Source organism: Panthera leo, chromosome A3 (assembly GCF_018350215.1).
Source record: "Panthera leo isolate Ple1 chromosome A3, P.leo_Ple1_pat1.1, whole genome shotgun sequence".
Classification (NCBI taxonomy): domain Eukaryota; kingdom Metazoa; phylum Chordata; class Mammalia; order Carnivora; family Felidae; genus Panthera; species Panthera leo.
In genome coordinates, this window is record NC_056681.1 from 119,932,377 (window position 1) to 120,003,113 (window position 70,737).

A 70,737-nucleotide genomic window follows, 5' to 3' on the forward strand; every position below is an offset into this window, starting at 1 on the left:
CTGATAAAGTACAGTGTTTACTGTTTAGGAGCTTAGATTTTTTTCCTGGGTCCCAAAAGGAAAGGTTTGTGGAATCATATAAAGCCAAGGTCACTAATCAGAATTTCTCAAGGGAGTCTTGAGAATCCGAAAGAATATCTGACTGGGAAGAAAGAAAGCTCCTGCGATTGGCAGATTAAAGCAAGCTTCTTGAAAAATAAAAGAATTAAAAAAAAAAAAAAAAGCGCCTTGACTGGAAGTTCTGTTTAGTTCCAACACTCCCTTCCACTCCCATGACTCCTCACAGTTTTTTCTGCTTCTTTACTCCAGGTTAAGGTAGAGGCCACAGGGAAAGTATTTCGCCTGCTCTTCACAGAGCAACTTCTTCCCGCTCCTCATTAATACTCAAAGGCAACAGCACCTTTTCCCCCCAGGGATTTGGGGTGCGGGAGGGAGCCTGCTCTGGACTGGGACCCAGGAGGCGCAGTGCAACTTGACTTTGCACCCCCAAGGAGGTGGCCTTCCCTGGGCCTCAGGTGAGTGACTTCTGACCTTCTCTGGACACCCCCCCTTTCCCCTACCCCCCAAACTCCCAACCGCACCCCTAACCTGGAACAGAGGGATTGTGATTCCCCATGACATCTTCACCGCAGTTTCCAAACGATGGGGAAATCTGAGGCATTACAGACGTAACTCCCCTTTGCGGTGATATTTACCTCCAAATGCGAAGGAGGCAGATGCCCGTCCACGCACGCACACAAGTAACTTCACCCTCTCCTCAACGACCTCAGCAGGCGCCCTAGGCCTGCCCCACACCGGGGTGCTAAGCCGCCTGCTCGTCCTACCTGGAGACCCAACACCATCCTTAATTAAGTTCTTTCCTGATGGCTGCCAGGTGCACCCTTCAGCGGAACAGTGTTAATTCCAGCCTCCGGAGGCAGAGATCCAGCCCCCTTTCCGGGCACATCTGCTCTCGCGCTAGCCCCTACCTGGAACTCCCCGTGGCCCCCCCTTCTCATGGTCGCGGGAGTTGCTGGTTACGCTGCCGGGAAGTTCACGTCGGTTGCCCACCCGGGCGAGCCCCGCAGGTATATAAGGACCGAGGAGAGCGACCCGGACCAGGCGGCGGCGAACGGGGAGTAAGGAAGGAAGAAAAGTGACCTAGCGAGGCCGAGGAGCATCCCCGCCGGGCGCAGCGGGACTCGCCCAGAGCGCAGCCTCTCCACCACAGGTAAGGGCGCAGCGGCGCAGAACCTCGCTCTTACCCCGGAACCCCCGGCCCCGGGGCCTCGGGATGCTCTCTCCCGGTTCCGATCGCTGACTCGAGGAGCCTTAGGTTCGTGGCGGTCCCGAGTTTCTTGAAAACTTTCTGTTTCCTGAATGCGGCGTGGGAAGCCGCCCAAAGAGGAGCAGAGAGGGCCAGGCTTCGGCTGCTGGGCGAACGCTGCGACGCTGAAAGCAGTGAGTGCCTTCCAGGAGCCTGCTGCCTCGCCTTCTCCGGGGAGTTGGGCTGCTAGGACCGCTGAGTCTCCAACAAACTTCTGGGGAGATCTAGGGAAAGCCCGGTCTTTTGGCTCCTCTTCCTCCCGATTTTCTTGGGTACATGTCACTTCTTAAAAGATACCATATACTCTAGCGCAGATGAACGTTGGGTATGGGAGCAGGAGAGTAAAGGCTAAAAGTTACAATAAACTCCCTGCATTCAGGTCTTTGGATTCAGAGCCCTGAGTTTCCGTTTCCCTGCCCACCTTAGCGCACCCGATGTGGCTAAGCTCCCATCAAGACACGGGTCTCCTCTACCCAGCTGGGGTTAAAAAGAGGTGGCCTGTGTGGGAACTGTCCAAGGTTCTGAACCACCTCGTGTGTGCCCTCCACGGGACCGCACAGTGGATATTCCAGCCCCAAGACCCTAGATTGCAGGGCGGAAGCAGCCCTTTGAGCTGATGGAGTCTCAGGCAAAGGAGGTTTCCCGGGAAAGAGGGAGAGTCTGCAGGGCATTTGGATCCCCCAAATTCTTCGTGTATAAATGGGGAGGTGGTGGTTCTCACAGAATTGCTGGAAGAAGCCAAGGAAAGTACAAGTGTGCACTTATTTTGTCCATTGTGAAGATATGCCCAGATTACACCTTATTTGATGGTTTAATATGCCGTTGGCACTTTGTTTTAGGACTGGATGCCTGTGTATCATGGTGAAAGGAGAAAACTCTGCATCTCTGCTTCTCTGATCTTTACAGAAGGGCATGGCCAGTGTACAGCTTTAGACTGACAAACACAATGCTTTGTTTAGCTCAAAGAGCGTTCATCTACGCATATGAAATTCTAATAAGTATAGTTCCATTATAAAGTTAATATCAAGATTGGTAAATTACAAATTTCTATTTATTTTTCCAAGGTTTTCAATTATTGTATTACATATAACACTCTCCCTACCTACAAAAAGCACAATATTTGACATCTCCCCATTGCTTTATTGTTTGTAAAAAAAAAAATAACACAAGGTAATATTTGCTCATTGTAGAAAATGGAAAATACACATAAGTAAAAAGAAAACAAATTGCTTTCAGAAAACTAACTTTTTAGCAATAGAATGGAACTCTGACAGGGTGGGCAGTGAGAATGTTACCATGTTGTATAATGCAGACAGTCAGTGGGGTAGAGAGAGAGGAAATGCTCTCTGGGGGCTTTTCAGGTAGGCCTGAAATCATGAGGTGTGTTTTTAGAAAATGGAAATCATCATCCCAGAATGACCAACCTTGAGGAGAACTGAAGTATAGTTGAGGGGACTGCCAGATCTGTATGATTTTACTTCTTTCTTTATGAATATGTTATTTTACACTTGCCCATAGTGATATGTAATTATGATTTTTCTTTAAAATTTTTTAATGTTTATTTATTTTTGAGAGAGAGAGAGAGAGAGAGAGAGAGAGAGAGAGAGCGAGCGCAAGCAGGGAGAGGGGCAGAGAGAGAGGGAGACAGAATCTGAAGCAGGATCCAGGCTCGGAGCTGTCAGCACAGAGCCCAACGTGGGGCTCGAACCCACGAACTGTGAGATCATAACCTGAGTTGAAGTCAGATGCTCAACTGACTGAGCCACCCAGGTGCCCCTGTAATTACCATTTTTCTGCTTCTCTTGTAAATCTTGGCATCGTCATGGCCCAAATGTGTTGTGTGGTCTCAGAGCTTTAATCTAAATTGCTTTGCCCACCAACTTAGGGCTCCATTCTTGAACTAGAGCATCAAAATTCTACAACAGGAGCAGCCTGCCCCTGGTCAAGACTGGACACCAAGGTGATCAATGCTCTCCCAGTTGCCCCTTCAGCCTGAGGTGCTGATGGGCCAGCTCACTGGCTGCCAGCGCCATCTAATGGCTGCTCTGAAAACACTCCCATTGTGCCTGGCAATCATTCAAGAAGGGAGCCATGAGCTAGCTCAGCTTTGGGGTGGGGGCGGGGGGGAGTGGGGCTGGGGCAAAGAAAAGGAAATGGCTTTCTAAAGTAGACAACGAAAGCCAGAGAGAACTTTCATTTCCAAAACCTTCTCTATAAAAAAGCCTTGGCCACCCTTCCACAAATGAGAGGTTTCTTTTAGGCAACCATTTTAAAATGCAAATGTCCATTAAGAGAGATAAGAAAATTAGTCATCCACCCCTTAATGTGAATTACTTTTCTCATTCCATGAGGTTTCTTTCTACAGCTGGTTGAAGAGATCTTCTGAAATCCAAAATGATTGTGGGTTGGTGGTGAGCTAATGAATAAACTTGGGGTCAATTCTGGAAGCTGACTTGGGTGAGGGGGAACAATGCAGTGGGAGAGCTAGAGGAAAGTGTTGGGCACAGGGGGCAAAAGGCAGCATCACTGCCCTCCTCTTTACTGCATCCTGACCTCTTGCCTTCAGCATCTGCCCAGGTACTTTCTGGCTTCTCGGAAAGTGTCTTTGGTGGGTGCTCACAATGGGGGGTGGGTAGTGCCCTTCTGCTTTGTAGGTCCATCTTCTTCCCTTCTACATTTATAGCGTCTTTAAGTCCAGCTATTTCAGACTGCATCTGAGAGGCTCTGAGAACAAGAGGAGGTCTGATATACATTCAAGAAGATGAGCCAGTTTTAAAACAATGGGGTTCTGCTTTAAAATAAATCTCAAAGCTGCAGGAATCTGAGAAATAGTGATCATCTGAGTGATTTGTGCACAAGACATCAAATTAGGTTAGCTGAGGTTTTGGCCACACTGACCAGAGGTTTTATTTGCCTTTATACAAACCTACTATTTGTAGGAAACATTTTTTAAAAATTTTTTTAAATGTTTATTTATTTTTGAGACAGAGAGAGACAGAGCATGAACGGGGGAGGGGCAGAGAGAGAGGGAGACACAGAATCGGAAGCAGGTTCCAGGCTCTGAGCCGTCAGCCCAGAGCCCGACACGGGGCTCGAACTCACGGACCGCGAGATCGTGACCTGAGCTGAAGTCAGACGCTTAACCGACTGAGCCACCCAGGTGCCCTGGAAACAATTTCTGAAGAATGATAGGATCCTGGTGGAGCAGGAGGGAAATAGACCATCTTGAGCAGGAATTTCAGAATCCTTTGTCTTTCCCAAGTTATTCCTTCAATCTGGCATGTTAGGACTGGAGCTTCATGAAAATGGTGAAATAGGAAAGTTCAGGGAAACAGGACAACTTAGCCTTGCCTTGTCATGAACACCCAAATTATTATCTCTCTCTGAGAGGAGATAATAATTTCCTCATCTCTCAAATAAGGGGCCGGACCAAATGATCTCTAAAATAGCTTCCAGCCCTAACCTCCTTTGGGATCTGATTTTAATAGGAGACAAAGGGGAAATTGCACATAGATTTCCCAGGTCCCGCTCCCCTCCTCTCCACCACAACTCACACCAAACTTCTCCTTGAACTGCTCCTGTCCTCAAAAAGCCTTGAGCTCCACAAGTGAATGTGTTGTTAATATTGGCTCACAGTTCTTCCTGGTCAGTGGCCAACATTGTTCTGCTCCTTGTAGGGGTCCCACCAATCTTATTTGCCTCTGCAGAGCCTCAGCCTGCCTGGAAGATGCCGAGATCGTGCTGCAGCCGCCCAGGGGCCCTGCTGCTGGCCTTGCTGCTTCAGGCCTCCATGGAAGTGAGTGGCTGGTGCCTGGAGAGCAGCCAGTGTCAGGACCTCACCACGGAAAGTAACCTGCTGGTATGTGGGCTATGGCCGCCATCTTGGTTGGGCCTCAGATGGGACTGGGGCTGGAACTGGGAAGGCACAAAAGAAAGGGGAGTGGGGAAGGGGAAATTCATTCCCAGAGATATGGGTAACTCAGCTCAGGGCAGAAACAGATCTCTAGGGTGAAGCCAGAATTGAGCCAAGGAGGGGAGGAAGCAGCTTTAGGGAGATGGGTCTGGCCCACAATTTCCACTTGATTATCTTCCTGCCCTGTCTTCTTGTATGAAGACCCCACTCCGTTTAAGCTATTTCGAGATATCACCATTAAAATAATAAGAGTGATAGTAACAGTAATAATAATTATTGCTCTATTGATTCTGTATTTTCAACCTTTCAGCCTTTTTATTCCTTTTTAAATAACCTCGTGTCCCATGCCATTTTCATTCCATTTTTACTCCCCTTCTATCTACTATCAATTACAAAGGCAGCTAGGTAGTACTACAAATCATCTCTAGAGGGAGAAGGAAGAACCCGGGTGCCATTTTCCTCTAACTGGTGCCAAATGTCTCATGATTCTTCTGGAGGACTGACCTTCCACGGCCTTTCCAGAAGCATGTAAAGGCCCTTTGTGCCAGGCTGGAATTGTGTGTGTGTGTGTGTGTGTGTGTGTACTGGGAGGCACAAATGAGAAGCTATACCAAGTCAAGGACTAAAAGACACACTGCCAGTGTCAGTGACTGAGCTCCATCCTGCTGCCAGCACCTGCCTGGTGAGGGTGGACTGTACGTCACTACATTCAGTGTGTTTTGTCAGTGGAGAAGCTAGTTAAGGTGGAGAGAGAGAGAGAACTCAAAAACACAGGGCAACCTGCATGTGTTGCATGCAAAATAGAAAGATAATAGAAAGTAAAAATTAAAATAGAAAAATAGTAAACAATAAAATAGAAAGAACGGGCCCAGGGAATTCTGTGAGTTCTAGTTCAGGGAGAGACCCAAGAGACTCTCGGTGGGAGATACCCACCGCACAGCCTCTCCTGCTGAGAGCCTACCAGGGAAGGAGCTCCGAGCGTGGTCAGAACCCATGGGTTCTAAGCTCTGCCACCGAAGAGTCGTGGGAACTGGCCAAGCTCCTTTCATGTCCCCGAGCCTCCTGCTTTGTTATGTGTCCAGGGGGGAGGAGCATGAGATAGTTTTTACTTTCCACGGTTAATATTCTGCAGTTTCATAATTCTAAATCTCTGGAGTATGAAATTCCCAACTCAACAGAGGGGGTGGGATCATTCTGTTTCCTCCTTTGCAGTCCCACATCACTGAGAACTCCAGGCTGCAGCCTATAGGTCATTTTCCCAAGCAAATGTGCACTGTACTTAGTTGTCTGCTTACAGAGAGCAGAGACATAGGCTCCATGACCCAAGCAATGGAAACAATCCTGGCTGTTTACGCCTCCCTCCAGTCAGAATGAGGTGACAGGGAAGTGAACCACTCCCTCTGAAAGCTCACTGATCCGGGAAAGTGCAGGATCAGCTCAAAAGACTTGAAAAAAAAAAAAAAAAAAAAAAAACCACGCAAAAAAGTCCAAGATGGCATGGGAAAACATTTGAGGCATGTACAGGGAGATGGCTGGGGTAGGGCATGAGTTAGGTTTGCAGATCACTGCGGTCAGGTTGAGGCATTATTGAAAATATAGGCTCTGGAGGCCAGATTCCTCCCACCTGAATAGATTCTGCCCCCACTTCCAGCCCAATGCCCTTCCCAGACGTGAACTGAACCATATTTATTTATTCAATTTATTCAATATTCATTAAATGCCAACAACTATCTCCGATTTACCATTTATTGATCAATTCCTATATATCATGCATATAACGGTAAGGAACTGACCCTATTCACAAAAGCCCTGGGATAAGTAAACCACCGAATGGGATGGGGTATCTCTAGTGGCTGCGAGGCAGAAGAACCAAGGGGCCCAGGGGACAAAAGAGGCGACTGCCTCAGCCGAGTCGGATGTTCGCGGGCGCCATGAGGGCAGGTCCTCGGCAAGGAGGCCACGGCCGCCAAAGCCCTATCCTATTACCCGCCCACACGTGCCCAGGGTCTGGGGCGCGCAGGGGCGGAGCGCGCAGGCGCCGCGCGGGGGCGGGGCTGCAGGACGGGGCGGCCCTAACCCCGCGCTCGCCGCCCTTCCCGCAGGCGTGCATCCGGGCGTGCAAGCCGGACCTCTCGGCCGAGACGCCCGTGCTCCCCGGCAACGGCGACGAGCAGCCGCTGACCGAGAACCCCCGGAAGTACGTCATGGGCCACTTCCGCTGGGACCGGTTCGGCCGCCGGAATGGCAGCGCGGGCCAGAAGCGCGAAGAGGAAGAGGTCGCGGCGGGCGACGGCGGCCCCGGGCCCCGCGGCGATGGCGGGGAGCTGGGCCTGCGCGAGGGCAAGCGCTCCTACTCCATGGAGCACTTCCGCTGGGGCAAGCCCGTGGGCAAGAAGCGACGCCCCGTGAAGGTGTACCCCAACGGCGCCGAGGACGAGTCGGTCGAGACCTTCCCCCTCGAGTTCAAGAGGGAGCTGGCGCTCGGCCCGAGGGCCCGGCCGACGGCGCCGCGGCCCTGCCCGACCTGGAGTATGGCCTGGTGGCAGAGGCCGAGGTGGCCGAGAAGAAGGACGAAGGGCCCTATAAGATGGAGCATTTCCGCTGGGGCAGCCCGCCCAAGGACAAGCGCTACGGCGGCTTCATGACCTCGGAGAAGAGCCAGACGCCTCTGGTGACGCTGTTCAAAAACGCCATCATCAAGAACGCCCACAAGAAGGGCCAGTGATGTGCAGCGGGGCCAGAGGCTTCTCTTCCCAGGAAGTCGACCCTAAGGCCCGTTCTCCTCCCCTGCCCTCCTGCCACCTCCCAGCCTGGGTGTGCTATTCGCTCAGGCCGTGATAGCCCCAGATAGTCAGCCTCTTAAAGCTGCCTGTAGTTAGGAAATAAAACCTTTCAAATTTCGCACCTGACTCCGACTTTGTCCGTTGGGTGAATGAAATAAAAATACATAATCCATATACCAAAAAAAAAAAAAAAAAAGAGCAGCATATATATTGGAAAGACAGTGGTTGCCGTGTGGCCACGTGGTAGTATGTTTTATAGGTCATGGTAGTACGTTTTATAGGTCATCGTGGGAATGAAAATGCCCACCCCTCCGTGGGTGGGTCTTAAAGGGAAGGGTGCAGGGTCTCCCCACCACCCCTCTGTTAAAGAACAAAAACTCAACCGAGTAAATCTGAAGATCTAATTGGTCTTATTAAGTGACTTCATGAGTCCAGTAGCATCCCATCTAGTAAGTAGAGGGAGACTTAGGGGAGTTATATAAGACGGAAGGTTTTTAAAATTTTTGGTTTTTTAGTTTTATTAATTTTGAGAGAGTGTGAGCCAAGGAAGGGCAGAGAGAGAGAGGGAGAGAGAGAATCCCAACCAGGTTCCCACTATCTGCACAGAGCCCGACTAGACTCACAACAGGGAGATCTCACAAACAGGGAGATTATGATCTGAGCAGAAATCAAGAGTTGGACGCTTGACTGAGCCACCCAAGTGCCCCAAGATGGAAGATTTTTATAGGAAGGAGGGTTGGGCAAGAAAGTTACCGGCAAAAGAAAAGAAAGGCTTGTTCCAGGCAAGGTCTTGCCCTTGGAAAAGCAGGAAGTCTTATGCTGATCACCTGACCTTTGGGGGTGGGAGGGTGTCCACACATGCGCCTGCACAGGCCTGCGTTTGACCTGTGTGCAAATGGAAAGGGCCTGTGTGATAGATGACCTGATTGGTGCTTATCAGGAAATGCCTGATTAAGGAATTAGACTTATAGTTCTCAGGGAGGTTGAAACCGCAGGTAGGTAGGGTATTAAGCCCTGGTGACGTGGCCTAAATGGTGCCATTTTGAGCCTGTGGTTTTCTTTTTAACACCTCCGAGAGCAAGCCCAACATTGGTTGAAACGAGCCCATTGGTTGAAGCTCGCTGCTACTGGGGGGGGGCCCTGTGGGCTGTGGGTGGGAAACTATGGTAACACTTCCCCGGATCGAGCTATCTGTGTGACCTTAGGCGAGTCACTAAACTTCTCCCAAGATTTAGTTCTCTCATCCAGCCACCCCTCCCTTCCTAGTGTGGGGGCTATTGTAGGACTGAGAATATGGATGTGGTCTTTTTATCACCGAGAAGCCACGTGTGACAGCTGAGGGTTGGTAATTCAGATTTCACTGCACGTCCAGGCTACTCACAGATATTCTCAAACACTTGTTCTCACCTACACACACAGCCACAGAGACACGTCTGCATAAATACAACACAATATACACAGATGCTTCTTCCAGTCCCTCAGGCTCAAGCCTTCATGTCTTTTTCTTTTTCCTCTAGCTACTCCCAAACTGCACCCCCCCCCCCCATATTGCCTAGCTGCAGCCTTTCTCGTTATTCTCAGTGCTCAGCCTTGATCATCCAGCAGTTTCCTAACCAACTGGTGTCCTTGTCTTCAGTCCCTCTCCTTCCCAACCCATTACACACAAGTTCTTCATATTAATGTATATAAAATCTCTCTTTCCTCACATTCCCTGGTACAAGAGTCAATTCCATCGATGTCCAATTCTGGGACATGGCATGCAGGACCCTTGTCCATTAGCTTCACTCTCCTTACCAAACCCCATTTCCCATGTTTCCGCCTACTGATCTTCTCTTTTCCTTTCCTCCTTCACTCTTTGCCCGAACTCTCCACCTTCCCCCACCATTTTGAAACTCTTTTTACAACACGAGCCTGGACTTGAGTCCAATTCTGCTGGGAAAGTTGTGATCTCTTCCAGCCGAGCCTCCTCATTCTCAGCATAGGAGGGCACGCAGACCAGCTCGAGTGGCAAGTTTCTAGCTGCGTGTATGTCTTGTGTTCTCCTTAGGGAAACTCTAAGCTCCAAAGGGCAGAGGCCAGGGGTTATGCTTCTTTTATATGTCCCCATGGTGTTTGTACAACGCTGAGGCCATGGATTTACAGCCACACACATTTACAATTCACAAGAAACCCCCAAATGCTTATATACACACAGAGATACACATACGTGTCAATTGCTCTAGACCTACCAGTGGGCAGCATAGATCAAGTCCAGCTGGGAAACATTTGTGTAGGGCACTTGCACATAAAACCCCATATTTTGATGCTCTAAGAGTTCATGATTAAAGAAAACTGAATGCTTCCCAGGAAACCCTGTGTAAAGGGAATCAGAAAGCCAGATTCTTTTTTTTTTTTAATTTTTTTTAACGTTTTATTTATTTTTGAGACAGAGAGAGACAGAGCATGAATGGGGGAGGGTCAGAGAGAGGGAGACACAGAATCTGAAGCAGGCTCCAGGCTCTGAGCTGTCAGCACAGAGTCCGACGCGGGGCTCGAACTCACGGACCGCGAGATCATGACCTGAGCCGAAGTCGGCCGCTTAACCGACTGAGCCACCCAGGTGCCCCAGAAAGCCAGATTCTTAAGATAAAGTCTCCCCCACTGTGGGTTATATTATGGGGCTAGGGTCTAGTCACGGTGATGAAGAAATGGCCCAGGCTTTCCCATCTGAAGATGCTGCTCCCATGCTGGGAATCCTGAGCTTTATGTTTACATCTTGCTAGCATCCTTTCCTCTTCTCCTTCCTTGTTAGGTGAGTAAAGAATGGTAGGCGGAGGTGGCTAAATGTCAGTTGTTAATGTTGGTATTTTCAGATTCTGTTTGCATCCCCCCAAAACCATTTACTTTAAAGAAATCAAATAGACAACTGTGTGGTGACAACATTAACATTTATTTGCAAAGGGCATCATGAAGACTCATTGGGAAACCATGACTAATAATCCTAAAGAATGATCTTGCTAAGAGTTCTTCTTCCTACAATCCCCCCCAACCCCTAGCCTCTTTCCCCTTCCTTAAAATAAAACTAATTTGATTCAATGAGTTTAAAATACAGAACACTGCCACAGGCACTAATTCTGCACTCCCATGTAAATAATTCAGCTGTTATGTACATATATTGCCAACTATGAACTACACTACACACACATGTGTGCAGGTGGGCACATAACACTCTCAGCCAGGTCACGAAGGTCCAAGTGGACACAGACACGTTACAATCTGTGCAATGCTGCGGCATTCGTGGATTTGCCGCTCTGCACTCCACGGGCCAGAATTGACATTCACGGAGGAAGAGCTCAGAAGGGGAAGGTGACCGCCTGAGGCCCCAAGGTCCTCTGAAGGAGAAAAAACCCGGCCAACCCGGCCAATGCTAAAGGAGAGCACAGAAAACTGCCTTCTGACTCCAACAGGCCACAGAGCCCTGCTCACAGTCCCCGTCTCCTCCCCACTTCCCCAGCTGGCCAGGCCCAATCTTCAGACCTAGGGTCACTCTAACCAGAAGATTTCTAGGGGATGAAGAGGCAGCACAGGGCCCTAAACCTCCTCAGACACCAGGAAGACACCTTGTTTCAGGAGGATGTGCCTTCCAGGGTCTGTGGGTTAAGGGAAGCAGGCATGACCTCTCTGATGAGTTGTCCTTCCTGTCTACCTTTAAGCTTAACGCTCAACCTTACACACAGGTCTAGTCCTTTCCCACAGACCCCCATAGGCCAGCTGCCATTTTATGGTCACAGAGAAGGATTGGGAGAAATGGTCTCGCTTCTCGGTGACACTCTCTGTGCCCAGGACAGAAGGCCTGGGGACCACGTAATAGCAACTGGAAGCTATCATGACCCAGGGGCCCCCCAGGGAAGCCCACAAGTCTGGTCTTTGAACTGTTCAACGGTACCCCAAGACTGCTGTGACTCTTAGGCAGACTGAAACACATCCTATGGGACCCAGAACACCCAGGGCAAAGGGCAGCATGTATATGTCCCTCATACTTCTCAAGTACTGTAGATGGTTCCAGTCCCACCTTTTCACTTCTCATCTGTTTATACTTGTATAGGAGGCTGGACAGAAGACAGCCTCTGAGTGAGGGCTTTTCTAATTCTTCTCACCTGTTTGGGCTCTTTCTTTGGTGAGGAGGCATCTAGGAGTCAAGAAACCACTTATCTCTGCTTTTCAGAGAGAGGAAAATGGGAACAGGCACAGGGCACTGGGGACCCCCCTGCAAGGGAAACAAGGAGCCTCCAGCATCATATTGGTACTTTCTGCTGACCGGCTTCTTATCCACTTACATGACTCAACCAAATTAATAGAACTTCAAATCTCAAATACATTCATGCCTTGAGTGCTAACCAAACCTACCCCTTGGGCATGAAGCAAGAGTCCTCAGCAGCTCTGGGGAGCAGCTGGTTTGGATGGGCTTGCTGGCTTACAATCAGAACAGAGACAGGTGGCCAAAAGGGTCGGTCATGTGACAAAGGACTGCCAGACGCCAGAGGGCTTGGAAGGCAGTAAGCAGTGGTTCTAAGCCAAGGGTCTGAGCGCCCCCCACACTCTGCTTTGCCTCTCTCCTTGAGCCTGCGGGAAGGGTGTGTGTGTGTGTGTGTGTGTGTGTGTGTAGGACGCTGCTGTGTTGACCAAGTAATTGTCTGAGTTAACAGTCACCTTACACTTTCTGACTCTGAGGCATATTTGGCTAGAATCTAGGTTCTGCTTCATGTCAGCAGGCAATCCAATATTCCAGTGAGTGTAAGTTTTTAAACTGAAACTGAGAAGAGAGCACTCGAGAAATGGCTAGTTCTCCAAAAGAAGCACATCTCTGCTAAGCAGCCGTGATGTAAAGAAAGACCTGCTTCAGACAGATACAGGGTTGAGTGTAGGAAGAATGAGAGCCCTGTACCTTTTTCTTCACTCTATTCCCAGGGTGGGGGAGAGGGGGAGGCATCTGAGTGGGACTACTGATCTCTGGTTCTGGGGCTGGCTCTAGAAAGAGGCTCTGGGGTCGTGACGCCCAAGCCCCAGGACCAGGACCCCAAAGGGCAGTGCTCAGGGTGCAGCTGTCATGGGGTAGACCCTAAAGTCAAGTAGACACGAGAAAGAAACCAGGTTTCTCATCAAAGTCAAGTAGGGGATAAAGATGGAAAGATCCAGTAAGGGAAGACATGTTTGTGGCTCAAGATTGAGATTTTTCTCTCAAGTTTTTTCCAAAGGTTATTTGCCTTCACATTTTATTTTAAACTTTGTTTCCTAATAAAGAGATAGTAAGGTAAAGAGAAATCTAAGTTCATGCTTATAAATTTGGGTTGAGCATTAGCCAAGAGCCATAGAACCCAGCCGAAAGCTGTGGGGGTGGGGTGCGGGTGGGGCACAGGAGCCAGGCTCCTTGGGCCTTGTAATCATGCAGACTGTCTGGAAGCCACAGGCCCACAGCACAGGGGCACCGACCACGGGTAGAAACTACGGGAACGAGAGTCAGATAGCCCCCTCCACCCAAACCGTTTATTGCACATGTAATGGGAAAGTGCATATGTTAAGGTTTTCCCAGTTTGGGAAAATACAGATTTGTCCTACTAATCAGGCTTTCATCGTGTGTCTGCACAGGGCTGTGTGCACGGGTGTGACCGGAGAGTGGCCTGAGAAGCTTGCCCTCCCCTTAGCAGAAACATCCTGCTTCTGACCCTTCCCCAAACATCTAAAATTGTACCCTCAAAAGGGTTTCCTTTGGGTCAAGAAATCTACTCACCCTCCCTCTTTTAAAAAACAAATTCTCCAGGGAGGGATCATCTGACCATTCACACCTTACTGTGAGTTACATCGGCTCAGAAAAGTTAGGGGATGTTTGCCTGGAAGAGAAGAAAAGGGCTATTTTGGACCATGGGGTTCTGCTGCTGGAGGGGGCCCAGGAGACTCTGGAGGCACAAAGGCCCCTGGAGGGAGGATGGGTGGGGGAGGTGGGGGGGGGCGGGGAGCACAGCGGCCTACCAGCTCTGCAGCAGCCCCTCCTCTGCACACGGATGGCACTCAGGGAAAATGGAAACCCAGAACCCAAAGGGGTCTCCACTGCCTCTCCCCAAGCCTCAAGCTTTGCCAACTGGCAGTGATGATGTCCTGACTTCATCCAAAGAGTGAAGAGATCATTCCAGTATTAGGTGCTGGATCCTTCTTTCCTTGAACGAAATATCCACTAGGTTGACTCCTGACATCCTTGAGATGCAAAGTGCTACTCCCCATAACCCCCTCCCCCGCCCCTTCCCCAGACCAGGCTGGGAGCTTCTCCCAAAGAAAGTGATGTGGGCAGGCCTGCGGGCCCTTGCGGCTCCTCTCATGCCATGCAGAACCAGATCTTCTTGAACCAGATTCTCTCGTTCTGCCCTCCCGCAACCCAGAGGCTGTAGAAACATGCTAGGATCCTTAGGAAGAAAGGCATCAGAGAGAGAAAGCTCCACTCAGAGAAACATCTGGAAGGGAGAGGGCCACAGGTGGACCCAACAAGCTCCCTCTGAACGAAGGAAGTAAGAAGATGCCACAGAGGACGTGACTGCGCCCACTTCAGCCCGCCCGCTCCTCTACAGGAGGCAGGCCGAGCCTGGGGAGGGGCAGCCCTCTCTGTGGCCAGGCTGCCGCCCTTCATTTTCATCCTTTCCTGCCCCGCGTGGAAGGGCTCCTGTTGGAAGGACTCCTGTTGGAAGGGCTCGATATGAATACTAGAAAGATTCACAAGGACACAACTGGCGGCATGAGCAGGAGAGTGGAAGGGACACCCAGAGGCCGGAGGCCTCCGGACTGAGGGGAGGGAATACTCTGGAAGAGCGCAGCCATCTTCCAGCCTCATATGCCACCACTTTCCAGGAGGAGCTGGGAGCCTTGCCCCCGCTTCCTCTGGACTGCAGTCTGTGCCTTCCTCTGCCTGACCCTGGCTCTGTCTAGTTCCCTCCCGGGGGACTGGCGGCTCTGCTCCCCGACCTGTCCCCATGAGAGCCCTCGCCATGCTTCTGGAGGAGCTTCTGGAGACTCCAGCCTCCCTCTGAAAAGACCACCATGGCGCCCGGCTCCAGGCTGACACAAAGGAGGAAACAAAGGGCAGGTGGGATGCTTATTGGCCCCAGAGGAGCAGGAGGCTGATCTCCCTCAGGGAAGACAAGGAGGAAGTGGGAGGGCCGGGAGGGCCCCCCGCCCCCCTCCGCCTCTCCATTTTGCTTAGCTGGGGAGGTGCTTGCCAACCAAGGTGCATTTTCTCTGAGATCCCAGTTCGATTCCCATGTCCCAGGGGTGGGTTGTGAGGGCGAACCCCTCCCTCAGACCCCACCCCTCCGAGGAGCTCTGTCTTTTGGCATTCAGTATACGCACAGATCCGGAAACTTCATCTCGTAGACAGGGATGGAGTGGTTCTGAGGCTGGCCATAGGCTGCGGTGATGGTGCCTGACGGGCTCGGCGGGGGGCTGAGGCAGGGACACACGGAGGACAAAGGCATGAGAAGCGGGTTCTGGGTCCCAACCCATGCAGTCAAAAAGAGTAGCTGATTTGGGTTTTTCTTCGCACAGGAACCAGAGACTGTCACTCCATGGGTTCCTAGGTTTCAAGTTCTAGGATCTAGCTTGAAGTCTAGTTTTACTGAAGGCTTTTTTACAGCGACATCATTGTTTTAGGAAGTACCAGCCCTGGACCCTGGGGCCCCTGGCTCTTTGTGGGGTTCACTGAGCTGTCTCGATTTCCTTGTCCGGGAGAGCTGGCGGCTGACTGCAGCCCTGGAGACAGAGGCTGCAGACAGGGAGGCCTGGAGACAGGGGTGAGAGGGAGGACTTGGGAGCAGGGGGCCCTGCCCAAGGCTGCCACTTACCGGATGGTGATTTCAAAGATCTGATTGAGTTTGCTCTGCAGCAGTGATGCCTAGACACAAACAGAAGGAAGTGAGCTGGGGGCTCCCTCGCACCTGTGCTGGCTCTTGGGAGCCCACCCGTCCAGAGTCCCGTCTTAGGAAGGGAACTGGTGTGAGCTCATCGACAGCACTTATCTGCAGATCCTGGCCGCGGGTTCAGATCAGGGAGGGCCACCCAACAAAAGCACAGAGGCCAGGACCACCAGAAGGACCTCAGCAGGCAGTCCCTTAAGGGGCCGAGTTTCTCCAAGCGGGGCAGTAAGGCTTGGCGGGCATATTGTCAGGAGGCTCAGAGCTGGTTTCAGACTTTCCCTTAACTCCAAGGAGCAGCTGTGCACAGTTGGATTAGGGAGGATGCTGTCTCCGGTCCCTTCTGGTTCCAACTAAGGCCACGTGCACAGACAGTGAGGCTGTGTACGTGTTCAGGGATGGACCTCAACTCTGAGCTCATGAAACCAGCAGCACCTGCCTCTGGAGACGGGCCTGAGGTTAGAATAACATAGGCCCAGAAAAATCTATATGTATCTACATAAACGATTATGTTATTATTATGTATTATGATATACTAGAAATATATGACACATCATATGTAACGGAAAAGAAAATAACATGTATTTTTACCGAGAGGAAAAATTACAATAAAATAGAAGTTATTTGTGGATTCTGGATGCTTACAGTTATGTTTCACTGTCACTAAGATGGCCACTGTGAGTAACAAATCCTGGCCTATAGTCAATTTCAAGAAAAGTCTGTGCTCTTCCCTTAAGTACAGACGTAGACATGAGTCCTTCTTTTTACTTATCTGGCATCTTCTCTTTCCAATCTCTTTTCCAGGGCCAGGCTGTTCCACTTCCCCTGCTGGGGTCCCCTGGTTGAAAGCGGAACCCTGTGTTGCAAATGTTGGCCATCTCTCTTAAGCCATGGCTCCTTTCCCCACCACTCCATGACGAGGTGAGCATAAAGGCACCAGCCTCACAGAGTTGTCATGAGAATGACATAAGCTAATAAATGGAAGATGCTCGGGTGTGTGCCTAAGTGCCAGTTGCCTACTTGCTATTATAAGTTTTACAGTCTGCTTGACACAGGAGCTCCCGAGGTCAGGACTTCTTCCCTACATGGAGATTGTGAGGTTTAAAGGAGTGTAGGGCTAATAGCCAAGCCTTTTGGTTTGGGGGGAAACAGTGTAGTGCCAGGGCATTGTTGGGGGGACCGAATCTCTAATTTCTGGGTAACAAAAGTGCCAAGTCTCCTAGAAACTCAGTTCCATCCTGGGCCTAAGTCCAGTATCTGTTCTTTCCCCAAAGACTTACCCCTGTTGTGCCTCACTCACCCGGGCCCCGCAATGTGCTGCAATCTCCTCAAAGGGTGCCTTCTGGAACTTCTCCACCACTTGTCGCCGCCGTTCACGTTCCTGCTCTTCGACCGCCACACTGTCCACTGTGGTACAGAGAGCCGAGTCAGCCCCTAGGTCCTGCTCTGCTGATGTGGGGGCAAGGGCTGGAGATGGGAAGATGGGAGGACCCCTCCAGGGGAGCACTGTCTGTGATTGTGGTTCAGGCTCTGCCTTCTGCTGGTGGGCAGGGTGATAGCGGGGCATGGAGGGTGGGTGCCATTATTTGGCCCACGAGGTCTAGATCTTTTCCTGATTCAGCCTGAGAGCTCAGCCACTTTCCTCATGAAAGAGTTTGAGAACTAGGTAAGTGGATCCTTAAGCTGGGCTTTTAAAGCCCCGAGTGGCATTACCACTTGGACTCTCAAAGGGAGTTCCTGGAACAAGAAGTACTCTGGTGCTAATTTGAAAGGGACATCAACGATGGAAAAGCCAGACAGGTCACAAGAGGCAATACAAAGTTAGGTCCCTATGGCCCAGCAGTCCGAGGCTGTCTAGTTCGAGGCTTCTACATATTCCTTTTAGTATCCAAAATGAGTCGGCAAAAATGAAGATGGTCAAGTACGTTCACACTTTATGCACGTTCAGAAAGAATACCGTCAAAGACAACAAAAATTAAAACCGTTTGGCATTTGAGAGTAATTTGTTATCAGTTCTGGGAAAAATTCTCTTATTTGGAATACTGCATTGCCCAATAATCCAGATAAATGAGGTACTACATTTTAAGATCTATTGCCAATAAATATCAATTGATTTGCTTTTTTTTTTTAATTAAAAAAAAATTTTTTTTAACGTTTATTTATTTTTGAGACAAGAGAGACAGCATGAACGGGGGAGGGTCAGGGAGAGAGGGAGACACAGAATCTGAAACAGGCTCCAGGCTCTGAGCCATCAGTACAGAGCTTGACGCGGGGCTCGAACTCACGAACCGTGAGATCATGACCTGAGCCGAAGTCAGATACTTAACCGACTGAGCCACCCAGGGGCCCCTTGATTTGCTTTTAATATCTTTCATTGGTCCGCTCGTTCTTCTGTAACACAACCCACCAAAAAATAGCCAAAGTGTTTATACAAAATTGTTTTTTCCCTAACTGTCTGCAACCCTCAGTTGATTCCTTTTTTTTTTTTTTAAGTTTATTTATTTTGAGAGAGAGCGAGCGAGCAAGCAAGGGAGGGGCAGAGAGAGAGGGAGAGAGAATCCCAAGCGGGCTCTGAGCTGTTAGCGCAAAGCCCTGTGGCAGGACTCAGTCTTACAAACCACAAGATCGTGGCCTGAGCCGAAACCAAGAGTGGGATGCTTAACTGACTGGGCCACCCAGGCGCCCCTCCACTGATTACTTTTACAGGCAGCGAGCTGTCAGTAGAGAAAGGGTGGCTTGACATGGATATGCTGGGCAGCACTACCGATCCCCATCCGGAAAGCAGAATTGATCATTGCAGCTTTGTAGTTGTTGGGAGTTTAGGGGAAGCCGCCGGCCTCCCTTTACCTCTGGGCTGAATCCTGCATCAGGCTGCCCACACCCACGCCTCCCCCCAGGACCCAGCCCCGGCATCCCCTCCAACTTACCGATGGCCTTCTTTAGCGTCTCATAGGTGATCTCCTCGGCAGGCACTCGCTGAGGGAGAAGGAACAGAAGTGTTCAGAAAAGGGGGATGGAGGTATGGGAGGCAGCCTTGGCTTCCTCAGTTATCTGGCAGCCCCTTTGCTTCTCAAAAGACCGTCCCGATGGGGGGAAACGCCCCCAGGACACCACCTTCTCACCAGGGTCCCCGAAGCTCCCCACGCAGGCAGGCGCAGAGCTCCCCACTGAAGAACAGAGCTGCAGTGAGATGGAGGGGGAAGGTCCCTTCCTCCTCAGAGTGCTGAGAATCACCTAAAAGAACTCGCCGCCCTCACCCCTAGCTGGTCGCATTAAGCCCCGTGGGAAGAAAACACTGCCAAACTCAAAAAAATCTGAGAACATAACAGAAAATATTGGCAGCGAGAGGAAGCAGTTGGCAAATATCTCAAATGTAAATTTCAAGAACTGGATAACACTTTTGAAGGCTTAGGATATAAAATTATCTTCCGAGGTGATATGAGTATTTACTAAAGGTAAGACATGCTGGGGCTGGTCCAAGGACCTGGGTCCCAGGATCTCAGTCCTCAAAGAGCCTATTAAAGGAGGTGGCAAATAATGAACCCAAAGAAGGATTACCCCATGGATCGTCGCCTCAGGCCAGAGGCTGAAAGTCATGAAACGTTTGTACTAAGTCCCAGGTAGTCCCCAGTAGACTCTGAGCTGCTCGAGGCGGGCCCCACGATTCACTCATCTCCCATCACTTAAACATAACATTAAGTGGAAGAAATAGACACAGAAGAGAATGACTTCACTGACACAGAGGTCAGGAAGTGACCTGAGACAGGCTAGTGGCTCCCTTTGCGAAGGGGGTCTCTTGGGCAATGACAATGTTCTATTCCCTGATCTGGGTGTGATTGCACAGGTACATTCCTTGTGTGAAAATTCACTGAGCTACTGTATTTTTCTGATTTGTTTAGTGTTTAATGGAGGCTGGAAAAGCCAGAGATGTACGTATTGGGATACAGTCATTTAGGAAATATTCAGTGAACACTGAGTCTGTGCAGGACTCTTGGCTGGTCCCTCAGTAGAAATGGCACAATCTGTTAGCTCAGGAATTATGAGCCTGAGACAGCTGTGCCACCGGTCACTCTCAGGAGTCATCCTCTCTGCACATCCATCCACGCAGCCACTCAGCACTGACCAACGTGCGAGGTGCTAGGGAACTGGGTGGTGGCAACAGAGAAAAGGAAGGTCGCTGGTTAAGGGCAGGTAGAGAGGCTTATGGAGAAAACAGGACACAAGCTGGGCACGGAGGAGTGGGTGGCTCATGAGAACAAAGGTGCGGAGGAAGGGACTCACACAGGGGATTACAGCAAAGACCGGCAGCTGAAGGGGACCACGTGGGGGAGACCGAGCAGACCAGCCCCAGGGGCACAGTGGCTTCTGCCAGAGAGGAGAGGGAAGTAACATGATCCAGTAGGACCAGTCCAGACTATAAACGGCTCTGAATGCCAGGTACTGGGTTTGGGGCTTGACTAAACCTGCATTTATTGATCAACTGCTATGAACTTGGCATAGAAGGCTACAGGGAGCCAGCACAGGATTCAGGTGGGGCATGGTGCGCTGAAGGTGGAAAGAAGGGTAGCCTGGCAGAAGGTCATGGGGTGGAAGCCCCCACACCCCTGCTTCAGCTACCAAGTCACCCCCCGAGCTAGGTGGACTCTCCAGGAGGGAAAGGGACCCATTCTGGTGGCCCAGGCGACATTAGAGAGTAGGAAGCTCTGTACACATGCCAGCATTTCTCCTTCCACCTCGCTTTACTCCTCGATTCCCGAGGCTTTCTTAACTTCCGGAAGGGAGAACCACAACTCTGGAGGAAACAGCAGCCAGCTCATGCTGTGGTCCTGACACATTTGAGGTTCCCTGTCCTGCAGAGCCAGAAGGCCTTGGAGGACACTTGGTTCAGCCTCATTCCCCTCTTCCAATTAGTGTGAGTCAGAGCCTCCTTCCTTCCATAGGAAAGTTCCAGACGAGTGCCCCAATGAGAGAAGAGTTGAGAAAGCAGCTGAGGGCATAGAGAGAGGCTCGGTCCGGGCCCCAGTGACTTCTCCTTGCTCCAGTGCATCTGAGGAAAGGCTCAGGGTTGACATTGTCCTCCATGGCTACACCAGCCCCAAGGGGCAGAAGGCATACCACCCCCCCAACCCAAACTGTCCTGGCCTACCCCACTTCCAATGAAAATCCTCCTCACTTCTCACTGAAGCTTCCCCATGTCTCCGTCAATTCCCTTAATGGCAGGAGACACCATTAAACACAAGTGTATTTTGTCTTACAGCTTCACCTCCCTCATGACCCCTTTCTCTCCCCCTCTGCCCCTCTCCTATTTTCGTCTCTTCTGCAGAAGTTGGTTATTTTCATTGTGATTCCTTCCTCTCTCTGACTCATGGGCACATCTGCTTTATTTTCTCACGTAGAGGAAGTAAGGGCAGGGGAGATGCCACAAGTTATTTCGAACAGAAGTTAGATATTCACAGCCCCCAAGAGATGGTGGAGTGACAATGACATCTTGAAGCTGCAACTTGGTTTTTAAAAAAGCACCTCTATTGATCGATCTGGAAGAAACACCATGAAAACTATTCTCACCCCCATCTCTCCTATTAGGCCTTCCAATATCCAACATGGTGCATGTCTGCCTCCGTTGGAAATGGGGAATAACTACCAGCAAGCCTTTCAAGAGTGATTTGTGTGACATTGTCATGGGAGTGTGCGGCGGGAGGGGGGGGGGTGGGGGCTTGGGGGGGAGGGGGGGGCGCACATGTAATTTTTCCAGATGGAAAGGTCTATGACATATATGATGAGTCAGTAAGAAAATGGGATATTTGAGAAATTTGCTTTCCCTGCGACTTTAAATGGGTTATGCAGTTAAGGAAGCCTGGAACATGGAGCATCTGATTGCATAGGAAGCAAGAGCAGGTCCCCTCCCCTTGGGATGCAGGACAATATATTAAGGACACTCACCTCCTCCTTCTCTGGGCTGTTCCTAGATTCCACCTCCACCTGCAGGGAAATGGTTTCTCCAATGCTCTTCCTCTTGGATAAGCGATCCTCATCTGGGAAAGGGAAGCCCAGACGCTAGAGTTCCCAGGGCTCAGAGTGAGCCAGGATCACACCTCTAGCACCATCTCCCCCACCCCCACCTTTGCCTGGCCCACAGTCCTCTGAGGGCTCAGTATACACCAAGGCGACAGCTGGTTTATCGAAGGCTGCCGGCCTCCTCTGCTCATCTTAGGGTGGTGGGTTTAGTTCTTTGTGGCTAAGATTTTGAAATCATCAATGAGCACAAAGAAGCTGCTCATGACCAGAGAGCACATGTCACCTGGAGTAAGTGTCATCCACTCACAGCGCAAGTAGCTAGCTGTCACTGGTGAAGCACTTGCTAAAGTGCATTTGCCTTTATTGTTTCATGCACGTCTCACACCAACCCTCTAAGGCAGGTGTGGTTAATCCCAATTTTATAGTCAAGGAACCCGAAACCCAGAGATGCCAGGAGACTTGTCTAAGATTTTTCAGGAAGTGAGCTGCGGAGAACTGGGTCTCTGATTCTACACCACAGCCCATGTGGCTACTTTCCGGCTCAATGGGGCCTCTCCCAGCCACAGGCCAGCCTATCTCGTGGGCCACGTTCCCCAGGGATCCTGCCCTGAGGAGAAGAGGCTGGGGAATCAAGAGCATCTCACTGTGTCTTTCAGCTCTTGGGTGACACGCAAGGTGCCGGGGAGGCGACCTACGGACACACAAGTCCCTCACTCTCAGGACCCTTCCTGGTGGGGAAGAGGCAGAGGCAGGCTTGGAAGTCCTCGCACGGGGCTCCTACCTGTCAGCTGAGGAATGTAGGGCAGGCAAAGCCTGTCTGAATTGTAGCCGCTGCCCCCCAGGACTTCACTGATCTTGCTCTGGCGGAAGAGGAGCTCAATCACTACTCCATCAAGATTTTGAGACAACCTGGGAGCCAAAGAAGGAAAGAGGCAACCAGAGTGATTTCCTAATGACTCTCCTTGTTACACAAGGAACATCCATCATACAAAATGACAGGGAAGCAGAAGGAAAAGAAAACCACCCATAGTCCCACCCTTCAGAGACAACATCATTACATGTTGTGCAGAATCCCTCAGCCACGTACTTGTATGCACACACACACACACACACACACACACACAGAGACACCACCCCACCCCCTAAGTTCCTGTTCTGTGATCGATTTTATCCACCGATTACACAGCACCTGTTTCCCATTAACTTTTCTTCCAAAACATTGCGGTGGAAAGGCCACGGTCCATAAAGCTATATTAATAATATCATAAACCCCTATTGTTGGACATTTTGTTTTTTCCCAGTATTTTCCTTGAGTTCCTCTGAGGCTCAAGTGACACTGGCCCACAGGCTTCAGTCCCAGAATGCCACCTGGATCAATCCAGTGTCTTGTAGGAATGGCTCCTCCAAGATGCACGTCCCATGGGCTTGGGCGAGGCTCCCAGAGGGCATGTCACATACTCTATAGCACAACGCACCGACATGGCTCGAGGCGTGGATTACAGCCATGTGCGGAAGGCCACACTTGACCCAGGACTTCTGGGCCACAGGCAGGGTCCACTTTCAGCCCTTGAGCCCATAGAGGCCTCAGCTCCTGGCTTCAGACCCCTTACCCTCTACTCAGCTACCTTGGGTGTCCTTGATCATGTCCCAAGTATGCTCCTCACCTAGGCCTCTCCACAAACACGTCCTCAGGGAGCATGTACGGAGCCTCTTTCTTCCTGGTCTCTATCACCTGGAGTTGGGAGGAAATCACATGAGAGCTGGGTTTGCCAGGGAGGGGGAGCTCTGCATAGGCGAATGACAGCGCTCTCCCTCCAACCAGTTGCTTCCTCCAGCAAACTCCCTGGCGGAGCCCTTTACCGATAGGCTCCTGAGGGATAAACTCAGATCCACAGGGGTCCTCAGGGCAGGCAGACTGCTCAGGCTATCCCCAATGACACATGACATATATGCATTAAGTGTCCTGCAAATGCAGGTGCTTAGCCCCCCAAGGGACTGCGGTTTCTGGCTCCTGTGCCCTACTTCCGTTTTCTATGTGAACAGGAAAAGGGAGGATAAGTCATACCTTCCCCCCCAACCCAGGTGCACTGCAAAAACATCCTGAGGGACAGTCACAGAAGGAGTTTCCCTCAGTACCCTCTGCAAATTTTTGACGGGAAAGGTGGAAGTTACCAAGACGCAAGCAGGGGAGGATAGCAGGGGCACAAGTCTGTGCAGGAGGTGAGGAAGCCACGATGCTGCTATTTTAATAAAGAGGATGTCAGGGCATTGCTTTTCCTGCACCCCTTCACTGGTCCATGCTGGGGGGCACAGTGACACAGCACCCTCCCCCATCCCCCCAGCACCCCCAAGCCAGCTGAGACTGGAGGTTTCCCATTTTCTTTCATTTTGCTAGTGTATTTTAAAGTTAATCGTAGACACTACCCCATTCCACCTGTAAATACTACAGTGGTTTTTATTATTGTGGTTTGTTTTCCTTATTTGTTTTTTTTTTTTTTTAAGTTTATTTTGAGAGAGAAAGCAAGGTAGGGGCAGAGAGAGAGGGGAGAGAGAGAATCCCAAGCAGGCTCCACACCGTCAGCACAGAGCCCGATGTGGGGCTCGATCTCACAAACTGTGAGATCATGACCTGAGCTGAAATCAAGAGTTCAACGCTTACACAGCTGAGCCACCCAGGCATCCCTGTTGGTTTGTTTTTAAATTTTTATTTTATTTTATTTTTTTAGAGAGAGAGCCCATGAGTAGGGGAGGGAGAGAAAGGGGTGGGGGGGGGGGAGAAAATCCCAAGCAGGTGCCACACTCAGTGTGGAGTCCGATGTGGGGCTCAAACTCACAACCCTGGGATCATGACCTTAGCTGAAATCAAGTCGGGCGCTGAACTGAGCCACACAGGCACCTCTTGTTGTTGTTGTTGTTGTTGTTGTTGTTGTTGTTAAGTAGGCTCCAATGCAGGGTTTAAACTCACGATCCTGAGATCAAGACCTGGGCTGTGATCAAGAGTCAGATGCTCAACTGACTGAGCCACCCAGGTGCCCCAACACTTCAGTGTGTTTTAAAATGTCTTTTGGGGACAAATGAGGACATGTGATTATAGATTGGGTATTAGATAGCACCAAGGCATTTCCGATAACTTAATCACATATGTTAATAGCATGGCAATGATGTTGGAAGGTGTCCATATTTTCTTGAGGCACGATGCTGATATATGTAGGGGTGAAAGGACATGATAGCTGAGATTTGCTTTAAAATAAGAAAAAGAAAACAAGATAGATGAAGCAAACATGGGAAAACCTTCATAACTCTTTAATCTGCATGGTTCTACTCACACTGCTTTTGGGATATTTGAAAACTTTCAGAATAAAACTTTTCTAAAAAGTAGTTTCAGGGGCACCTGGGTAGCTCAGTCGGTTAAGTGACCAACTTCAGCTCAGGTCGTGATCTCACAGTCTGTGAGTTCGAGCCCCGTGTCGGGCTCTGTGCTGACAGCTCAGAGCCTGGAGCCTGCTTCAGATTTTGTGTCTCCCTGGCTCTCTGCCCCTTCCCCGCTCATGCCTTGTCTCTCTCCATCTCTCAAAAATAAAGAAATGTTAAAAAAAATTTTTTTAAAGTAGTTTTAGTCCCAAATCACATGAGAGGCATGTGTACCTATGTCTCTGGGAGTGAGGGCAGCACAGAGGGACAGGAAGTCAAGGCGGGCAGGTAGCAGCAGGTGAGGAAGGGATATAGGTTCTTGCCTGTGGCCAACCCCACCATGCTATGTCATGTTACCCAGGAGGAAATGCTACTTCTAGTAACTCCTCACTGTCCCTAGTTCTTCCGTCAACCCTTCCTCAAGGCCTGGACTGAGCACAGGGCTTACACAATTAAGGAAAAGTTATTCTGGGGAAACCCAGGGTTGAGGGGCTCCTGAGCCGTCAGGGTCACAAGGACACCAACCTCATGGATGTGCTGGCAGAAGGCAGGTACTGTTGTGAGCTGGCTGATGAGGTTCAGGTAGGCTGCACCCAGCGCGTAGAGGGCACAGCGGTTGTATACAGGCAGGTTCTCTTCATTGACCTGGGCCACATCCTGTGGCAACACAGAGGGGCCCTGGAGTTTCTTAACTGACAAATTATACCGGTGACCCCCTTCCCCCAACCTCCCCCAACCTTCTTTAGAGATGGCCCATTTCTCTAGACTAAGCCTCTTCCAGCATTTGCCCCATAACTTGCTGGGAGACAGAAGTCATCCTCATTACAGCTGAAGTGAATCATCCCTAGAACGATCCATGAGCTGGAGGCTCATAAGTACTTGAGTAGAGGGGTATTGACTTCACTCTCCACTTTGCAGTTCCAGCTTTGGTGACCTTGACGGTCCAAACCTTCATCATTAATCCTACCTCTAGGATGCTGTGTCCTTCAATATAGACCTTGAATGATTCTTGGGGGACCGGACTGGATTGCTAAACTGGGTCCATATGTTAAGTTGAAAAAGAAGCAACAGTTACTAGGGATTGGGACACAAAGGAATCTCAAATTCTAGGCTGAACACCATCATAGCAGCTGGGTTGGCCTTGCAGGATTCAAGGCAGCACTGGTGGCCACCACTCAACTCCCAGATTTGCCATAATTCGTGCTCCTAGGGTGGGATACGATGCCCACCTAGCTGCAGAACCTCGGAGACCCTGGTCTTTTGAGGTCTGGGACCCAGCCCAGATCCCAGCATCGTTGACAGTATACTTCCACCCAGAAAGACTCTGCAAGTCTGGAGCCCTCTGTGGTGAAGCATGGCTCTCTTAAGAGTCGTGACGGAGGCTTGTTGAGTCTCCAGGTCCCAGGGCTTGGGGGTAGAACTAGGAACATGTATTTTTAATAAACGCTATGGTAATTCTGAGGCACAGCCAGGCTTGGGGATCAGACGATCTTTAGACAAAGTTTGTTTTGGGCTCACGCGGAGCTTATATGAGCGCCCTCTTGATAGTCCTTGGGGTCTCATTCAGACCTTGCGAGACTCGAAACACTAGGGGCTAAAGGGTGTTTTTGAAAGACCCCGTTCCCTGGGTCTCCTTTAGCCTGAGCCATGACTGAAGCACTGTTTGGTGGTTTCCCAAACAGAACCATGGCTTGTGGTCTCTGGAGGAAGGGCCAACCAAGGGTGCCGTATTCCCGGGCTCGGGGATCGCTGTTGAGCCACTTCTACTTGGTGCTCTCATGAGTGCTTGGCCCAAACCGGTCCCCTGCCCTGATCCCAACCCCTATGCGCTGCCCACACCAGGTCTCACCTGAACAGCCAGCACCAGGCGGATGAGGTCCACCACCACCTCCTCATTGGCCAGCTCAATGCTGATGAGGGCCAGCAAGCCGTAGAGCGCCTCGTAGTGCTTCTGTATGTTTGTCTCCTCCTTACAGCTCAGGTAGATGTGTCTGTAGAGCTGCTGGGAGTGCTGGGTGGGGGGAAGGGTGGGGGCAAGGGCACAGTGGGTGGGGGGAGAAAGGAGGGGCAAGGAGATCGGGGAGGAGGACTAATCTGCAGGCGGTGCCACAGCTGGGTGCCCCTCCCACCTCCACCCTCCGGGAAAGGATGCCTTCTCTCTCTCTCTCTCCCTCTTTTAAGTTTTATTTATCTAAGTAATCTTTACGCCCAACGTGGAGCTCGAACTCATGACCCCAAGATCAAGAGTCATTCTTCCAACTGAGCCAGCCAGGCACCCCAGGGAGAGCACGGCTTTAGAGCAGACCTCAGTGGAAGCCACTGTGCAGGAGGACACGTCTAAGGAAGGGTGAGTGCAGTGAAACCAGCAACAGAAGCTGCTGCCCAAATCCAGCTGTGTGCAGAGGTCCACAGCCCAGCCCGGGACTGGCTCACCAGCAGTGCTCCTCACTCCGGCCTCAGTGTTGAGCATGACCCTGGGGGCTTGACCCCCCGAGAGGTCAACTGGTCATCCCCACTAAGCAAACTCAAAGAGGGAGAGAGCCGGCCTAGGGACAGGGGTCAGCACTGACTTGGGGTTTGGGAGGTGGGAGTCCACAGAGCCTGGCCCACCTGGGGTTCCTCGGGCCTTACGGTCACACTTGCTAACCTTCTTCATGAAGACGGTGTCCTGTCGGGAGCACTTGTCCACTTTCAGCTTCAGGACAGAGATGTCGCTAAGGGTACTGGGAGGGGACACAAGCGGCTACTATGGGAATTGTCCTCTCACCTGGGTGTGACACCTATCGGGAGCCTTCTGCCCCATCACACACCAACTGGAGGGGAGACCCCCAAGTTCACCTGATGGTAGAGAACTTGTGGCGGTTGCCATGACGATCGATGAAACTGATGAGAATCTCCAGAACGAAGAGACGGATCTCCGCGTCCTCCATGAGGGCGGTGGACAGAAGGCGGTCGAGGAAGTTGCTGGGCAAGGCTGACATCATGTTGTTGCACTGGAAACCTGTGGACACCTGCAAGGGAGCCCAGCACGGCTGCGCTAAGGAACGCTGGCCCTTTCCATGCTGTGAGGAGATGGGGAGCAGCCAGCAGAAGTGGGGTTTAAAGCACCCAACCTCTCTAGCCATCACGCAGCCCAGCTCCCCTTGGCCTCCACCCTAGGCCCTGAATGCCTGTGGCAACTTTTCTGAACATGCCAACAACCACCTAGACAAGTTTTAAGTTGTTAAAAGCAAGCAAGGGCTAAGCACTTGGGGGGGGTGGCGCGGGGAACAGGGAGCCTCAGAACCTGATGTTCCAGCCGTCAGGGCTCAGCTGATGAACACCCGCCAGGAACACAGCGTTGCATTAAGAGCAAGGACAGTTGCAGAGACATGGCGAGACAGTGGAAGAACTCACAGCTGGGCTGAGGAACCAGAACCCACACAAGGGCAACAACCATTCCATTCCATCTTTTCTATGTGGCCATACTGGGGGTCTTCTGATGAAAGCAGGGGGCATCAGTAGACACACCACACATGATGTTGTCAAAGCATTCAAAAGCCGCAAAACATATTTACTGTTAAGTCCATATTGGAAAATGATGCCTTTGATGACTCAGCAGGCCCTTGAGGATTTAGCAGAGCCTGGTGGCATCAACAGTAAACATTCACTGAAGCGGGGTGTGTGTGAGTGCAAATCGTCACCTTGATAAGGTGCTGGGTACAATGAGGATAATGAGAGTAAAGTCAGCAGGAATGGCAGGAGCACACAGACCGAGGAGGTAACCAGATGTGGGCGGTGTTGGCATGAAAAGCCTTTATAAAAACCTAGTGAAATGAACAGCATGGGCTAGGGAGAGGGAAGGCAAGGCATGAATGAGAGTAATTGGGCTGTGCAGATTGGCGTGGCTGGAACAGAAACTGGGGCTAGGGATGAGATGACGAGTCAAGGGAGGGAAAGGTGACTGCGGATTTTTTTTTTAAATTTTTTTTTTTTTTAGTGTTTATCTATTTTTGAGAGACAGAGAGACAGAGCAGGAGCAGGAGAGGGGCACAGAGAGAGGAAGACACAGAATCCAAAGCAGGCTCAGCACAGAGCCTGACGCATGGCTTGAATTCACGAGCTGTGAGATCATGACCTGGGCGGAGGTCAGATGCTTAACCGACTGAGCCACCCAGGCACCCCGGCGACTGGGGATTTTCTACCTTTAGTCTGAGAAGTTTGAAACCTAGAGGCACATCAGTTGTAAGCCGAGACCTACTATTTGAAAAGGAGCAACATGTGGGGAACAGTATTTCTAGAAAATTCTTGTTGTGGTTGTGTATTTATGATTGGTGAGGACAGATGGAGATAAGGGCACTGATGAGAATAATCTAGTTGTGAGATGTCCAGAGCTTAGGCAGGACTGTGCATGAGAACACCTGGGGGGCCTGTTACAAATACAGATTCCAGGACCCCACTCAGACTGAAGGCCCAAAGTTTCTAGGGAAGCTCTATATATTTTAACAAGTTGGTCACGGAGATGGCATTTGAGAACAATGAATCTGGACTCCAGTGATGGCTGCAAGGATGTAGAGAAGAGGAATGTAAAACACTGATGAAAGGAAAGATAGTGGCTGGGAGACTAGAATGGGCACAAGTGCTGAGGGGGAAATAGGTGGAAGGGACCTAGGCAGATATTTGGAAGGGAAAAAAAAGGCAGGAACCAATAGATTCTAACCCAGTACAGAGACAATGTTTGAGTGACAAGGAGATCCGTAGCTGATAAGGAACCTTTGTGAAAATTTGGAACACATGCCCTGCCTGCCTTGGATGACCCAGGTCTGTGGATGCCCAGACTGCTAGTGAGTTTAACACAGGCTGAATTTCAGCCCCCTATTCACCCTTTTGATTGGGCACATTTGTGCAGTATGCAACCTGCACAGCTGTATGTGGTAGCCTTCTCTTGGTCCCTCCACAGGTCCCTCCTGTAGAGGCTGAGTAGGAACGGGGACGGGAGAGGCTCACCTGAAGGAGGGATTTCAGCAGCATAATCTGGGTCAGCCGGTTCCTGTTCTCTCTGTAGACCAGACACAAATACTCACCAGGATGGTGATGTGGGCAGAGACCCCACACTTGCCTGCCCAGTTCCCCTTGTGATTAGATTCTCCATGAGGCTTATCTTGTTGAGTTACTCAGGACAGTTGACTTGCAGAGCCAGGAAGCAGACCAGAGAATTAATGGCTTGCCCCAAAGGTGGGAGGCGGTTAGTGGTGGGGCAGCCTGAGGAACTGTTGTGGGGTCCAAGGATCCCACTAAGGGCTACTGAGGGATTTGAGAGTAGAAGGAGAGAAGTGAGGGCATAACCAGGAAAGTCAAAGTGGAGAAAGGGGTCAGCCAGAAAACACTGGAAGGGCAGCTGGGGTGGAATGGGCAAGAGAGGAAAAGGGGAGGACTGCTGGTAGGCTTACCCGGTCTTCCCCGTCTCCATGGGATGATGCAGGGAAGGCAGTGGGACCTTGCTCATGATGAAGAGTATCACCTCGGAGCGCTGATAAGTGGGCAACGTGCTGGCAAAGGAGCCTGCAGGAAAGAGATGGTGGAGGGGGTTGGCCCAGGTGAGGCCCACAGCTGCCAGGGTCTCAGATGAGGAAACTACCGCCCGGGGTGCAGCGGCTGTGTGTCTAAGGAAGAGAAGTAAGACAAGCAGAGGGAGAAACGTAGTGACTCCAGGGGGCTCTTCCTAACTCCAGCTCCTTCACTTGTTGTCGCCCAGGCTGCGGTTGGCTAGCGTCCCTGGGAAGGAGAGGGGAGCCAACGGTGCTAAGCCAGCAAGGCTCTGAAGTGATGGGCCCTACGAGCCGGAGGGGTGACTCTACGGTTCTCCCCTTGGCAATCACGTGCACATCCTTGGCCTTTCCCCTTTCCTCCTTCCTGCCTTTTCTCTTCCTTCTCGCCTCCCCTCCCATCGCTCCAACCGGGAAGCATCAGAGAAGCCGGCCGGGGACTGGGGTGCAGAAGAGTTCGCCGCTCTCAGCCTCTGATCTGAAGTCCAGCCCAGCAAACCACGGACATCGCTTTGTGCTCTCCCTCAGGCCAGAACCGGGCCAGGCCGTGAGCCGTGCGCGCCGCTGACCGACTCCATTTTCTCCAACGTCCGCGAATAACGCGATTTGGCCGGAGGAGCGGGTGACCCTCTTCCCAGCGCCCCAGCGCGCGTCTGGTGGAGGCCGCCGCCCGCCCCACCCAATTCGGGTCGGACCCCGCAGGGGCGCCCGGTCCCGCCCACCAGGCCCCGCCCCTCGCCGGGCCCCGCCCACTCAGGCCCTGTCCCGGGGCCCACCTATGGTCTTGATGACAGCCTCCTGGAACATGCGCTCTTCGTGCTCCTTGATGATCTTGGTGCCCAGGCTGATGGCCCCGTCGTAGCTCCCGGTCAGGGCGTAGTCGATGCTGAGCCGCAGCTGCCTCAGTAGAGTGTTGAACATCTCCAGCACCGTGGGCCCTGAGCACAGTGGGTGGGAGACCCGAGATCCAGGGCTGGAACCCTCGGCCCGTTCTCCCCTGCCCTGCTTTCCAGCCAGGGGCTTCCTCTTCCTCTGCACCCCGCCCCGGCTGACTGCTTTCTAAGAAAACCAGCTCTGACGCCTCCCTGCGCTCCCTTGCCCTTTTCTGGAAGGGGAGGCAGCCTCCTGCCAAGGGCGGCTCTTTGTCCTTGGAGGCTTCCCGGCCCCCACACGCTGTCACCCAGGGCCCCCTTACCGACAGAGCCGGTGGCGGCGATGACGGCAGCTTCCGACAGGACCTCCACGATGCCCGCCCGCACCGTGGCCGCGCTGCGGCTGTTGGCATCCAGGTGGCTCAGGAGCTGCTGGATAACCAGGTGGGAGTGCTGCGGCTGGGGGGAGGAAGACGTGCTGGCCCCAAACAGCAACCCCCCACGCGGCCTCTGCACCAGGGCAGCCCTCGACTGGGACCCAAAGGCCGGGGTGGACAGAAGTGAGGTCCTGAGGCGGGCGGGCACTGGAGGTGGTGCCCAGATACCCTGGTTCCTTCTCCTCAGTCCCTCTCCCTTGGTCCAACAGGAGCAGAGCCCAGTCCCGGTGGCCACCTGGATTTCCACGGTTGTCCTGGGCCCTTCCGCCTCAAGTGGGTCAAAAGTCAGTTTTAAAATATTGTCTTCCTTTTCCTCGTTCCCGGGTCCCAGGTTATATTGATAAGGGCCACCGTAGGCCACAGGGTTTATTTAGTCCGGTGCTGCACGAAGCGTAGCCCAATTACAGGGGGATAGTACAGAAATTGAGAGTAAGTGTTTAGTAAGCAATGTGACAAGGCCATGCATGGCAGCCAAGTGTGGTCTGTGGGCTTGTATTTTGCATGAGTTTTTCATTTACTTTTTCTAAGAATTCTCACTAATTGTATTTTAGACAGTATTGATCTGTGCTGTATCAGAAAGAAAACGAAAACTGCCCTTCCTCTCAGCTAGATCGAGCAGCACGTGTAGACACCTAGGGGCTCAGGAGAAGTCACAGAGGACAGCTGGCTTTCTCCTTTGGTGCACTGTCCTGCTCCCAGAGGCGCCCTCGGCCAGGAGGACAGGCTGGACAGGGAGCCACCGTACCTGAATCGAGTACATGATGATTTTAAAGCAACGGATGGCGAACACCTTGGGTTCCCAAAGAGAATGGTTGTCCAGATGGCTGTGCAGGAGAAAACATGGGGGGACGACTATGAAATGCAAAGCAATGTTGGGGAGGACAGACAAACTTGCCGGCAGAGCGGCCTCCCGAGAGACCCAGCCCCTCGCAGGGCTCCCCGGTAAGTGAGGAAGGGCTTGTAGGTGGCAGTGAGCGGAAGGAATGAGGGACCCCCGGGCAGTCCCACAGCAAGAGCTGGAGGCAAGCCGAGGAACAGAGTTCCACCGCTGTGGACTCAGGAATGAAGCCAGGCACCCAGCTTCAGTTTTGGGGGCCTCCTACCAACTCTTGTCCCCGACACTGCACACGGCCACTGTGTGGTGGCTTCTGCTGTCACGGCGCAGGGAACGCAGGCACAGACAAGGGACCGACTTAGCCACGGCACCACAACCGTAACACCTCTTTCCCCTGTCTCCAAGTCAGCAAGATGCCAGGACCCCGACCGGTTCTCTGAGGGCTGGGGCTGGGGGCAGGGGTCACTCACATGAGGACAGGCTTGATGGCATTTTTGATGTTGCCAAAAGCGGCCCGGCCCAGCAGTTCCCGAAGGCACCTCTCGGCCAGCTCTGCCGGGTTCTCCTTCTCCTTCTCTGGCGCTTGGAGGGGCGAGGGGGAGCGGCTGCGGAAACACGCGGTGTGTGGGTAAGGGACAGAAGGCAAAGCCGGAGTCGGGTTTGGCGCAGCCTGAGTATCTGCACTGCATCCTGGCAAGCAGTGGCAGGAGGACAGGCAGGGATTTGACGTGGGCTACATGAGGTAGCTCCATGAGGGAGACTTCATGGCTGTCGGAGATTAAATAGGGTAAAGAAGCCCAGGGTGGAGGAAGATCATGAGAGAAGGGGTCAGATTCTCTTTCTGGAAATCCATGAGGACAGGCTTGATGTGCCCCTGTGGGAAGGACAGATACCCTGCGCACCATGGGCCTGGTGAGGCACAGAACACGAGTGTCTCCATGCCCCCAAGCTTGGAAAGGAAAAAGATGAGGCACACAGAGTAAGAGAAAGCAAAAGAAAGCGGGCGAGAGGAGGGAGGAAAAAGAGAGGCATGATGGTTACCTCAGATGTGACTCAGTGGTACCGAAGTCACAGGGGCTGGGCCCAGATCTGGACAGAAGAAGGAGCCCCAGGCCTCTGGGCCCTGAGACCACCAGAGACCACAGAGGGAGCTTGTCGGTGAGGTGCGATTCCAGGAACAGCCACCAGGGGGCACGTTATTTCCCTCCCCTCTGTCTCCTGCCACAGGCTCAAAGGACAGAGGCCCTCAAACAGCCTCATGCACCGCCCGGATGCACAGCAACAGGAGTCTTTCCCTGCATCCCGTTTTACAGATGGGAAGAGCGAGGGGCGGGGACAGAATGAACCCCATGTCTGAGGGCTCCCAGATTAAAACCCAGTATCTGCCACTTGTGTCCAGTGGCTGCTGGCTGGTGAAGCATGTTTTAAGGGCCCGAAATAGCATTAGGAAGTGAGGGAGGAAGGAAGGTCAGGAAGGGAAAGTCCTCAGTAATTAGAGCCATGAAAAGCATTTAAAAACCTCCTTGGCCTGCTGCTTTCAGAGACACAGAGGTAACCCGACTCTTGGTCCTTTGTGTTCCTACCAGGAAACACTTACCCCCAGAGAGCCCAGCACAGGTACTAGCCTTCCTTCATGAATGCAGATTTTAGGGGGGTGCAGCAAGCTGGCAGAAGGCCAGACCCGAGACTCCTAGGGAGCCAGCCTTGGACTCACTGCAGAACAAGCCACGGAAGCCAAGATCACTGGCCTTTTAGCTAGGCTTTTAACGACCAGCCCGAGCCGTGTGGTTCCCAAGCAGATGGGAAAGGCAGCCTGGGAGGGCTGCGTGTGTCACTGCCCAAGCTCCAGCCTCCCCTGCTTACCTCTCTGCCTCCTCTACGTGCTGCAGATTGAAAAGCAGTGATGGGACAATTTTGTCCATGTGCTGCGGGTCCCAGATATTGGCCTGCAATTCATCGTTCACCGTCTTCCTCACCACCCCTTGCAGACCTTTGATGCCTGACATTCTGATTCTGTAAGGAAAGGGGCAAAATGCATCCAGGTATTTCCCGGGCCCCGAGAACCCCAGTGTCTGCGGTAAGGAGAGGAGAAGGCATGGGGGGGTGGGATGCATTCGTCCACCCAAAGGCAGGACGGAGCTCACCTTCTACCCTTCATGTGACCCAGCCCCTGGCTGGCTGGCTTCCTGTGCTGGTGGGCGTGAGCCCAGGAAGCCACGACCCCTGGCCTATCCTGGAGATTGTCAGACTGCCCTTGCCCAGTACCACTTGGGCTTCATCTCCTCCTCGTTAGCACCCCTCTGGGTTTGTTCCAGCTTGAGCCCGGGATATAAAGGCTCAAAGTATGTCAAGAACTGATGAAGCAGAATGCAGGGATATGAGCAACTGACGGGGGAGGAGGGGGTTTGGAAGGAGAGGCACAGAGCTGCCAGACTCTGGGCACAGAGTATATACTGTGATCGAGAGTGGTGAGTGGGTGTGTTTCTGGGTGTATAAATGCATGTACTTCTGAACGAAAGAACACAGGTATGTGCACGTGTATATGTGTGTGCTGTTGCTGGCTCTCCAATTTGGCTCCCGGGACCATTACTTTCCATTTGCTCTTCTTTTGTGCCCCAGAAGGTTTTCCTTTGAAAGCCTGTTTTGGGAGCCCATCTCTGTCCACTTGCCCACTAAGCCCTGCCAGGTGCTCCCTTCCTCCCCAGAAATGTCAGAGCAGAGGTAAATACTGATGAAATCAGACCGCGCACTCCGGGCTGGGAACTCTATAAGACCCATCGATGCCTTTGTCATTAGCTGAGGGGTCCCCTCACTTCCCCTACTCACTTAGTCTTGATTTCCATGTCATCGTGGCTGGAGTGGCACATTTCACTGAAGCGGGACACAAAGAAGTCATAGCTCCGGTGATAGGATGGGGTGTCCTCCTCGATGTTGGCAAACTTCACAAACTATCCGGGAGGAGAGAGAGAAGTACAGGTGAGAGGTGACCCAGTGCGCTCTGCACTTCGGGCTCTAGGCTCTGGGACTTGCTGTCCCCTGGCCCCCTGCCCCTAGTAAAGGACACATGCATTCCAGGAATTGGCTCTGGTCCACTTCCCAGAGCACACACGGCCTGCACACCTCTATGGGTTCCAAATCCTGCTCGCTCTTCCTGCCTACACTATAAGACTGGACCCCATGGCCCTTCATGGCCCTTCCCTGCTGAGGTGAGCAGAGGATGGAAGAGGTGAGGACGTGAAGGCGTCTCCCTTAAGCTCCTGCCCCCATCCGCATCCAGAGCTGCACCAAACACACAGAGGCCGGAAAGCAGTTAGGGAGTCACTGAAACAGCCAAAGCCAACGGTCAAACCATACCTCAACCCTTTAGAGCGAATTCTGGGGAATCAAGAACAAATCTGAAATGTGATTTAAAAATGTCATTCCACTGGGGCGCCTGGGTGGCTCAGTTGGTTAAGTGTCTGACTTTGGCTCAGGTCATGATCTCGCGGTTCGTGAGTTTGAGCCCCGCGTCAGGCTCTGTGCTGATGCCTCGGAGCCTGGAGCCTGCTTCGGATTCTGTGTCTCCCTCTCTCTCTGCCCCTCCCCTGCTCATGCTTTGTCTCTCTCTGTCTCTCAAAAATAAATAAATGTTAAAAATGTCATTCCGTTTTATTGCTTAAAATTTGAGCACATTTTTAAAGTTTGCCCGTTCAGTTCTGTTAAGTCTTGCTCAGGGTTATCAGCCGCTAGATTCCTGCCGTCACCCGGGCTGCACATTTCCAATTCTAAATAGGGACTTAATTTCAAGGGAATCCCACGGAGAAGCAAGGATCATGGACTAAGTGGAGTTAAATTGCTAAAAATTAAGTATAATTCTTATAGGTTATTTCGTTTAATGTTATAAATTTAGTGCTGCGAACGACTCAAAAGGTTACGCTTATAATAAAATCTATTCTCCATTATTCTGTCTTGTGTTGTTATTTAATTTTTGCCATCATTTGTTGGTTCTAAAAGGATATGCTATTATTTCTAAAATTACCCAGTTAGTGCGCTCATAATATTCATTATCGATTGCCAGTCTATTTCTCTATTTAACTACGAAAAATCTGTTACCTTTTCCTGGATGACAATTAGTAACTTCCATAAAATCATTAGTTATTCTTTCACTAATAAATATGCATTTATTTTCTGCTGACTGAGAGAATCTCAACATACAAGGCAGATAAGGAGATCTTTCTTGCCAAGTTAACATCTAAAACGTTTACATCTATTTGAAAGTGAATATTCTGATATTAGCAATAAATCCAAATGACACTGCTTGCATTATCGATGTGGTTCTGCACAAGAGGTGTCGTGGTCACCGATTAGACATGAGTTCAGGAAGTCTAGAAACAACAATCAAGTCAGCCTTTGGCTACATGAACTTTTTTTTTTTAATGTTTATTTATTTTGGGGAAAGAGCATGAGCAGGGAAGGGGCAGAGAGAGGGGGACAGAGGATCCAAAGAGGGCTCTGCACAGACAGTAGCAAGCCCGATGTGGGGCTCGAACTCACAAACTGTGAGATCATGACCTGAGCTGAAGTCAGACGCTCAACCAACTGAGCCACCCAGGTGCCCCCCACCTTTTAAATGTTTATTTACTTATTCTTGAGAGAGAAAGAGAGCACAAGCAGGGGAGAGGCAGAAAGGGAGAGAGGGAGACACAGAATCTGAACCAGGCTCCAGGCTCTGAGCTGTCAGCACAGAGCCCGTCGTGGGGCTTGAACCCACGACCTGTGAGATCAAGACCTGAGCCACAGTTGGATGCTCAACCGACTGAGCCACTCAAGGCACCCCTGTCTATGTGAACTTCTCAAGACAGTTCTTAAATGTTCATCTACTCAAAGGGGACACGCAACCATGGGGAGTTCTAACTGCCGATCGACCTCTCACTGGCGGTGTGGCTTTCAAGTGGGACATTTCGTTTCCCTCATGTTCTGGTTTTCCCACGGTCTTCATTCACTAAGATTCTTTATTTTTCAGTGCATACTGTATCTACTTCACATATGATGAGGCAGCTGCAAACAACATAACCTGAGTGTATGCAAGAGCAAACGCATTTAAAATAATTAAAGCAAAACTGAAAAAAAAGAGACCATACTGTAGAGGGAGAAATAGTCAAAGATTTTTTCTCCGACATTTACTGACTGCGGAGACTCAAATGTATGTCAGGAGGATGGATACCCAGACTTCACGTCCACTGGTTTGGAAGTTTGGGGGCCAGTGGTGATGAGCGTGTAGAAGCTCAGGCATGTCCGTACCCCCCCGAAGCATCTTACACACATCACCTCTTTCACTTTTCAGAATGACTCGAAGTTAGAGAGATTCCTGTGTGACAGAGTCACAGGGCTCGGTAACCACACGGATTTCTGCCACCAGCTCCAGACGTGCTGAGTCACTCTGGCAGGAGCCCCAGGGGTTTACCTTTGAGCAGGGTCCCACCCAGGAAACCTGACGGGACAGTCCCCATTTGAGAAATACGGCAGGGTCACTGACAGACCACCTGGGTGTCTTCTAAGCACACCAGCCCCGTTTCCTGACACTGACTCTGCTCTGGAGCCGTTCCTGACCTCTGTGGGACGTGACAGCCAGTTCCCCTTCACTTCCAACTTTGACCTTCCTCTTCTTCAAAGCGCCATGAAGCCAGGAGCAGGACTGACAGCCGGCGGGTCAAGGGCACGGCCTGAGCACTTGTTCACACCCAGAGTCTGTTGAGAACGGGCTGTTATCCATCCTGTACAGGCTGCTAAATATTTTGACTAGTACTCACTGGCTGTAAGGTGAGAATTGAGATTGCGATCAATTTGTTTAAATTGAGGAGCACCCGGGTGGCTTGGTCGGTTAAGTGTTCAATTCTTGATTTCGGCTCAGGTCATAATCTTAAGGTGCGTGGGTTCAAGCCCCACCTCGGGCTCTGTGTTGGCAGCGTGGAGCCTGCTTGGGATTCTCTCTCTCCTTGCACCTCCCCACGCACACTCACGCTCTCTCTCTCTCTCTCAAAATAAAGAAATAAACTTAAAAAAAATCGAAAATTCCATGATAGCTGCTGAGACAACACAGGATAGAAAACACGCATGGAGATTCCTTTTCTACAACCATGGGTGGCCTTCTAGACCGGGCTAACAGTTTCTTCTGAACGGTTTCTTTTAACGTCCCTCACTCTTCCCTTCTGGGGCTGTCTGCATTCCTGGATGTTTACTCTTCTGCACTCTTCTTCCCCAAAACTTAGTTTTGAGTCTTCTTCTCAAATTTTGCTTTGACATAACAGTTCTCCCATTTGAGTAGACAACAGTCCCCCCTACGCTGCTGGGGCCGCTGTTGGATGGCCATCTCCTTGCTCTGCCTCTTGTCATCTGTGTGACTGTAGACAAGTTGTGTAAGTTCTGAGCCACGGGTTCCTCATCTGTAAAGTAGAGACACTGGGACCTATGTCACGGGGCGGACACCGGGATTAAATGAGGGGACGTATGCCGAGTGACCAGCACAGTGCCTGGCACGGGAAACAGTGCTGCAGTGACCATGGTGACAGCGGCTGAGTACGGTCTGGTCCATCAGCCCCAGGACTAGGCAGTGTGACCCTTGTCCTTTTCGTGTCACCAACACAGTCCCAGCCAGGCAATCACAGAGGAGGAGCTCAGATGGGCAGCATGGACCGTGCAGGCAACACTCCTCGAATGTGATGTCTAGGGATGTGGAGAGAAGAAACCTAGTCGTAGCCACCCCCAGGCCAGGCCCCCTGAAGCACCATTCAGGGACTGAGGTCATTTAGTGCAATAAGGTGGGACAGAGCACAGCTCCCAGGGGCAGGAGGGTGGGGCTGGCATGGGACATCCAGCAGCCATCACTGCAAGACCAGGAACAAATCGGCCAAACGTTGTTTTTCTTCTCTTGCAAATGCACACGTCATCTCTTAGGGATGTGAATAAAGTAGAGATAATTAAGAAAAGCTCCCTGAGTGCCTGGCCTAACAGGAACTCTGGTTTAACTCATACCTTGTTCTGTCAGAGGTCCTCCAAATATTCAAAAGGCACGGGCCCCAGTAAAAGCTATTGGTAGGTAGGCATTCGTATCAGGTGGGGTCACACCGGGCCCAGCGTGCCATCTTTCCCGTGGGGTGTGGATGGCAACGGTATGCAAAAGAAGCAGCTAACACCTCTGATCTAAGTCATGACAACATTAAATGCTTCCTCCCCCCCCCACCCCGCCCCACACTTGTATTTAAATTCTAGTTAGTTAAGATACAGTGCAATATTGGTCTCAAGAGTAGAATTCAGTGATGCATCACTTGCATAAAACCCCCAGGGCTCATCACAAGTGCCCTCCTCAATGCCCATCACCCATCTAGCACACCCCCCACTCCACCCCCTCCGTCAGCTCTCAGTTTATTCTCTATCTTTTTTTTTCTTTTTCTTTTTTTAATTTCAATTTTAGTTAGTTAACCACATTAAATATTGCCATGGCACCCGCCACTTACGCATCGTATTAGTTTTCTGGGGCTGCGTCACTCTGATCTCTGCCTTCATCTTCATATTATTTTCTCCTCTGGGTCAAATCTCCCTCTGCCTCTCTCTTATAAGACCCTCGTGCCTGCATTTAGAGCCTATTGGGCTAATCTAGGATAATCTCCCCATTTCACTATCCTTAGCTTAATTACATCTGCAGAGAACCTGTTTCCTTATAAACCTGTGATGTTCACAGGTCCCAGGGACGGGCACGTGGACATCCTTCAGTGGGCATTTTTCAGTCTATCAAAACATGCATCATCTAATGTAACTTTTGGCAAACCAGTGAGTTTTGCAGGATTATATTGCTCCCATTGTGAAGATGAGGAAACTGAAGCTCTAAGGGAGCAAGGGAATTATTTCAGGTCAACCAGCTTGTGACAGGTGGAGCTGGGCCACCAAGCTCCATACTTGGGAATTCTGATACTTTGATGTTCTTCACCCTCTACCAGTGGCTTTTATTTTATTTATTTTTTTTTTAATTTTTTTTTTACATTTATTCATTTTTGAGAAACAGAGTGAGACAAAGCATGAGTGGGGGAGGGGCAGAGAGAGAAGGAGACACAGAATCTGAAGCAGGCTCCAGGCTCTGAGCAAGCGGTCAGCACAGAGCCTGATGCGGGGCTCGAACCCACAAACTGTGAGATCATGACCTGAGCCGAAGTCGGACGGTCAACCGACTGAGCCACCCAGGCACCCCTATTTATTTTATTTTTTAATGTTTATTTATTTTTGAGAGCGTGCAAATGGGGGAGGGGCAGAGAGAGGAGGACAGAGGATCTGAAGCGGGTTCTGTGCTGACAGCAGTGAGCCTAAGGTGGGGCTTGAACTCAGGACCATGAGATCATGACCTGAGCCGATGTCGGACAGTCAACTGACTGAGCCACCCAGGCATCCCCACCTGTGGTTTTTAAATTTTGATGTGCATTGGCATGACCTGGGGAGCTTGTAGAAAATGCAGACTTCTAAGCCACCCCAAGCCTGGTAAACAAGACTACCTGGGGAGGAGGGCCCGGGTATCTGCATTCTGAAGAGCCATCCCTCAGCCGACTTCTCCCCCTGGAAATTCTGGGGCAGGGGATTTATGAACCCTGTGTCCTTTGTCCCTTTACTGGCAAGCTGGACCCGTAGATCTGGAAATGTTCCCAGTCAGGCTGGGAGGGAGCCCGCTTATGCAGGATGCTGGGAAATGTAGAGAAGCATGTCCTTGGTAATGGAGGTCAGGCAAGGCTGGATAGATGGCCATCTCCTTCGAAGACCATCTCCTTCGAACTGGAGTCATTGGGGTGAAACCAAGGGTTGGATAGGTGACCCAGCCTTGGCTCCCCTTGGCTCCGTCTCTGGGGCCCAGAATGGCCTGGGGGCTACAGCTTTGAGACTTAGGCTGTCAACCATTCCATTCCCATGTGTGCCAGGACTCTCGCCCTGCTAAGAGGTCTGATGATGAGAATGCACTTAATGCCCATCCTGAACCTCCCACGCAGAGGGTGTGTGCCCTGCTTATTGCATTATAAATGTAAAATAGGTAACTTTTTGGTACCAAGATTTCTGAACATCCCTAGGAACACTTGGTGTGATGGCTTGATAGGAGCTTCCCTCTCTCAAGTCTGAAAGTATGGCTGCCCGGTCAGGGAAGGTTGGCCTATGCTGTCCCTTGGGGATTGCCCACCCTAAGCTGCTCCTGAGTCTTCCAGGGGCTGACAGGAACCTTCTGTAACCGTGGTTCAGAAGGTCAAATCGGGGTATTTTGTGGGGTCCCTGGTCAAGGCACCACACCCACTGTGGAAGTCCGCCTGGGCAATGCCAAGGCCCAGCAGACGTGCGTTTGGAACGTTAGGGCTTTAGAGTGAGTAAGGCCTTCGCCCCTCTAATGAGAGATAGCACAGCGTTATGGTGATAAGAAGGGGTCTGGAGACAGTCTGCATTTCTTTTTTTTTTTTTTTTTTTTTTTTAGTTTTTAAACTTTTATTTCTTTATTTTGAGAGGGAGAGAGAGAGAAAATCCCAAGTAGGCTCCATGCTGTCAGCGCAGAGCCTGCTGCGGGACTCAAACTCATGAACTGTGAGATCATGATCTGAGCCAAAATCAAGAGTTGGACATTTAACCGAGAGAGCCACCCAAGCACCCCCAGGCTGCATTTCTGAATCTCACCTCCTCTACTTATGAAGCTTATCTGGGGCAAGTTAATTAAGCTTCCTGTGCCTCAGTTGCCCCATCTGAGTTGCCCCAGTTGACAGTGCAGCCTCGTTTTCCCCTCAGCTCACTTTTGGCTCGCTCTGAACACTCCCTGGATTCCCACTGGGCCCATTTACCTGTGAGGCCGTGGCTCTTTTTTATAAAGCATGAGACAGAAGGGACTTCCTGTCTGCTTCATTCCCAGTATTGCTAATTCATACCTTACAAGTGGCTTTTGTTAGAATGCTGCTTGCCTAATGAATAAGATTGTGAAATAATAAAGCTGGGTTTGCTTTTGGTTTTATTTTTCTAAGATATAGTAATGATGAGGAAGGTCTCCATAGCAACAAACGGAAGATTCTGAGCACGTGACACTTCAAAGGTTCCAGGCACGGCTAGGGCCACCCTTTCAAGATCAAAGTTTCAGCTCTTTATACACAACAAAGGGCGCGCTTGCCCGAGCAGATCACGACCCTCCGCACAGGCAGGGGGGGAGCCACAATTATGCAAATACTGAGAGTTACTAAGGGCCTGAGTTAATAAAGGGAAAGTAATCTCCAAATATTGACATTGTAAAAACAGCTCTTCCCCCCCACCCCACCCCATGTGGAAAATGGAAGCTGAGCTGGTTGGCCTCACGTCTGTGCTAACAGAGTGTCTCCAAGCAGAAGTGAGCCTTTCCCTCTTGTGCAGAAGAGGCTTGTGAGCCTCGCGGCTTCCTGCCATCAACAACAGAACCGCAGTCTGGAACGCTGGGCACAGAGAGGAGCCCACCTCTCTCAGGGGTCTAGGCCTGCAGGCTATTCCACCAGGAGAGACGGGAACTGCTTCTTAGCTTCACCGAGACAAATCCTCGCTGGGAAGCAGACCTTGTAAACCACACGGGTTTGACTGTAACACCCCCTGCCCCGACGGCCAGCTGCTCATGCTGACAACAAATTCCCAGAGCACTTTTCAGTAAAGCCAGAGAGAAACGGCCCCACTGTGATGTGATCGATCATGTCCTGCTGAGGCCAGAGGAGGCTCCGTCATTCCCTAGACCTAGGACATCCTCTCTTGTCCACCCACATTATGCCCTCTCTTTTTCAAGATTCTTTGCAAAACTGACTCGGTTTTAAGGTCTCTTGGGAAAGCCCGGTCCCTGCTGCCCGGGAAGGTGATCTCTCTGGCCCTGAGCAGCCCCCGCGTGCCGGCCGGGCAAACACAGACCCAGGAAAGCACCAGCTGCCTTTGCTCTAGAGGGATCCCCAGCATTTGCTGGTGCTGACCCCCGTGACCTAAGCTGCACACTGGCCTTGCCGTTCAGACTCAATCCGCCTTCGGGGAGCCCACCTCCAGCAGTGGTTTCTGTACTGGTGTTGGATACGGGAGCGTTTCTAGTCTAGAGATGACAGCCAAAACCGCAAAAGTTGATGAATTGTCCAGGGGGAGCACACGGGTTGAGAAGATGGGGCAGCAACCGTGGAGACCACAAACATTTCAGGGGCGTGTGGAGGAAGAGAATCATTGCCGGAAAGTATATTCATTTCCGATTGCTGCTGTAATAAATTACCACAATTTAGTGGTCTACAACAATACAAATTTATTATCTATGGCTCTGGGGATCAGAAGCCTAAAACAGGTCTGCCAGGCTGTGTGCTTTCTGGAGGCTCCACGAGAGCGTTTCCTTGCCTTTTTTAGCTTCCAGAAGCCACCTACATCCTTTGGCTCATGGCCGCCTTCCTCCATCTTCAAAGCCAGTGGAGTAGCATTTCAAATCTTTCCCTCTGTCCCTCTGCTTCCATCAAAATTGCACCTTCTGTCTGACTCTGACCCTCCTGCCTCCCATAAGCATCCCTGTGATTACCTCAGATCCACCTGGATAATCCCGATCTCAAGATCCTCAGCCTGATTTCTATCTGCAAAGTCCCTTTTGCCATTTCAGGTAATGTTCACGGGTCTAGAGCATGGAAATCCTTGGGGGACCGTTACTCAGCCAACCACAGAAACTAAGAAGGATGAACCAGGTGGGAAGAGCTGGGGTGATGGGACCAGGATGTCAAGGGGGGCTGAAGGAAGAGTGGTCAACAGGGAGAAATGCTACCCGAGATAAAACATCAGCTGAGAGATGGGTGGGGAATGGGTTGCTTGCCTGGTTTCCCCAGATTTCTCATAGCAAAGACAAAAATGTACTTTAAATATTTTGTTTTATGTTTATTTATTTTTTGGAGACAGTGCATGTGGGTACACACTCGCATGAGCTGGGATGGGGCAAGAGAGAGAGGGAGAGAGAGAGAGAGAATCCCAAGCAGGTTCCATACTGTCAGCACAGAGCCTGACGTGCAGTTCAGTCTCATGAACTGTCAGGTTGTGACCTGAGCTGAAATCAAGAGTCAGACACTCAGGGCTCCTGGGTGGCTCAGTCAGGTAAGCCACCAACTTCAGCTCAGGTCATGATCTCATGGTTTGTGGGTCTGAGCCCCGTGTCGGGCTCTGTGACAGCTCAGAGCCTGGAGCCTGGAGCCTGCTTCAGATTCTGTGTCTCCCTCTCTCTGCCCCTCCCCTGCTCGCACTCTGTCTCTCTCTCTGTCTCAAAAATAAATAAACATTAAAAAAAATTTTTTTAAAGAAAAAGAATTCAGGTAAAATTTACAAAACATAAAGTGAACCCTCTTACGATGCATAATTCAGTGGCATTGAATACATTCATATTGTGCAACTAAAGCATCTCGTCATCCCCAAAGGAAACCCTGTACCCACTAAGCAATCATTCTCCTACCCCTCTTCCCCAGCCCTGGGCAACCACTATTCTGGTTTCTGTATCTATGCACTTACCTAGACTGGACAGCTCATAGAAATTACACACTATGTGATCTTTTGGGTCGTTTCCATCTTTTGGCTATCGTGAATCGTGCTTCTGTGAACATTTGTGCGCAAGTATTTGTTTGAGTATCTGTTTTCAGCTCTTTGCGGTATATACCTAGGAAGAATTGCTCAGTCATATGGTAATTCTATATGTTTAACTTTCTGGAGAACCACTAAACTGTTTTCCACAGGGCTGACGCCATTTCACGTTTCCACTAGCAACATATGAGGGTTTCAATTTCTATGCATTCTTGCCAACACTTGTCATTTATAGGTTGTTTTTTTTTTAATAGCCATCCTAGTGAGTGTGGGGTGGAATCTCCTTGTGGTTTTGACTTGTATTTCCCTAATGATTAGTGATGTTGACCATCTTTTAATGTGCTTCTTGGCCATTTGTGTATCTTTGGAGAAATGCCTATTCGAGTCCTTTAACCATTTTTTAATTGGGTTGTCTTTTTGTTGTTGAGTTGTAAGTATTTTTCATACATTCTGGTTGCCGGACACTTATCAGATACATGAGTTGTAGATATTGTCTCCAATTCTGTGGTTGTCTTTTCACTTCCTTGGTAATGTCCTTGAATGCACAAAAGGTTTAAATTTGATGAAGTCCATTTGTCTATTTTTTCTTTTGTTGTTTCTACTTTTCATGTTGCACCTAAGAATCCATTGCCAAATCCAAGATCATGAACACATAATCCTCTAGTTTCTTTTAAGAGTTCTATAGTTTCAGCTCTTACATTTAGGTCTTTGGTCTATATTGAGTTAATTTTTCTATATGTTGTGAGGCAGGGATAAAAGTGCAAACTGTAATCCATGAATCGTCATAAGAGTTTACTATTTGTATACATTAGGCTAATAGAGTAGATTGGTTATGTAGGGGAACTTGGCATTTTCAGATTTAACATTTTCAGTTTATCATTAGTGAGTGATCTTTTTTAAAAAAATGTTTATTTTGTTTGGGGGGAGGAGCAGAGAGAGGTGGGGGACGGGGAAGACAGAGGATCTGAAACAGGCTCCACATTGTCAGGGCAGAGTTTGGGGCTTAAACTCAAGAACCATGAGATTATGACCTGAGCCAAAACCAAGAGTCGGACCCTTAACTGACTGAGCCACCCAGGTGCCCATCATTCGTGACTAATCTTAAGGGTCAGGACACATGGTCACTGTGCTGTCCCTGAGACACACATTTAGACCCCACGGGCAATGAGGCAGAGGCACAAATGCAAATCCCCAAACAAATAAAGCGAGCTTAGCTGGCCCTGGCTCCCTGTCTTCTCCAGACTTTCCTGGTCACTTATCAGCTTCCAAAACTCAGCTATACTCATTGAGGGAAGATTTTTTTAAAAATTACACTTTACTGCATGTAATGTGCAGGAGCGGTATTAGCAAATTTGGATTTTGTGACAAGTGTCAACCCAAGGTCATTCTTACAAGCTAGATAAACATCTATTAGGGATGAAGAAAGGAATGGAGGTGGGGAGGGAGAGAGAAACCCTGTACAGGTTGAAGACTACAGTGTGTCAGTGGTCCCCAAATCCACTGCTAGCATCACATGGGAGGTGAAAACATGCAGATTCCCAGGTGACCACGTGCTCCCTCCAGAGATGCTGGTCAGTGAGTCTGGTTGAAACCTGGGAATCTGTAGGTTTCCAAACTCTGCAGGAGACTCTGTCATTGGCCAGGTTTGGGACCTTGAAGTGTCTAGGGTTTCTGAAGAGACGCTCTGCAGAAGGCAGAGGTTTGTTGAGTGGATTCAGGCAGTAAAGCCAGTTCTGAGGGAAAAGGTACAGGGAGGCAGAGCTGGCTCAGGGGGAAGGTTTCTCTCAACTTCTCAGCCACAAGGCAGTGGGCCACCTGTCACGGAGTTGGCCTGGCCACAGGGAGGCTGGTGGCACAGCAGAGCTCTAGGGACAGGAGTGCACTCTAGGGACAGAACACGGCACGGGGCTAAATAAATCACCGTCTAAAGCCAGCGCTTCAGCTGTGCGAGCAGACAAGCTATCCGACTTTTGGGGCTTCTTTTTCCAAGCAGAGAAATCCAGCAAAATGAAGATTTTAAATGAGCTCGGTGGGTCTTTTTTTTCCTTTTCCTTTCCTCTTATATTCTCTTTCCCCCTCCTTCCTTGTCTTTCTGTTAACTTCCTAGCAGCCAAACCCTTCATCCAAATGAAAGGTTGCAAACCTCCACATAGGATCTTTCTAGTCCTCCTTCCAGGTCCTCCTTTGCCCCCACAAGGCCTCGAACCCCCATGAAAACCAGTTGAAACTCCTAGGCTAGACTCTCTAGGACTACATCGAGTATTAGCATGTTGGCAGTTCTAAGACAATGAGGAGCATTAGAACATGATTCTTAGGGAGGCTTGTGGACGTCCCCGGGCTTTGAGAGCTGGCAAGAGCACGTGGATGAGGGACAGCACTAGCAAAAGCTGCCTCCAAAGTTGGACTCTGGATCTACTAGTTATTCGACTTAATTTACTCATAATTGCTTGTCCTTATATAACCTTCATTGTCTGCAATACAGGAATCATTAGCCGACTCTCATCTGTTGCTGATGCACTGATGGGCTGTGATGGGAATCTGGGAATTTACAAGGCAGGAACTAACCAATCGCCTACCCCGGGCCAGGGCTTGCTATGGGGAAAGGTAGCCCTGGCAGCCACCTGTTTCTGTGGTCCCCCATGGGGAGAGGCCCTCTGGATGCCTGATGACTGGTTTATTTTCCATTCAGATGTTCTCTCCTAGACTAGAGTTATCTTAACAGGGCAAACGAAACAGTATCTGAAGCTGTTGCCAGGGCAACTTGACAAAAGACTTCACCCTCAGCTACCATATATGAAATTTGTCAAAGGCAGCTGGCTCCCAGGGAGAGGAAAGAGAAGGGAATAGTTGCCACTTTTGCTCCTTAAAATTAAAATTTAAAGACTATCTTCTTCTGGGTAAATCAACTTAGGTAGAACAGGAAGGCAGTTGTGATCCGTGCAATAAAAATTCAGAAATGTCAGGCTGGGAATGCTAAGAGCGAACCTTTAGCTTTTCTTTTGTGATGTCTGTAAAATAGGTGCCTATCAGGGCTTTTAACACCAAGCTGCCTATAGACCTGGAGCTGAAAGTATGCCCTGAAGGGGGAGGAATAAGGCAGAGGGCAAGACATTGAAGAAAGCCACCAGGATATTCAAGTATATATAGATAAATATGAAGCAGGGAGTTCTTGACACATCTAATAGCCCTTCTCTCCCCAAGCCGTAACTATCAAGATAGCAGCCTCTTGTACGGAGACCAGCATCACTGTGTTCGGACCAAGTTCAATCAGCTCACGGTATGGATGAAAAGACAGGTCCATAAAAGACAGCCTAGTCAAAGTTACCCAGCCAGGAAAGGGCAGAACTAAGCCAGAAGCCCTGTTTCCTGTTTCTGCATGATCTTTCCACTTACTGATGCCTCTGTGCTATGCTTCTTTGAAAGAAGTACAAGCTGGACAGCTTTCAAAGTATGCCCTATGGAGTCAGGGGCCAAGCATAGGGCACGCCCTGCCCTCAAAGGAATGACTCCTTTTCCATCTATTTTTATATCTACTGGGGCTCCACTTAAAATTATTTAAGGGAAAAATCTATTACTAGAAAAAAAGCTTCAAGATCACAGATCTAAAGATAAATATAGTAGATGGTGATAGTTGCAAAACCTTGTGAACGTATTAAAAACCATTGAATCATATGTTTTACTATGGTGAATTTTATTTTTAAAATTTACTTTATTTCTCATATATTTGTTTAAATAAAAGAAAACCCCCAAATGCTCCTTTATTCAGACACGTCCCTTTATTCAGAGGGACAGACACTGAGATAAGAGGTGAGTTGTACTTAGGATCGGAAACCAAACGGGACTGGATGATAACAATGCTGACCCAGACGTCCTCCGTGCCCCACCGCCATGCTCCCCACTCCCCACTCCAGAGCGCCTGGGCAGCTCCTTACCGAGTTGGTGCCGAGGATCTGCAGGTTGGGCTTCTCCGACTCCAGCAGCTTGGCCACCATCTTAAGGAAACTCTCCACGAAGAGGTTGATGCTCTGGCAGTGGCAGGCCATGAGCAGCTGGTCCAGTGCCTCCATGGCGATGCACACGTACCTGGGGAAAGCAACACCGTCACTTGGCCTCACACCCATTCCACCCTCACCACGTGACTGGGACAATCTAGATGGCAGCGTAGTGGCCACCTGGGCAGCATCTGGGGAATGAGGCTCTTCCGTAGGTGGCCAGCATCTGCACAGCCATTCCAACCAGTGCCCACTCCAGCCCAGCGCAAGAGTCAGAAGGAAACGGAGCCAGAAGGGAGCCCAGACACCGGCCCCCCAGCCCCTCCCTCCACAGATGAAGAACACGAGGACAGGTGAGGTGTACCCGTTCGTGAGTAGATACAACCAGAAAGGATTGATGCTCAGAAGAGCAAATTCTGAACCCAAACCCAATGAGATCAGAGAATCATTTGATCCAAGGTCAGGAAGTGTTTGTTGAGCACCCGCGGGAGAAAAGCTCTGTCTTAGTGCAGGGGTGTAAGGAGGAAGTCCTTCAACTTACGGGGCCTGGAGTTGGATGGACAAGATAAACACACAGATACCTCCTCTAAAAAGAAACGCTACAAGAAAATCATGCAGGACATCTCACAAGGGTTCCAAATAAGGAGAGGGATAGCTCTAGTGGGAGGAAGAGAAGAACTTTCGGAAGAATGTTTATGAAGAATCTGAGATGGGCCTGAGGACCAGTCAACTGCAAAGGTTAAGGAATATAAAATCTGCACGTATTGTGTTTAAAGACCTCAGAAGTCCTAGGGTTGTCACACAATATGGTTCATGGTATTACCATATTTAGGTAATGCATACTGTACCTAATGAAGACGATGTTCTATACCAACTCTAAGACAGAGTATGAGCAGGCAAGGGGCAGAGAGAAAGGCAGACACAGAATCCGAAGGAGGCTCCTGTCAGCACAGAGCCCGACGCAGGGCTCCAACCCACAAACCTCGAGATCGTGACCTGAGCCAAAGACAGACGCCCAACAAACTGAGCCACCCAGGCACTTTAGAAATTCTTCTAAGGTCTAAAACCTGAGTGAACATTTTCTGAAACCAGAAATTCTCACCATCTAACGGCGAACGGGCTTACTAGTAAGTCAGTCCATCCTGTTTTTTGACAACTAAATTAAAACTTCTTTATATTTTAAGCTAAACCTTAATACCTTTATCCTGTATTTATAATTCTACTTTTGGGAGCAGTTAAAAAAGAGGGCTAAGCCCTTCAACCACCTGAATGCAGCAATCTCCTGTTTCTTGCTCTTCTCTATGCTCAAAATACCCAATCCTCTCCAAACTAGCCTTCGCAGGACAACCCCTGATTATCCTGGTGGTTGTCTTCTTCAACCCCTCTCTTGAATCCCCAGAAAAGTGCCACGAATCAAATTCCTGCTGAGAATTAGGAGGGCACGTCTGAGCCCAAACCCAACATTTGTTCCACAGTGGCGACAGGAGCCTACGGTCAGGTAAGACACAGCATGAAGGGGTGCATGCCCCACTTGCAAGGCCCTTGCATACTAAAGAAAACAGAGTAGACATTTACTGGAATAGGTTATCATCTGAATTCTATTGAGGAAGCTGCTGCAAATCTGTCCAAAATTATTCCAGTTCAAATCTTTGTAGTTTTCTTTAGGGAGTTAGGTATCTGAGACAGAATGCTGTGAGTTTCCCCCGGAATCTCTTTCCCCTCTTTTTCCCTAGAAATTTAGAATTTTAACTGAGCTCGTGGCTGTTCATCAAGACCACCTCCCAGCCCCTTCTGCTGCTAGGTCAGGCCACATGATTAAAATGTTCCCATTAAGGGGTGCCTGGGTGGCTCAGTTTGTTGGGCGTCTGTCTTTGGCTCAGGTCACGATCTCGAGGTTTGTGGGTTGGAGCCCTGCGTCGGGCTCTGTGCTGACAGCTCAGAGCCAGGAGCCTCCTTCGGATTCTGTGTCTGCCTCTCTCTCTGCCCCTTGCCTGCTCATACTCTGTCTCTGTCTCTCTCAAAAATAAATAAATAACATTAAAAAAATATTTAAAAAAGAGTCTCTTATGGTTTGCCTCACTCTCTGTTTTTATTTTATTTTTCCTTCCTTTCCCCATTTGTCTTCTTTTTAAAACAAAGTCTGGTTAAATAAAAAGAAAGCACAGGAAGCATGACGACAAGGTGAATTCTGGAGGTGCCAGGAGGACAGGACACAAGGCGCACAATGCTTCCCCTGGCAGTCGTTCAGTTTCAGACATTGTGTGTCCAAACTGCCTCACGGTGAGCGAGCCAGCTTTGCAAATCCAAATATATAAAGTAACAGCAGTCATGGTGTCTCCTAATTTTTTTAAAGACATCAGATACCATTTCTTAGGTACCTCTGAGCTAACTTCTATGTTGAGCAATCATAAGAAAAACAGCCTCTCTGACATTATCCTGTCCACTTTTTTAAAATGTTAGGTGAATTGAGTCCACTCTTATTAAATTATTACTTAATATCATTAAATGCTATTACATAGTTATCTCTGGGCACGTTTACAAATGGATCAGGCCATGCTCTTATTTACAGGATGTCTTTCAAAGACAAAGCCGGCATTGGGTCTTTGAGCTCCTTCGGGTGAATCAGAACCACCATGTCCTGCTGGGCGCGGGGGTGGGGGGCGGTGCTGGCCATTCCTGGCTCTTTAGAGGCCATCGTAGTCACAGTCCAGGAAAGCTGCCATGCCTTGCAGAAGTCCTGGCATGTTTCAGGTTGGCTGTCCTGGTCAGCAAAGCAGCCTGGCTGGGGCCCTTCCAAAAGAAACAGGCTTTCCTTGCAGACAAACCTGGCCACATTTGAGCAACCAAACATGGCAGGTGGGAAAACGGGGGCAAGCAGTGTAGAACTCTATTCTCCTATGAATCATCCCAGCATCCTATGTAAGAAAGGCTTCACCATTAGCTCACAGAGTTCAAATGAGGGAAAGGAAGGGGTGGAGTGGGGTTTGGCAAGAGAAGAAACTAGAAGACTTCCCAAATTCCTGAGTTTAGATTGCTGCTTTTCCTTTTCCTATAAAAAAAAATTCCCAGAAAATCCTAAAAAGGAAAAGCCATCCTTTGCTAGCAAAATGAATGAATGAATGGATTAAAAAATATAAATTAAAAAAAAATTGGCTACTAACCAGGAGTGGAGATATTGATGGAAACTGGAAATTAATGGTAGAAGAGAAACTGAAAAGTCAAGAAGTTTAAGGCCTAGTTCTTTGAATATACTATTCTTTGTTCCCCATCTTGGGCCCCCATACTAAGGATGGAAGGATTATAACGATGAACTTGAGCTTTTCAAAGCATCTTAGAAGATTAGAAGGCAAAGGGACCTTGGAACCTCCTAGTCCAAGGCTCTCTGCATTGGTCCTACCTTACCGTAACCTCCCTAGGAATCTCCTGTAGCTGGGCCTATAGTCTCCAAGAGAATAAAGTGTGGCCTTCTCAGGGTGATGTCTGCTCAACAGGACCAGGGCCAGTCAGCCTGGGTGATCTGGACTCAGTGTCCTGGAAGGAATCCAGGGAAGTAATAGGTCCAGGAAACTGAACCGGTCTGAGTACTAGGAGTGGGTCAAGGCAGAAAGGTGCTGGTGAAGACTAGCCCGCTGCAGGAGCCCGAGGTACAGACAACAGCAGCAAGGGTTCTGGATGTACTGGGAGGGCTTCAGAGCTGTCAGGTGAGTAAGGCAGGTGAGTAAAGCAGAGCCCAAGGAGTCTGGGCTAGAACTGGGTTCATGGACAGCAACCAACACCAAGAGAGGACACTTGGGGGTTATAATAACAGGAACTCCGGGGCAAGGCCCATGGCAGGAGGTGAGTTACAACACCTGAGGAAAATATACAGGGAATGAGGCAAGAAGTATCTCCTAATGAATTCCAGAAGGGGCAGCTCATTCTGCATGAACACCTTGTGCTCAACCAAGAAGGAGTAGGTACACAGAGCCTGGGAACCAGGTGTGGTCTGAGAGGAAAGGCAGACATCTCTGCCCATCATCGTTCACGTCAGTGAGCAGCACCTTAGAATTCACACCTTATTCCCTCTCTGCCCACATTTCGTTATCACCCCTGATGCTAAGCGCATATTAAGGCAGAGTTCACACACAACTGGAGCAGGGTGATAAAGCGGGGAGGCCGTGGGGTAGAAGACGGTTCTGTGACTTGGGTCGAACACCCAAGGTTCACGTCCGTAAAATCAAACAGCAAACACAGACACGTGCATGATGACAGGGAGACACAACCCCTCAGACTGTCTGCATGTGAATATTTTGTCCTTCCAAAGCTGCCATCAGGAAGATACTAATGACAAGGAAGAGAATAATGATGAGTGCGGCACTGGGTAGGGAAAGACGGGGCGGGCAAGGAGAGAGAATAGGAGATCAGATCTAACAGATTCTTCTCCAAATGTTTATGATTAAAGCTTCCAACGAGGCGTTCAAGGCTTTACTTAGATGCTGCAATGCCTATTTTTAACAGAACGATACCAATTTTGAATTGTAGTTCTGAGGGCAGTGGAATGATTCTAAGTGGCTGTGCGGGCTACAGCACATTTTTACCAAGAGAACCGTCACTGCAGAGAGGGCAGATAAAATTAGTATTAAATGCTTAATGTTATTGCTAGCATATTAGTTTTAGATTCAGTCTAGGATAAAGTCATTTTTACTTGCCTGAATATGCTTTATAATATGTCAAGGCGATTTATATAATCAGCATGTACAGTGTATTTGTGCCCTTTTTATTGAGCATGTAGCCTACTTTTATTTTATAAAATGATGATAGGGATGTACTGTTTTTGGTCTTGCTTTTATCCTCGGGATAGCTTGCTTTCAGATTTGTTGGTGGGTCCTGCAGAGGTGGGACGTCTACACCCTATAAGCACAATGTAAACCTTTTTACTCCAGCTCTTGCTCTGCTTCACCAGGAAGAAGGGGCCTTGGCAGGTGGTAGGGCTGATGGGTAGCGGTGGGGGCCCATGACGGGGGTCGAGGGGAGACAGCGCTGCACCCAGAGGTGTGAGGCCCAGAGACCCAGGGAGGCGTGTCAGCCAGTCCACGTGGAGTGGGTCTAGAGCAGGCAGGGCAGGTGTGGTGAGCATGGCTGGCGAGTGGCGAGTTAGGGGCAGGTTTAGAAGCCTCCAGAGGTCAAGCTGAGGAGCTTGGATTTTATTCTAAAGGAGCCAGGAAAGGATAGCTTCAGGTCTGTATTTTGGAGATCAGAGCTAGCAGTTCTCGACTGGAAGGACCAGAACAGGAAAGACGGGGCAGGGAGACAATTTCTAATGTTGCCGTCCGTAATCTGGAGTCTGCAACAGAAGAAAGGTAGAAGCAGAGGAAAGTACAGGATGGACTTTGTGGAGAATAGAAGCAATGGAACTTAGGAACAACTGCTCTGGATCTACCCCATCCTTTTTTTTTTTTTTTTTTTTATGCTTATTTATGCCAGAGAGAGAGAGAGAGAGAGAGAGAGAGAGAGAGCAAGTGGGGGAGGGGCAGAGAGAGAGGGAGACACAGAATCCGAAGTAGGCTCCAGGCTCTGAGTTGTCAGCACAGAGCCCGGTGTGGGGCTCGAACTCATGAACCTCGAGATCATGATCTGAGCCAAAGTTGGATGCTTAACCAACTGAGCCACCCAGGTGCCCCGTGGATCTACCCCATCCCTCGCCCCATCACCAGGGACATCTTTGGGTTCTCTTACATTCAGCTTTGCTCTAAACTGTGGTGTGGGAAGGGCAGGTCCTGCTGTTCACTTTTTTCATTGGAAAGTAACACATGCTCAACAGAGAACATTTAGGAAACACACAAAAAGGGTAGATAGAAAACAAAACAAAATGCGCGTGCGCACACACACACACACACACACCCAGCCACACTGCTCAAAAAATGAACACTCTTCACTTTTATGGCATATTTGTTTTTACTATATTTTCTAGGCATTGAGATTTGTTGTTGTTTATTTTTTAAATTGATTATAAAGCACTGTATACATAATTATGTATTCTATTTTTCATGTACTTATGGCATTTTCATTACTATACGGAAAACATGTTTATAAACATCATTTTTGTTGGATAGATAATATTTCACCAAATGATAAACATCATCATTTACTAAACTATTTTCCTTTTATTGGACATTAATTTCCACTATTTCTTTCTTGTAAAAAACACCATAATGAATCTCTCTCTGTGTAAAGCTAGTTTATAACTTAAGATTGATTTCTTGGGATAGATGAATAGAAAACGAATTTACTGGATCAAAGGGCATAAATGTTCTTGAAGATTTGACCTATGTTTCAAAACTACCTTCTAAAGAGTTTCAATCAATTCACACTCATTCTAGAAAAAGTATGAAAGTGCGTCTCATGTCGCCATTCCTTGGTTAATACTGGAAATACTTTGTCAGTTTATAAGTGAAAATGGTATCTTAGTATTTCAAGGCACATCCTTGATTATAAATTTATTGAATATTATTATTCCTATTTCCTCTTCTGTGGGTTGGTTTTTGGGGGCCCTTGCTTCACATTTTTGAGCCTCTCAGCTTCCCCACCTCTTTCAAAACACATCTTTTTGTTGTTTGTCTTTTAAATTTCGATGGTTTCTTTGCTGACATCAAAATATTTAAATTTTTAAACAGTTAAATCCATTGATCATTTGCATTTAAGATTTCTTCTCTCTTTTAAACATAGCAAGTCTTCCCTCTCAGAAGATTGATAAATATTTCATTTAAGTGTATTTTTAATGGACAAGTTACCCCTAACCTTGCCTTTTCACTAGAATGTAAATGGTCTTTCTTTCTTTCTTTCTTTCTTTCTTTCTTTCTTTCTTTCTTTTTTTACAAATGCTTATTTTTTTTAATATGAAATTTATTGTCAAATTGGTTTCCATACAACAGGGCTCATCCATAGATGGTTTTTAAGACAGTAGGTTGATCGGTTGAATGAGAATAATGGCACTTTCTGGACTAGACTAACTTTTCAAGGTCCCAGACTGCACGTGAGGGCTTCTAGATGGAGACCCAAGGGGTACATGGATGCTAAAAGAGGTGCTCCTAGGAAGTCTACATCTCCTTCTTCCTGCATCTTGGCAACAGCATCAGATTTTACCCTGCCATTGGAAGAACCCATGCAGCCCATCCCTCAGTCCCAGGCCCCTTTTTCTCAGTCTGTTCAATAACCCAGTCTACCGTCATTTTCATAAAAGGACCCTGTGTTTTGCCTTAAAAACGTAATACCACTTCTGAAAGTATCTGTCTCACTTTCTCACACTTCTTACCCATATCGATGACGACCCACATCGCGGATGAGCCTCTCGGAGAGGTAGGCGCCAATTCGATCCAGTTTTTCTGGAGCTGAAAGGGCGTAGAAGGTCAGCTTCTCCATGTTGGTCTTCACCAAGCCATCCTGCAAAACACAGGCCCTCATGTGTCACTGTGGCCGTTCCATGGCTAGAAGGGCTCAAGTCTAAAAGTAAATAATATGCCAACTTAATCATCATTTAGCAGAGTGCCATTATGTATGTGACAAACCCCCCATGCCCTGGGTTTCAGGGATACAGGGACGATCAAGGCATGGTTCCTGCCTTCCAGGAACGCACAACTTAGCCCACAATATGCCAGCTATAAATGAGAATAGTGGTATAAGTGTACATATGTATGTGTATGTGTGTGCATGTGTATATATATACATGAATGTATAAATATGCACGTGTGTATGAATAATAAGGCTTCATTGAAAGCAACTCAGAATTAAAATATGCTGGATATCCAGCACCAAGGCATGAATGGGAAGAGGGGGCAGCTTAGCAGCAATTAGGGAATTCTCCAGAGGATGCTGGAAATGTGACCCTTCAACTGTCTATCAAGAAGCTGTCATTGATTTCCAGAGAGCAAGTCGAGAATATGTCACATCCTGACATTTCCAAAACCACACGACCCATAATGCAGCCTGAGTGGGGAGTGGCAGCTTGGAAGCCAGTAAGCCAGGCCCCCGGCGTGCATACACCCAAACCACCTGACAGGTACCAGAGGGAGCCGCAGAGAAGACATGGGCTCCTGAGCCAAAACCCGAGAATGGAAGTACTCACGCTAAATGGCAGGGACATAGAACCATCAAGGGAGTTAGCAGTTCAAGGAACCATCACTCAGATAGACATGGGTGGGAAAGACGTCTCAATTGTATAGCAAAGGCCCAAAGCGTGCCAAAACAAGCTTCCAGAGCCCTCTGCAGATCCTGACTTCAGAAAGATCCAGACCTCCTCTGCTTGCAGGCCCCCGGCCGCCTCTCCCCACTGACCAGGGTCTGAACAGGCCCAGCGGCAGGAGGCCCGGGAGACCCGCCTCCCCCTCGCAGCCCTGGATGGGGTGAGACAGCGCGGGGTGAAGCCAGGTGGAGGTGGGACCCACCTCGGGATCCTCAGGGAAGATGTTGTCAACCAGCCTTTTGTACCTGGGGCGTAGAGCACCGCAGCAGCCACACACACCTGTAATGGCAAGAAACACCCATGAGCAGAGCCTCCCAGGCAGGCTGAGGGGACCTGGTGACCAGGCCAAGGCAGCTCGTAAGGAGCCAAACCCAGGTGGAAAACAGAAAGGTCCCTCCCCCAGAGTGCCAGGGCCCCTGCGCTGGGCGTCTCCCACGACTGGCACACATTCCAAACCTTTGCCCTTTCCGCTTCGTGTCTTTTGCTTGGGGGTCAAGGACAGTGGCATATGGGAGCGTGATGCTAGCACACCAGCTCTTGTTCACGAAGCCAGGCCGTGGAGGAGCATTTGGAGGGGTGGGAGCTTCCCCAAAGGTCAGGTGCTACCCTACATATATTTCCCCGGTTCCCTGACATGCAGGCAGGCGTGCACACGTGGACTCTCTCTCTCTCTTTCCCTCTCTCGGGCAGGACTATAAACCTCCTCCCGCAGCCCAAGAATCTCGCCGGTGTCCTGGGAAGGTGGAATTCGTTCCTCCCAATGCCCCTCATGGACTCCCTACTTCTTTTATTCTCTGCTCCTCAATCCCCTCTACTATCCTGTCCCCTGGGGCCATTTCCATTACAGAATGTTAGATGAAACTATGATAAATTAACATTACCATTAATTATTAACATTTGAAAATGCATCTTTAATGCAGTGTGCGGTAGTGTTTGAAAACCATGGTGTTTCGGGGGGCGGGGCCTCAGGGGCCGGCCGGGTGGTGGTCCTGCAGGCCGGCCCCCCACCCCATGAAGAGTCCACCAGTCTGTGGCTAAACGAGAGACTAAGAACAATGTGGTGCATTTTTAGAAAGCTGAATCTATTCCATTTAGAAGACTGTTTGATATGACCTCTTTGTCGTTTGCTGCTGTCAAATGATGGTGTTAGGAAATCAGCAATAATAGAACAAACCTTGGGAAAATGAAAAACTGACTCTTTTAAGGTCATAAAATGTTTTCAATGAAAAGGAAATTGAACCATCTGGGAACCGATGCTGTCTAGCCTTCCTCTGGCTGCAGGGATCTCTCCTTCGGCATCCCAGCAGCAACCCTCACTGCCCGGTGGGGGGAGTGGGCACTCTGGGGAGGAGCGGAGCGGAGGGAAGGGAAGGGCCTGGGAAAGTCCACCACCACCCCCCCCAAAAAATAATTGCTCCCTCATTCTACTAATTAATGCTTAATTCTGCTTGTACAAACTCTCCAGTTGAAATGCAAATGCACCCTGGAAGGATCAAGCCTATGGGTCATTCAGAAAAGAATGACTTACTTTAGTGGGAATTACTTTAATCACACAAAGAGCTTTACAGCTGTGAAGAAAAGAGGCTCTCTGGGAATTTTGATTGGGAGGGGGTGCAGGGCGGCCGTGCCAGGAGGAGGAAGGAGCAGAGATTTGGGCCATAGGGGTGACTGGGATACAAGGGAATGGGTGCTATCTTGGAGACGCCAAGGGGCACCCTGAAGAAGGACTGATTCATGACACCCCTCGCCCACTCCACGGGTAGCTGTGTGCCCCCGCCTCCCACCTGCTAGGGGACAGGAGGACAGCAGAACTGGTCCATGGCTGCAGAGCCAGGCCCTCCCCGGTCAGGCTCACTGGGCTGGCCTGGCATCTCCTCATCCCCTCTCTGCCCACGCCTGGGAGGAGGCGTTAGGGGTCTGGCTGGCTGGCATCCAGGGCCAGTTCTCACGACGGAGCAGCTCCGGGGGTGGTGTTCTCCATCTTGAGCCTCCAAGCCCGGGATTTAAATCCGTCCTCCTTCCCCCCTTAAGCCACCCTGCCCTCTGCCAGGTGCAGCTGTCAGCAGGCTTCTTCCTAAGATGCCCCCAGGATGTGCCCTCTGCTCTCTGGGCAGCCTCCTTCCTCACCGTCCCCAAACCCCCCAAACTGGGAACACAGGAACACGGGCCCTTTGTGTCTTAAGGGAGTGGGAAAATAGCAACACAGAGAACTTAGAACTGAAAAGCCCCAGTGTCAGTCCCTTCCCCAAACATTTTTGGAAGACCGATGAGGCAGGGCCTGCACAGGACAGAGGCCAAGCTCACGGTTGTTAGAAACTCTGACTTGTCGAGAAAATACCCATTTTGGGTACTCAGGGTAGAGACCTCTGTGCAGGGGCACCAAGGGGGTTTGGGGGTCTTGACTACAGCAGCATGGCCAGGCCCGCTGGCTCAGTTTCTTCCCAGTAGAAACCAGGCAGCCTGCTGATCTCCTGCTCTTTTGTGTTCTAGAAGGGGTGCACCTCAGGATGCATCAGTGCCTCCTTCTCTGAGGGGCCTCTCCCTGGAATGCACAAAGGCCTGGAGGAGCCAGCAGGATAGGGCCCCGCTGGGAGCCAGTCATATTCAAGGCCCCAGGGCACTTTCCCACCAGACAGGGAGAGGTAAGGAGGCCTGGAGAACAAGAGAGGAGAGCAGATACCCCCTTATCAGCAAAGCCGCTTTTGCTCCGGGGATGCTTCCTGACTTGCGCCCTAGTGCTTCTTCCTAGTCTGTTTTTTCTTTCCAACCTCCTCGGACTCCTTGAGAGCGTAAGAGGCAAAGTGGTCAACAGCATGGCTTTTCCAGTTAAATCCCAGCACTGCCTGCCACTTCCCAGATGTGTGACCCTGAGCAAGGAAGGACACTGGGCGAGAATGTCAAAAGGCTGTTGTGAGTTGATGGCTGCAAGCCCTTACAGCAGGCTCACCAGTAGGGTCCTTCCCTCTGCATCCCCGGGCCTAGAACCGCTGAGCCCTTGCTGAGCGGGGCTTTCCGCCACGCTTTCCCCGCTGAGCACTTGCTCAGCAACAGCGACCAAGGCCAGCGGACATCCAAAGGCCTGAGAAGTGAGACTCGAGGCACGTTCCTTCAGAGCAAACCGCACTGACCTGTGGGTCTGAAACGTGTACCACCTGCCCAAGGCAGCTCTATGTATTTGCCAGTCACAGTAACTTGACCTCCACCTCTAGTGACTGCCAGCACCCTCCCAAAGCCAGTGTCCCCGAGAACCTTCTTGCCTCAGCACTAACTCTGCAAACCCCAATGCAGATGTGACATGCCAGAGGCTCACGCGACAGAGCAGAGTCGGGTGCAGCCGAGATCAAGCAAGGGGGTCACTGGAGAGAATCCACAGGACTGGGCCTCAGAAGGTCTGTCACTAGCACAGCCACTGTCATGCATTGAGACAGGAAGACAGAAGGGAAGTGAGAGAAAAGGCTGGGGTTTTGCTTGGCTTCTTTTTGGGCTTCTAGTCTTGCTAGGACCTGCATTGTACCCTACTCCACACATGCCTTGTAAGGCAAAGGTAATGTCTTTCTTGTGCTGCAAAGAGTTAATGATTTCTCTGGAATAGATAACATCTAAGGAAGGACCAGGTGACCGAGGAAGCCATCATATGTGCATGTTCTAGAACACAGGTGCTGGATATCTCGATGCCAAGGCTCCCCGCCCCCCCCCCCCCCTCGCTCTAAGGAATGACACCTGGATTCTCATCTTCGTTCTAACTGGTTCCTGGATGCCTGAGAGGACACATACACCAGACCGTTGCCCTCAGTAAAAACCCCCGGACCCCAAAGAGAGACGACACTCGGGCCCCTTTTCTTTCCGACTCTCACAGATGGTCCGTCTATACCTGCTCTCTCTACTTCTTCAATAAAGATGCCTGTTTTCGCCTCCTGCTGGCTCATCAGCGTGAAGCCAAAGACCCTCTTGCCTGGTCCTGCGGGACTTCCCCCTCGGTCCTCACACCCAACCTGCCGGCATCACTCTGGTGGAAGTGAAGGTAGACAGACTTCAGTGAACTGACAAGCACATGGGGTGGAGGGAGAACAGAGCTGCCTTCCCCAAACCATGTTCTGTGACACACTGGTTGTGAGACGCTAGCAAGAATCCCCCAGAAAAAGGGTGTAAGGACAAATAAATATATGAAACTGAGCAAATATATGAAATGTGAAAGTGTGCATACCAAATCTCCCTATTCCAGATTCACAGTGCAAATCAGCCTGTTACAGCCTCTGGAAAGTCATAAAGTAAAGGAATCTGTGGAGATATGTTCAAGCCAACCTCTCATTTTTTTTTTTTTTTTTTTTGCAATTACAAATATCACCTTGATGAATACTTTTAACATTCTTTTTCCAAGGCACATGCACGGCATACCACAATGGGGTAGAAAGTGTATTAACGTAGTACATTGGAAACAGAGTTAATTTTAGATTTGAAAAGTACTGGGTTCAAGTCCTGATTCTGCCGTTTTATCTGTGAGACTGTTTCCTCATCAATATAATAAGAGGAAAAGATTTTCCCTAAGATACAATTCTTAGGGAATTTGCCACAGAATCTAGAAAAGGTGAGATCACCTAGAGCTTTGACGGTCAGGGGAAGGGCTTCTCAAAAGAGGGACAAGCAAGATGTGGGGTGAAACACACAGTGGGTGCTTTATTCCTCACATGTCAGGCGCAGTGTGCTAAAACACTTTACAAGCGTTAGCTCCTTAAATCTTTACAACAACCCATAGATGGCACTATTTTATCCCCATTTTACAGATGTGGAAACTGAGGCAGCAAAGGGCTAAGTTACTTGCCTAGAGCGACACAGCTGGTAAGTGGCAGCCCAGGATTTGAACCCCCAAAATCTACTTCCAGAGGCCACGATGTTCTTAACTACCATACCAGGGAGGGGATGGGTTAGCACTGCCACGGAGCTGGGAGAGCCAGAGGCTTAGACGGAAAGAGAAGAACCACCAAGGCATTGTGCCCTGGAGGAAAGCACAATACGTCACCCCCAAATATTCCTCTTTGACATAAAACGTATTTTGACCTGAAGGTAATCAAGAAGCAATAAATGTAGAAAAAAACTCCCCCTTTTCTGCATAAAGGCAGGAGAATCTCCTTTTGCAGGCAGAGAAGGCACCAGAGGAATCTGCAAACAAACTTTGTTAAGCTAACCCATATCTCCCTAGTTACTTCTTCACCATTTACCATTTTCATCACTTTCAGCCCCAACCTGTTTGTCTTGTCAATTCTTCACAAATTTCTTGGGTTTGATTTTTTTTTTTTTTTTTTTTTCCTAAAAGGTATGAAAGCCTCCTGCTCTTCTCAGATCTTGGGGTCGCATTCTCTAGTGAAGGCCCCCACGTCCGTGTAAAATTTCAAATGTATGCACTTTTGTCCCGCTAATCTTTGTCAGTTTATTTTTGTTTATTTATTTATTTATTTTGAGAGAGACAGAGACAGCATGAGTGGGGGAGAGGCAGACAGAAACTGGGAGGAGAGAGAAGAATCCCAAGCAGAGCCCCACATGGGGCTTGAACTCACGAAACCGTGAGATCACGACCTGAGCCGAAATCAAGAGTCGGATGCCTAACCAACTGAGCCACCCAAGTGCCCCTGTCTTTGTCAGTTTAATTTTCAGACCCAGGCCTCAGAGGGTAAGGAACGCTTTTTTTTCTTCCCTAAAATCTCCAACTGTGAAGTGCACGCCAGTGGGGAACTTACAGACGTGCAGATCCTGGTTGAGCCCCCAGGGCCGGGGCTTGAAAGCCTGCATCACCACACGGCTCCCCGGTGCTGCTGGACCAGGGACCGCACTTTGAGTCTTCGAGGCACCCGGGCACAGTGGTTAAGAATTTGGGCTCACTGGTCAGACAGGCTTAGGCTGACGTCCCAGCTCTCCCCACTTCCTACTGTTTGACCTTGAATAAGTTATCTCACCTAAAGCCAAGTCTCCTCACATGAAAAATGAAGACGGTCATGGTTCCCTCCCAGGGGGCTGGGGTGGGGGTTAAGGGATACCTCGGCCTTCGACATCCTCTCTCTTCAACTCCCTTGAGGGAAAGACACAGGGGACCAGGTTGGGCCAGACTGAGGACAGCTTTAAGCAACAGGCCGACAAGTTTAGGTTTTGCCTGTGTTACCAGGGAGCTCTGGGAGCCGTGAGCAGTGGGTGACAGTGACCGTCAACCTGGAGGTGGCACGCAGGACTGGACACGGAGATTTAAGGCAGAGATGAGTGAGTGGATCGCCCCAGGTTGGAGGGCAAATGCCTGCAGTGAGGGATGCTATCCGGATGGGAGAGGGAGGGGCAGAATCAGCAGGACTGGAGGGGCTCTGTGGGGGGGGGGGGGGGGAGAGGTGGATGGATGGTACCACGTGGGACCACAGGCTTTCAGGTACAATGACGGAAGGCCAGCAACACCCTCCACCGAACCGGAGAAGACACGGGTGGCTGTGGCCAGGGAAGGGGGGACATCAGGTGGGTCAGCGTCTAGCAGGCAGTTGGTGAGGAGGCCAAGGGCTTATGAGAGACACCAAGGCTGGAGCTCGGAGACTTGTCAGCCCAGACATGACCACGAGTGCTTTCAGACAGGATCCGATGGCTCAGGGCAAATGGGCAGGAGGAGCAAAAGTCAGGGCCCCCCCGAAGACGGCTGCCTTGTCTTTTCCCTCTGACGCTTTCTTCCTATTTCCCCTCCCTCTACTTCGCTGTAAAGCATTTCACCTTTTCCTCATTTCTCTCACCTTCCCTAAAGCTCTCCAACTAAGGCATTTGGGACCTTCAGGCTGCTCACATCGGTCCCGGGAACATGCCCTTATTAGCACCCTGCTGAAAATCAAAATTGTCTGCTTCAGTGATCTGATTATCTAATTCACAAGATGCTAACAGCTGATGAACAGTCTTCCAGAGGGCATATGCATCTTTTTAAAAAGCCCTAAAAGCTAAACAAAATAATCTCTAACAGTAGAATCTTGGAGGCATGGCGCAGGGGTAGAGTGTTTATATGAGGAAACCAGTATACAAGTGTCTGTAAACTGATCTGCTATGCTGGACTTGGAGTTTTTTGTTGCCTTTTTTTAACCCTTTACATACCCGGTTTTAAGGAAAATTAGGTGGAGAAGCAAAATTAATAGCCTTGCTCTTTTGGGGCAGAGAGGAGGTATAGAAAAAGTTAATTGCTTTTTTGTTTGTTTTTAAGCAACCAGAGGTAACTTTCAAAAGAGGAGGGGTGGACAACTCTGAAGCCATATAGCTGACCCTATCCTGATTGGAGGAAACGCAGGAAAGAATCACTGAGGAAAAGAAACATAATGTTATTTATGTACCGTCTTATCTGCTCAGGGTTAGAAAGGGACCAGTCATATAACTAAAGAGATTTTTTGGAATCTCAGCGAGAGGGCAGAAAGCCTTGAGCAGCAGTCTGCACTTCCTGGGTAAGTAATCAGAGCCGAATGCAGGAGATGAAAGTCGCCTCTCTCATAAGGGAGAGAGCTGGCAGGGCTTGGTCAGGAGCCCTGGCCTCTAGGTGCCAAAGCAGCTCAGGGGGTGATGGGAACCCACAGGCACCGCTAGAAAGCTTCCAACCAGAAGACAATGGATTCAAAGTAGCCACAACCCAGCTGGGGAAATAAACGAAAGAACAGAAGACGTTTAAAAGAATGTGAAAACAGTTCATTGCCACGAGAGATTCAGTGACACATTTATATATATATATTTTAGTCCCGCTACTGATAATACTTATTCTTAATGTTAGTACATAGAAGTAGGTGGGGTTTAACGCACCGCCATGTGCCTGTAAAAGAACCTTTTACATTCTGAGCCATTTTATTTTTAAGGCAGAAGTACTTTCCCTTAGGGCTCTCTCGTACTCTCCAGGGATCACGTCTAGCAGATCCAACCACACGAAGCTAAACATAAATTTATTAAGGGTCCTCCTCTGTCTCTGGGACCTGTCTTGCCTAATATTTTTATACCTATTTTAAGAAAGAGAAGGACAAATGATATGGCCAACTTCACTAGAACATAGCTGCTCTGGTTACTGAGAAATCACATCAGTAGGGATTAACAGTGTCCGATGACAGGATTTCAGTGGCTTCCTCGAACTTGAAAACTCTAAGAATAGTTAGACCTGCCCCAGTGGCTCTACCCCTCCCTTCCTGCCATCTCCCTGTGGCTGATTCTGCCCTAACTGTACGAGCCATATTGTACAGATTTTTTACCCCTGCTTCATTCCTCTTCACAACACTTGTTACCAATTGACACACTTTCTATGTGTCTGCACTCTGTCTCCCCCACTTGCAGGTAAGTTTCTGGAGAGCAGGAACCTTGCCTGTTTGTTCCTGCTGAATCCCAGAGCCTGGACAGGGTCTAATCTTTTGGGGCCGGGGGCTGATGATCGTACATATTTGCTGAATGAAGATTGAGTGTGCGACTGGGCAGAAAAGGAATCATGAATTTCAGAGTCAGTAAGGGGAGGACAAGGCATTTAGCAAAAGACCTCTGTTCCCTAGCAGGGCCCAGGGAAATGGGCGTGTTGGAGAACCACTGGCTCCAGCCCATCTTCTGGGGTTGTCACCCCCTGTGCCTCTTGAGGCTAGGCTCGCAGAGCCAATCTCCCTCCAGGCGGGGGGGGGGGGGGAGTGAGGGGGGGAGTGAGGGGGCGGGCAGCCTGGAGTCAGGGTTCCTCGTGCCCTGCCCCTGCCACACACTGCCCCTCCCCCCGCCCCACCTTGACCTGTGGCTGCAGCCCTGACTGCTCATCAGAATCACCTTTGAATCTCAGGAGGGGCCAGAGGGGTCGCTCTGTGATTCGGGCACACAGCCAGGGGCAGAAGCACCGGCCCAGCTCCTTGCTGCCCAGCATGTGTGGGCAGATCTCAGTGCTGCTGGCAGCCTCTGGGGACTCTGGACCTCTCACCTCCCTGCCAGCAGCATCTGTGTCCCTGCAACTCCTACGCTCTGCAGCCCTGTTTCTCCTTTGCTCTGTTTGCCTGATCCGGTCTCCTCTACTGATCTGTCCCCTTGATAGGGGCCACCCACTAACCAGGGCAATTGGGAGTCTGAAACAAACAGAAAACCTCAAACACTAAATACATCATTCTTTAAAACATCTAGGGTCCCATTAACACAGAATCATCTGCCAGGCCCCCTGAGATACAGTGTTCATTTTCATTCCCTTGGAGTCCTTCCTGTCCTTCGTCACTGCCCCAGCTTCTCATGTGCTGATCTTTAATATTAAAAAACAAACACAACACACACACACACACACACACAAACACAAAAACACCAGGGTTTACTACCTTCTCTGTGCTTAGCACCACACCAAGCACTTTACAAATATTTACTATAATACTCCTAACAATGCAATAAAGTATGTAGTACTGTTATCCTCATTTTATAAAGAAGCAGGATCAGAGAGGTTAAGTGCCCTGCCCAGGGTAACACAGCACATGACATTCTGCCATAAGGCTTCTCTAATTCTCCCATCACTTTCCCTAAAATATATCCTCAGCAATTTCCCAGGTTCATCCCGTGCTTTCTTTTGCCACAGCCACTGTGCTAGGATGCCTCCTTGGCATCTGATATCCAGTCCTTGTAAATGCCACTTGGCCGGTCTCCTTGCTTCACGTCATTCTCTGTATACTTTTGAGGCAAATTGTTGCTGGGTTTAGTTTCACAGCCAAGCAGTGAGTGTGGCTAGCCACTACATTAGATGTCATCGCTTCCACTTTGTATTCAACAGGGGATGGCCCATAAGGGGGGGGGGGGTGCGTGCTGTGGTCTGCATGCCCCCCCGGGGGGCAGTAGGCAGGCCTCTCCCCCAGGCTTTACTCCTGCGACTGCTTAGCCCAGACGCCAGAGGCCATGCCAGCTGTAAGAAGGGGGGGGGGGGTCTGCAGAGGAGCAGACAGGGGGAGCCCCCCGGTTATGGACAGCCCCACGGCTGCAGATGAGAGGGGGCTGGGGTGACGAGGACCGGGCAGAAGCTGGAGATGGTGAAGAGGCAGGAGAGGCACAGACTGACACCTGCTAGGTCCTCCTTGAATGACCTCCATTAATAGCACCCCAGCTCCGGGCATCACCGTCCCCGCTGTCAGCTGCTTTATTGTACCATCTCACATTCTTCTTACCACCGCTTGCTCAGCCTAAGTCATTCCAGTGACTCATATTTTCTTCCCCCCGGATAAACTGTAAATTCCTCAGGTCTCTTTCCTCTGACTGCAGTACAGTATCCTGAGCCCAGCAGGCCTGGAGGAAAGCTGGTGTGACGTATAATGCCTTTGATCAGCGTGAGACCCAGAGAAGTCACCTCCTCTCCCGGCCCTTGGCTTCCTTTTTAGAAACATCCACTGTATTCTCCCCATTCACCAAGAAAAATGCCTTTCGGCTCAAAATAGTTCATATTTATTTTCTTAGCTTTATAATCCCCTTGTAAAGGCAAGGCCTGACCTGGATCGTCCTTACCAAAACAAACTAATTCTATTTAAGCAATCTACAATAAAATTTCACCCAGGGCTGATAGCATAGACACCCCTTCCAGATGAATTGGAGGAAACAGAACAAAGTTCGGAGAGAAAGGGGTGTAGACTGAAGGGCCTCCGGAGAGGGTCAGGCCTGTGTCCAGCTGATGCTAACTGACCCAGCACATTGCACAGTACTTGTGTTTGCTGGGTGCGGTGGGGAAAGAGAAGGAAGTTTAAAATATATAGTTTCTGCCATCGAGGAATTTACTCTCCAGTTGAGACCACACACATTTAAAGGTCATGGTGTGTCACAATGAAACAAAGGAGTCCATAAGCCTGAAGAAATCTCTGGCAGTTTAATGAGTCCAGGAAGGCTTCCTGGAAGAGGCAAGATCTGAACTGGATCTCTAGAGGCAGAGACAGCTGGTAAGTATAGGTGAATCCACAGAGACAAAAATCAGCAGCTTCCCAAAGGGGAAACATGTAAGAAAACCAAAAAGGTTCTATCTTCTCTTTTTCCTTTTTATTCTTGTTTCTGATTTTAAAAGGAATATGTGCTCATGTGTATACATGTGTAAAATAGGAAAACGTAAAAATGAATGGAAATATCACCTACAATCACACTATTTGTGATTATTAACATTTTAGTGTATTTGTCTTAAGTGTTCATGTGGCTGGTAGATTCTGTATTAGGTAGCACAGAGATAACGGGACATTTCCATCATCACAGAAAGTTCTGTTGGGTGGCACTGTATTAGGGTGTGTTCATACTGCCTTTTCTCAGATCCGTTCATTTGTGTTAGAGAATGTGGACATCTTAATTTGATAGGTCGTAACGTTCCATGAAAATTCTTTTTTTTTAAGTTTATTTTTGAGACTGTGTGCAAGTGGGGGAGGGGCATAGAGAGAGAGAGCGAGGGACAGAGGATCTGAAGTGGGCTCCACGCTGATAACAGAGAGCCTGACGTGGGGCTCGAACTCGAGAACCTCGAGATCATGACATCGAGATCATGGCACTTAACTGACTGAGACACCTAGGCGCCCCCTCTCCCCATAAAAATTCTTGCAGATACAATTGCATGTTTTTATTTTTCGCAAGTAATTCTCACTCTTATTTCTTGTTCAGTTTCCTGTTAGGTTTGTGGTTCCCCCCCGCCCCGCCCCGACTAAAATTTAGTGTGTTTTAGTTTTTGCTTTGGTGTTTGTGCATATTTTAATTTTTATTTTTTTAAATTATTTTAAATGTTTATTTATTTTTGAGAGAGAGAGAGAGAGACAGAGACAGAGGGAGCGTGGGGAGGGGCAGAGACAGAGAGGGAGACACAGAATCCAGAGCAGGCTTGAGGCTCTGAGCTGTCAGCACAGAGCCCAACGTGGGGCTCAAACTCACGAACCGAAAGATGGTGACCCGAGCCGAAGTCAGATGCTTAACCGGCTGAGCCACCCAGGCGCCCCAGGGCATACTTTTAAATATATGCATGAAATTGGGATCATCCTATGTAGTGTTAAAATCTATTTTCTTCTCTTTGTATTGTATCTACCTTCTTACTAAATATTTTTCAGAACCTCATTTTAAGCTACTCACTACTGCGCCTTTTGACCAGACTCTGATTTATTTAATCATTTCTCATTGCTGTCCCTAAGTTTTCATCATTCTGAATGATGCAGCAATACGCCCTTGGTAATGAAAGCAGGGAATCGCACAGGGAGAGCCTGGTTTGGTTTCATTGGCGATAAGGAAATCAAGTGGCGACATGTGGCTGCCGGACTAGTTAGTGGTGCAGTGGAGAGTGGTCTGCAGGGGCCTGGAGCTGTCTTCTTGCTTTCAGGAAGATTCGGGAGTAAACAGACCAAGAGGATGTGCTGACAAAAACGGGCTTAAGAAAGCAGGCAGGGTCCAAGTTTCAGGACGGATCTTATTGGAAATAGAATTAAATAGCAGCTGAATTCTCCCTGGGGAGACAGTTTGGGCCAGACCATGTCTAGCAAACCAATAGCTGTCAGCAGCCTGACCTTTCGGAGCGCCCTGCATCTCCAACGTGCTCACTGCTTTCCGGCCAATCTTGGTTAATCTGATTACCACCTTAATTGAGGATGGGAATTAAAAAAAAAAAAAAAAAGAAGAAAGAAAGAAAAGAAAAAAGAAATGTGTCCAATTGATTTCATGTCAGGCTTCCATTCTTTACTAACTGTAAGCTTCCCTGGGCTTTAGTATTGCTCTTCAAGTGAGAAATTCATTAAAAATAAACAGAATGTTTTTCCATTCCTTGTCTCGTGGAACCACTGATGGCCGGGAAAATGTATCCTGACTATTTTCCGGAACCAGACAGCCCAGTTTCTGACCCCAGTTCCAGGTTCTCACCAGCGGTGCACGCTTAGGCAAGGGGTTTAAGCTCCCTGTGTCTCTGGCTACTCATCTGCACAATGGGCATAACAACCCCACCT

General features: G+C 49.7%; 2 protein-coding genes across 2 annotated transcripts; one reads left to right on the forward strand and one right to left on the reverse strand.

The window, feature by feature from the left end:
- The first annotated feature begins 5,033 nt into the window (after positions 1 to 5,033).
- On the forward strand, positions 5,034 to 8,121 carry POMC (proopiomelanocortin). The gene is given in 3 exon segments (XM_042930341.1): positions 5,034 to 5,154; positions 7,224 to 7,697; positions 7,700 to 8,121. Coding segments are annotated over 3 exon segments (840 nt in total). The 3' UTR covers positions 7,945 to 8,121.
- Positions 8,122 to 15,106: 6,985 nt separating this feature from the next.
- EFR3B (EFR3 homolog B) lies at positions 15,107 to 58,254 on the reverse strand. The gene is made up of 22 exons (XM_042933515.1): positions 58,020 to 58,254; positions 56,891 to 57,018; positions 49,540 to 49,690; positions 35,855 to 35,976; positions 34,892 to 35,041; positions 33,499 to 33,633; positions 32,939 to 33,017; positions 32,080 to 32,215; positions 31,661 to 31,822; positions 30,789 to 30,900; positions 30,346 to 30,397; positions 28,198 to 28,370; positions 28,007 to 28,082; positions 27,209 to 27,370; positions 25,885 to 26,016; positions 23,613 to 23,680; positions 22,730 to 22,857; positions 21,874 to 21,965; positions 18,861 to 18,909; positions 17,234 to 17,340; positions 15,865 to 15,914; positions 15,107 to 15,466 (listed from the first exon to the last, which is right to left on the reverse strand). The coding sequence occupies exons 2-22, from the start codon at positions 56,995 to 56,997 to the stop codon at positions 15,361 to 15,363; spliced, it is 2,349 nt and encodes a 782-aa protein (XP_042789449.1). The 5' UTR covers positions 56,998 to 57,018; positions 58,020 to 58,254; the 3' UTR covers positions 15,107 to 15,360.
- Positions 58,255 to 70,737: the final 12,483 nt, after the last annotated feature.

What these genes read in the sequence shown, in the direction of transcription:
- EFR3B (XM_042933515.1), bottom strand. Translation starts at nt 56,997, where the DNA reads ATGGAGAAGCTGACCTTCTACGCCCTTTCAGCTCCAGAAAAACTGGAT. An exon ending in TCTGCCAGCACATCCATGAG is followed by an intron (nt 23,681 to 25,884) that starts GTTGGTGTCCTT and finishes TCCCAACTCCAG; the next exon opens with GTGATAGAGACCAGGAAGAA. An exon ending in GACGCTAAAGAAGGCCATCG is followed by an intron (nt 17,341 to 18,860) that starts GTAAGTTGGAGG and finishes TCTGTACCACAG; the next exon opens with TGGACAGTGTGGCGGTCGAA.